This window comes from Pinus tabuliformis, chromosome 5_2 (genome assembly GCF_031772625.1).
Source record: "Pinus tabuliformis cultivar Carrire ecotype Pingquan chromosome 5_2, CPIR1, whole genome shotgun sequence".
NCBI classification, from domain to species: Eukaryota; Viridiplantae; Streptophyta; class Pinopsida; order Pinales; family Pinaceae; genus Pinus; species Pinus tabuliformis.
This window is the reverse complement of record NC_142306.1, coordinates 342,835,498-342,907,586: the sequence shown is the minus strand read 5'-3', so window position 1 is coordinate 342,907,586 and position 72,089 is coordinate 342,835,498. Positions and strand designations below refer to the sequence as shown.

The 72,089-nt window shown below is 39.5% G+C and overlaps 2 pseudogenes; both read right to left on the bottom strand.

Moving 5' to 3' along the window:
• Positions 1-22,475: 22,475 nt before the first annotated feature.
• LOC149158898 (eukaryotic translation initiation factor 3 subunit A pseudogene) lies at positions 22,476-23,844 on the bottom strand (annotated as a pseudogene).
• Positions 23,845-47,692: 23,848 nt separating this feature from the next.
• LOC149158897 (transcription termination factor MTERF4, chloroplastic pseudogene) lies at positions 47,693-50,496 on the bottom strand (annotated as a pseudogene).
• Positions 50,497-72,089: the final 21,593 nt, after the last annotated feature.

The following is a 72,089-nucleotide window of genomic DNA, read 5'->3' as shown; positions in this document are numbered from 1 at the left end:
CCAATTGTAGATCAACCCACATTCGATCCCAATCTGGCAACTTTTATCTGCCCAAAATACTTTGGACGAAGACTTGCCATTCTTCAGAAACGGTGTTTAGAGCAAACCGCACCAATTTTGTAGGTTGAGGCGCTAACCCTACTGCAGACAGATGGTCTCGAATATCCTGAAACCTAGTGAGGAAGGGGTCTATGTGCTCCCCTTTCTACATCCTTATGCATCACAGCTTCTCCTCAAGATACATCTTCCGCTACTCATAAGATCCCTCAGATAGCGTAGCAAGAGCCTCCCACATCTGTTGGGTAATATCTTTTCTAGCTATGTGAGACACTACGTGATCTCGAACCCCATCAAAAATCAACCTCTTTTCTTTCATCACCTCCTTCTTGTAGGCCTTTATCGGATCTGCATTTGCAGGTACAACTACCACACTATCAATGTAAGTTTTGAGATCGTATTCAACTAGAAGACAAGAAATTCTTGCCTTCCAGATCACATTGTTGGAGGCTCCCTCCAATCGATCCTAATCTCTCAGCCCTGCTAATGTCATCTCTGCAAAAATGTCAAATTCCTCCTCTTCTCCTCTGCGCAGCTGTTGACTGGCTTTATGCACTCCCTGTTGGAGTGGGAAAATCTATTCACAACTACTACTGCTCTGCTAGTAAAAATCGAACTTCTTGGCTAGAAGTCTCCTGAGAAAAGAATTCCCTCAGTGTGTGCTCTTCCTTCGTCCTAACGCTATTTTTCACTAGAAAACTACTACAAAATAACTATGTCCCAGCTGAAGATCTGGAAAATCTAATTTCTCTATCGACTCTCTCATAGAAATAAATTTTCCTCAAAAACTGACCCTTCTGGCCCAAGGACTGCACTGCATCTTGAGGCTTTCGAACTACTGCCTCTTCAAAGATTCGAAATTCCTCCTTCCTTTTGCTACTGAGCTCTCCTACTTATGATCTATGCTCTGATACCATGTGAAAATTTAGAAAACCCCGAATCCTACTATAGTAACTGATTAAGTTTCTTCTATTTGTTAAATAAACTGAACAAATTATTTACTGTGTTCTACGGTAAATATTGAAACTAATACACTGCAGCCTTCACAAAATAAATATTGCGGAAGAAAAATAACGCTGGAAGAATAGATGCACACATACACAAATACACAGTTTTTTTTGGATATTCCCCGGAAAAACCCAACTCGGGAAAATCGGTGCAGCGCCCGAGGGTTTGATTATTATGCAGTAGTAAATTTGAGTATAAAACTATAGATGCTCAAATCTAGCAATCCATACAGAGAAATGACTAACAGAAAGTCTAGTGAGAAAAATCTCACTCCCACTGGAAATCCAACATTGATCTTGGCTCAAGATGAGCCACTCTTTGTTGCCTCTATGCAGTCCCTGTGTCACACAACTCAGACCATTGTCTCTCTCACTTTTTGATCAGTTTTTGTCTGGGAAATGGAATCTCTTGGCCTCCGGGCTCCCACTCCGGCTTCTGGCACTGAATCACTACTTCTCCCCAGCGAAATATGAATTCCCCTCTAAAGCACTACGTTGCCTCTCTATGGCACCCACTGCGTCTCTGCTATGCACTCACCGGACTAGAAAATCTCCCTCCGGCCTTACTATCCCTGCCCCTCTCTCACTGCTTCGATCTCACTGAATCACCTCTGACAACTGAATGTTGCTACTCTGGAGATCAATTTCCCAGCAAAATCGAACTGCTCAAGTGTGTTCTCCAACCCCCATCGAATTTCTTCTTATAATCTCTCATTGATACATCAACGGCCAAGATTAAAACATAATTCATGGCTAAGATTAACTAGAAATTGATCCATGTCTTCTTCTAGAAGATTCTTACCATGACTTAATTAATACCCTTTAATTAATCAGTTTTCCTAAGTTTAGACTTAGGCACCAAAAAAAAGATTAATTATTTTAATTAAATCATCTCTAGGTGGAATTTCCATAAACAATTTCTTGGTTTTGGAGAATACATGTATTCTCGCCTCTCCACCAAATTTTGTGGGTAGAACACATTTGATGCTATAAAAACTAACAAGAAAAGCATGTTCTTCATGGCCTTTGCAAAAGAAGAAAATTTGATTTTTGTCAAGAGTCTTTTGTGTCCCCATATCACCAAGTTGGCCCTCCAAGCATCAAGTCAGCTCAGCCTACAAGGAGACACCCATTCGCATTAGTGGAAGGCTATATATAAGCCATTCGACTCCCTTCAAATGGAATCTCAATATTTCATCTATTTTCTGTCCTATGAGAAAAACAAAAGGAAAACAAGGAGGCCAAAAAACAGAAGCAACTAAGTCATCTTATTTACCTAGCTCTTGTGGACTAAAGAGGTTGAGTTCAGGCCTAACTTTGAGACATCTTTTATATGGTTTTATAGCACAAATTCCTGAGGCTAATGCAAAGATACTAAGGCGTGAATTTCTGAATTAAATGTGAAGTTATGAGGCATAATAATTTGTGGTGATACCCGAATTCTGTGGCTGAGATAGAGGCTGAAATTCGGCCTTCTTGGAGACTTGAAGTAGCTTTATTGCAAACCTATTTGTGGACAGATTTAAGGCATCTTTTCTTGGAAACTTTGGAGGGTTGGCTTGGCATTTGGTGGATGGTCATCTTGCTACTATGTTGATCAGTTTATCTATGACTTTGATGTCTTGTTGAAGTGTTTCTCTAAGGAAAGGATTGTTGGGTTTTTACCCCTAGTGAGTTTTACCAAGGTAAACTTTGTCTCTTGTTCTTGTGCATTGTGATCTTTAATTTCCTTTTATTGTTATTGGTTTAAATACTGAAGTGTAATTGCTTGATGATTGAATGCTAAAAGAACCCTAATATATTCACAAGTAATTATCATAAGTTTAGAAATAGTGCTAGACTCTTTTGCACTCTATATTTCAAACTGGGATCAGAGCTTTGGTGAAGCAAGGAAGTTGAAGATCACATCTTGTTGACATTGATCAAGAGATAAGCCTTAGTAGGTTGAGAATCCTTAGAAGCATGATATGAGGATCTCAGGGCTTAGTTCAAGAGATCAAGGCTCCTTAGATTAGGGCACAGGTTCAGCATAAACAAGTTATGATCTTTGCTCCAAAATTCATGGCCTCAAAATCCAGAATGTTGATGAAAATGGGCCAGCTTACAATTACTTTTGGTTTGTGATACGATTAATTCTCAAGAAGGCATGACATTAATCAATGCACTGTACTAACGGGATCTCTGTGATTAAGACCGAAATACACTTCAAAGAACCTTACTCTGTTTTAGTAAGAAGAAAGGACTGAGAGCCTCAGTTAACTACAGTTGGCTAAAAGTTTGTTACAGTCTAAAAGAAGAAACACATTCCAGAGGATGAATAAATCACCTCAAAGGATCTCTCAATCAAATGAAAGGTTGAGACTTCGAATCGTTTTCAATTTGTACCCTTTTGTGATTTGATCAAAATCTCATAATGAACTGAGATGGTGTCCATCTAGCAAAGTCATCCTTTGTAAAGTGTTGGAAGGCATTGAGCAAATGCCTCAGTTTGGATTGATATATCAGCCTAAAGCATCCTTATGAACCTCATGACCAATACTTGTTTAAAAGGAAGAACTAATGCTACTCATTGTTGAATTAGTCGTGGGAATTCAAAACAACAAGAAGAACCGTGAAGCTAATAGATATGTATCATCATATTTTTGTACTTAGATCTTTGTGATTTCTTGTCACCATAAAGAAAGGACCAAGTCTAGTTTGTAGCAAGACTTGTATCTAAGCTTTGATGAAAGGTTGGATCTCTATACCTTGAAGATTGAAATATTTATCAATACAGTATTGTATCAAATAAAACTTTAAGGGACAAGAATGATTATTGAGTAATGATCTTCAATCATGTCCAAAAATATTGGTAATATGTTATCTTGATATATCAAGAAGTAATGACACCTCTACTATGCAAGTTGTGGCTCAAATCAAGAAAGTGTATGACCTTTGCTCAGATTATAGAATATGTGCTTCCTTTGAAAATATTACCTTGAGCAAGATATTGTCATAAAAGATACATTGCAATTGATTATTGAAAGGATATTTTAAGTATACCTTTTGTTGACCACACCTATGTCAACACCCCTAAGAAGCAAAGTACATGTCAACAAATGAGAAATTTTCAAGATCATCTTCATCATGCAGCTTCCAGATTATCATTGTAATCCAAATTTTGCAGCCCCGTGGGCCTTTATTGTAAAAATGATTCTAGTATGACTATGAAGCCATGTAAAAACATCTAGGTAGCCTAAGATTTCTTGCTAAATAATTTCACTCTAGGAAGTTTTTTACCCTCCACCAATTACTCGCATTTTTGAACCTAAATAATTGGCAGAGTTTTTCTCCCACACATACCCCAAAGCTAGAGTGGGGCTTGATGGTAGGGCCTTAGGCAAGTCCTAGGGTTATCGAGTTTATGTAATTATCATACTAGATCATCTGTCAAGTGTCGCAGAAATTGGTTGTATCTAGAGGTCTTGTTTTAATTGTAAAATTTCCACTTTTGTATGGGATGTTCATGTAATATTTGATGTAACAAAGTGTTGTCTAGAAATATTTAGGTGGATGATTAATCATAATTAGACATCATCACCTAAATAAATTTTAGACCCACTTTGAGGGTGAAAATATCTGTTTAATCCCCTCTAGAGTCATTTAATTTTTTTTTTTGCAAAAAATGGCAAAAAAGTGGCCAGAAAATGGTCAAAAAATTAAAATAAGAGAATAAAAATTCTCTCCAAGTGGAAAAACGAAATTTTGCAGAAAGTGGACATTCCCAAGGAATATTAAATTTGAAGGACTCATTTCCAAGGCAAAAAATTCCTTGGACCAAAAAAAATTAATTTCTCAAGGAAAATCGATTTTCTGGGCTAGAGTGACTAAATTAAATGAGGGAATTTCACGGAAAATATATTTGAGGCCCTCTGCCAAAGGAAAAAATTGCTTTTTTAAGAAAAATCAAACCTTTGGACCTTGATGGTTAAGTCAAATAGCATTTTTCAAGGAAAAAAGGTTGGAAAAAATATTTTTTTGACTGGGATCAAAGCCTTCATCAACAAATTCAAATTTATTCTTCCAGGTCAAGGGATAGGATTAAATTTTCACATCGATCAAGCTTCAACTAGTCGTTATCTTCTGGGATCAAGTCAAATTCGTGAACATCTTTGGACCTAGTCATTTTCCACTTGGAGAGGAGATCTATATCTCTCTATTTTCTATATAAGGAAGCCTAAGGCTCCTCATTATCTCATCTTTGGATGGTGTAACTGGCTGTTGAAGCTCTGTAATATTTTTCTGATAAATAAAATCAAAGTCTATGGGGAAAAGCTATATGTGTATTTCTTCAACTTGTTATGGTAAATTTATTTTAATGATATGTATTTAAATTTATACTAGGTTTTAATTTGTTATTTCATTATCTCATCTTTGGATGGGGTAACTAGCTCTGGAAGCTCTGTAATATTTTTCTAATCAATAAAATCAAAGTCTTTGGGTAAAAGCTATATGTTTATTTCTTCAACTTGTTATGGTAAATTTATTTTAATGATCTATATTTAAATTTCTACTAGGTTTTAATTTGTTATTTCATTATCTCATCTTTGGATGGTGTAACTGGCTCTAGAAGCTCTGTAATATTTTTCTAATCAATAAAATCAAAGTCTTTGGGGAAAAGCTATATGTGTATTTCTTCAACTTGTTATGGTCCTTTCCTAGGGCTGCAAGGCCTAGGAGGCCCAAATATGATCCTAAACGTCATAATTTTCTTAGCAACGGACAAATTAGGGTCAAGCCCTAGCTCTGTCCAACGTTTTTGCAGAGAACGCAACAATTTTTTAGGGTTTTTTTTATCAAAGGTTTATCATTTACAATTATTTGCAAACAATTTTTATGGTTGCAAACTGAATTTGGCATCAGATCTAACTCAGTTTGCATTGCAGGTTAGTAGAAAAGTTGTTGAGGGCCAAGAAGTTTGATCTCTAGGGCAATTGAGGCATCCACTAGGGTTTTAAGCCTCGGAAGTGTTGTCGCTCAGATTGTACAGGCACTGCGACAACGACTTAGGTCGGGGTTTGTCACTGATCTCTAACCTATCCATTTTAGTTGTCTCCAAACAACAGGCTATGCGGGGTAGACCATATGGAAATGTGAAGGAAAAGTTGGCAACCAATGAGTCCGTGAGACACAATTGGATGGCCTAGCTATTTGGTTAATTTTAGCAAGACTTAAAAATTAGATGAGATTTGAATGTGAGACCTGTGCCTTATGGAGTCAACTTCTTGCTTATTATTAATTAGATGCCAAGTAACCGGATGAACAATCGTTGCTTGGATGCTTGACTATCCTAGATGGAGTGTGAATCCTACAAGCTATGTGAAACGCAAAATCTTGGTTCATTTTAAGTTAGATGCCTATTCTAAATGTAACCCTCCTCTTAACTATTTTGGAACTAGTCTCTAGAATAGGTTGTGGGATAGAATCCAACGGGAAGCAAGCAAAGGCTTGACTCCCCCTTTGTTCTAATCACCCTATGCCTCTGGCACTACAGAGACTGTGGCTTTGACAACTACAAGGTCACTGTGTTAACCACTAAAGAGTTGTTAAGTTCCTCAAGCTAGATTGGAAAGGGTGGCCCTAAATGTCTATCAACCAAGCTTATGCTTGGAGGTAAATTATTAGGTGCAAGACTAGCTTAGAATGATATGCAAGGTTATGAGTGATCTTGATGTGAGATTTCCTCAAGTACTTAGTTATGATTTACTTCAAGTCAAGATATCAAGTACTTAACAATTCTTAGAAAGGTAATCTCATCCACAAAAAAAGTGCCAACAAGAAATCTCCATGATACAATTATTCAAGTGCTTAAGACAAAATTATCATCCACAAAGATATTAACCAATAAATGATAACAATGATAACAATTAAGGAAACTAGAGCACTTATCCACTTAGAACAATTAGCCAATGAGACAAAATGCCAATGATGAGATAGACAACAAGATTATCAATGCTTGATGCCAATATGCCAAGGATTCACAATAACCATAAACCAATAATGGCAAAGCAATTACCCAATGGTTTCTTTTATAGGATTATCAATGTTCTTTGGACACTTAGAAACCCAACACAATAATGTCAATGATTTAAACACTTAAGAGAGCAAGTTACTTCAATGCCAATTAAATAGAAACAATTAGATCAAGATGCCCCAAGAAACTTAAACCATTCAACACAATGCAATTTGAGATTAGAGTGCTTTAGTGAGTGAATTAGATGTGATCTTATGAAAACTTTAGTCAACTCACAACAACAAATGTGTTAGTGCACTTGAACAACAAAAACCAATGGCAATTTTGCTTAGAGACTCAATGTTATCAATGTTAATTACCTTCTTCACAATGGCACACAAAACCATGAAACAAGTAACAAATGTAAAGCAATGAAAGCACTTATGTAACTTGTATTCCAATGTTAAGATAAATCTATGACAGCAGTGAGTAAAACCACTTTAGATGCCAAATTCAAGGTGCATATGCTTGCCCAATGTGAGAAGTAAGATCCAACTATCAAATCAACTTTGCCAACTTAATAATTCAGATGTATTAACCTTCTTATGATGCACTTTTCCACTGTTAGGATCAGATTTCAATGAACTTATGACAGTCAATAGTAGATCATAGAAAAACACCAATTGTGCATTACCCAATTCACAAAATGACTAGTAAATTGATGCAATGAATTCCTTAGTGTGTTTAGGCAAATTATGAGTGATTTTTAGAGCATTTTCATAAGTATTTTGTCACTGTTAGGAGATGATAGGACTGTTGTAGGTAAACAGTGAATTGAGTAAGGGTTTGAGAGGCAAACCAATGGCCCTAGGCCTAGAAGAAACTTGCCCAAACTTGCCAAAATTTTGTCAATGACTGGAACACCTGCAAGCACCCAAATTTATGCCAAATACTCCTGCAAAACCCACCAATATTTAGTCCAGAAATCAAATGATAACCCACAGAGGCAAATGAGGGAAGGAAAAGGCAAGAGGCAAGGAAAAGAGGGCTCAAAGGGCTACATTAAGGCAAGGAAAGCCCAGATTAGGGTTTTGGCTAAGGGAATGAGCCAAAGAGGCTCACGGAAATCCCTGAAAGGGCTACCGCTTGGCTAAGGAAGGGGCCAAGAGGCCCTAAAAGGCTACAGCCTAGGGTTGCAGAAGCCTTCTAAAGGGAGGAACGGTCCACAAAGGGTTGCCGCAAGGAGGAGGAAGGCCCTTTAGGCCTGCCACAACCCCAAGGAAGGTTACGACTTAGGGAAAGGAGGGAAATGGACGAGGCAAAGGCTGCACAGAGGAGAGAAAGGGAGGACGGAGGGCAAGACAAGTTGGATGGAGGAGAAGGAGGGCCCTTAAGGGCCAAAGGAGCCCAGGGAAAATACTGAACAGGTAGGTCAAGAGGGTTAGGAGGGAGGCCGAGACCATTAGGCCTCATGGCCAGGCCTAATATGCCCAAAAATTGCCACAGCAAGCCCTGAAGGGTCGTTGTCCAACAAGAAGAGGAGGTTGAGGCCTTCTAGGGTCCACAGCAGGGGCATATAAACCAAACATTGGCAGCAACTAGGGAAGGAAGGCTAGACGGCTAGGGTTATGGAGGACACTGGGCCTGGAAGCCCTTAAACTTTTGAAAACCCTTGCCAAAATTCGAATTTGCTTCAGATTTTCACTATTTGCCCAAATCACCGAAAAAATCCTTGTTGTTAGCCCTGCAAAATTTCTAGAGGCTAGATATTACCCTCAAGGACCTAGATCTAGCTCTAATTCAACGATTCCTTTGATAATATATGGCCCAAGCCATATGATGGGCCCAAAAATTGTTTATTTTATTAAGGCCATTTGATTTTTTATAGACACTTAAAACATGTATTTGACCCCCTTACTTGCACATCAAAGTTAATTTGTAGTATTAATGGGTCCTTAGGAATTTGGTTTATCCTTGCTTATTATGTGCCTAAAATTATTTATTTTTGTAGAATATTGGGCAGATTATGAAAATTTGGAGGATGAGATAATCTAGGGACTTGCTCCCTGCTATAGGGGGAACAAGATTGGATAATAAATGAACAATAGATTATAAAATTGTTGCACAAATTCTAGAGCTCCAATGATTGAGGAAATCTAGAAATGTGTTCCCTGTCATTTAATGAAAATTCCTAGTGTTGGGAAGTAGATCACTTTTTGAGGGATTTTGGAGGGAAAGTTGCCTCCTTTCAAGGAGAATGCTTCCTCATCACTTCGTATAAGTACCAATTAGAATTTTCCTCCAGGGGTATGTATTTCTTAGCCTTCTTGTGAAAAAAACTTGTTATTTAGCAGCTCCACTTTCATTTCTAGCAGGGATGTACTTGGATTGATTCAAATAATGAAATTTGGTGTCATTTTTAACATCTAAAACTTGGTTTCCTCGATAGGACTTTGATTTTTCTTGGGCTTGGCCATCCCAGGAGCCTCAGAGCCCTCTTGTACAATTTATTTATTTCCTTTGAATGTCTTTTTCACTTGCATCTCTTATTTTTGCATTTACTATTCATGCTTCTTTTGTTGTAGGTCATATTGGTTAAATGATTGAAGTGAGTTGTTTTGCAGGTTATTTATAGAGTCACAAGTATGATGCATCCTTAGAACAACTTTGAAAAGTCATATTTATCATTAAGCTACTTGGATTGGTTTAATAGTTCACAAATTTGGAAATACTAGAAGTCCCTTGTAGCAAAATGGTAGTAATTCTCTGTTTTTTTTTAAACGTGTTAATGAACTTCATTTGAGTTGATTCCACTTGTATTGGGTCATAAAATTCAATTTAATGAAAAATTTTACCCCATATCATTTGCACTTGATCAAGTTAGGCATTTGGTAAGTTAACTAGCTCACTAGTTTTTGAATTTCTGGTTTTTAGAGTAGCAATTTTCTGCTATTTTTAACACGTGTTAACAAGGGTATTTTGGAGTGATTCCACTTGGAACGAAATCCGAGGACTTCTTACTTAATAGAAAAAATTTTCCCATCTCATTTGCATTTGATTTACTTGGGCATTCGGCAAGTTATCTCACTCTTGTAGCAAAACAAAACTCCTGTAGCACATGTAAATTTGACTAGATCTGCTCCAAAAGCTTATTTTTTCTCTTTTAGGCTTGAATAATGACCCCTAGGCTCCAAAACCATGATTAAGACCAAAAACCTCTTAAGCCTGGCCTCTTCCCCATTGCAATTCACCTTTGCAATTATAGTTAGTGGATAGATTCATGACTTGAAGAGCGTAATGATGATTTTCATGATTACTTTATGAAGCACCTTATGAACTTTGTTAACAAAATCAACCTCGAATGTAGTGATTGAAGAATGATTTCATTTCATTTCATACATCTTAAGCTATGATTTCCATTTCCAACATTGTTATTTCTATTGCATAGACTAGGATTCCTTTTGATGTACCATTTACACTCTACAAATAGGTTAATGTTTTACATTCATGCAAAGTAGAATGTTTTTCCTTTTTGCAAAAGTAACTATGATTTCGTCTCTACAAAAGTAATTAGGTTTCCTTTATGCAAATAGAGTAACATTTCCATTTCTGCAAATAGTTTAGGCTTAGATTTCATGGTGCTTGGATTTCAAGGTATTCACTTCATTACAGCAGATCAATGAAAGAATGACACATTGCATGTTGCACATACAGTGCTGACACCTCTTAATTTTGTACAAACCCCCAGTTGATATTTTAAGTTGGTAGCCTTGGGAATTGTTGCATTCTTGTTGCAATACTTGGTTCCATCACTTTTTGGCATCATTGTCAGGGAGGTGTCAAAGTATACATTGTTTTCTTCCCTAGTTTGTTGAAATTTGGTACCGGGGGACAGGTGGTTCCCTTAGGCTTTGATCTTTGGCCTAGGGAAAAGTGTCCAAAAGAATTTAATTTTTCTCCTAAAGTGACTTTATAATTTTATAAAGTTAAATCTAATTTAAAAGTGACTTTAAGTGATAAAGTTACTAATTCTAATTTTAAAGTGACCTTTATAAAGTCAATGAAAAATTAGAAAGGAAAAGTGACTTTGGAAATAAATGACTAAGTGGGTCTTTATTAAAGTGGGGTGAATTAAAATATAAAAAGTGAGATTTAAATGAGAATTTAATCTCAGCCATTGATCTAAATCTATTTCAGCCATTGGATTTAGAGATCACCCAAAAGTCACTTGGGTCACCCAAAAGTCATTTGGAGTTATATTAAGGGAGGAAAAGGAGGAAAAGATCACATTCGATTCAATTCTTTCATGAGCAGATTGGGAGAAGGAGAGCAAGAGAGATTTCTGAGCAGGGAGGAGAAGGAGACAGCAGCTTCGCACACATTCCAAGGCAGCAGTTGAGAAGATTTGTACAGCTGATTCAGCACACAGTGAAAGGTAGATTTTGGCACGATTTTCGAGGAGCAGTTTGCTGGTTTTTCTACACGCAAAACGAGGGCTATACAGCAGCATTTAATGCTGAAAGTGGGCACGAAAATTGAGGAGACCGTACAGCATTTATTGCTGTCCTGTTTGCTGTAATTTCCAGTTTGCTGTGAAGCATGGGAAAGAGATAAGTTGTAAATTTGCTTGCTAATTTTTTTGCTGAAAATTTCTCACTATAAAAGGCAATTTTCAGAAATAAAGAAGAGCTCTCAAACTAGTTTTCCCCAAGAGTTGTAGGGGGTTTTTCCAGGGTCACATTGACCAAAAATCTCAGTGTTTAAATGTGTTTTAATGGTTGTTTATTACTGCTGATTTTTATTTCTGCAATTTCCAGCATTCTGTAAAATTTCCAGAATTTGTGTTTTCAGCAAATTTATTTTTTCAGCTTGTTAAATGTATGGTTATGGGAAAGGGCATTTAACTATATGGGAGAAATAAGGAGAAACTGAAAACTGGGGTGGGAAAACAAAAATTTCTACATAGTTGATTCATTTCTTTTACTTTTTGCAAAAACACACAAAAATTGCATTAGGCATCTTTCATTTCAAAAAACAGAAAATTGCATTGCATTAGTGTTTTCATCAAAAAATCATAAAAACAAAAAAATTCTCCAATACCACACCCCCCACTTGATCACATGGTGTAGTAAGAGCCACATCACCATCCACTTTTGCAAGTAGTAGAAGAGGAGGTGACTGAGAAGGTAGGAGAAATGGATGGAGATGATGATAAGAAGGAAGATCCTCTTGAATTTCCCATTCAAGATACTGATAGCAATGTTCATATGAAGAATATCCCTCCATATTTCCTTCCCAACTTCCATGGTATGAGGCCAGAGGATTCGGAAACCTTTCTCTTTGAATTTGAAATCCTTTGTAGATCTTATGGTTACTTACTAAACACTGAAAAATTGAGATTGTTTCGACAATTTTGAAGGGTAAAGCTCTTAAATGGTTCATGAGTTTAAAGACTAATTCAATAAAATCATGGAATGATATGCAAAATATATTTCTAAAAAAATATAAAGATCATGATCTTAAAGAAGATATCTTTAGAATGACTCAGAAAAAAGATGAGAGCCTTAAGGATCTAATAGATAGATTTATGTATTATGTTAAGAGGGAAAAATTGCATCATTTAGGATTTGACGCACGAAAAACCCTCGTACTTGGAACAATTAGGGATGAGTGGATTGATCTCCTTGATCTCATGAATAGAGGTGTGTATACCAATTATCATTTGAAGAAATTTGTGAAACATGCAAGCGCATATGAAGAGAAATGGCAAGAGTAAGTAAATCAGCATCAAGATCGGTAAGTCAAGTTGAACTTGGATATTTTCTTGATAACTTTAGAACAGAAATTCTTAGAAATCTAAGTGAACAAGAAGAAATGAGACTTGAAACGTTGGCATTCAAAAATGTCTACTGTGGAATTTTCAGCATCTCAGATTCAAGTAGAAATGTTAAGAATGCAAAATGAGCAAAAAGATGTTGATATTTGTGTTATCCATGCAGAATCACATGCTATTAAATATTGCCCATCATTACCAAGCTTGAAGGAAATTTACCAAGAGAACAATGGAGCAAGTCAAACACCAAAGCAGCTATGTTATGTAGCTCCAAGAAGACCATGGCATCCTAGTCAACCTGATATGGTACAAGAACCTAATTCACAATTTCAAGGTTATGCACATCCATCTCAAATTAATTCGAACCAATGTTGCACGACTTTATAAGACTCGTTTTCCTATTGATTCGTCAACTCGTATAAGACTCAGGAACGACTCATATAAGACTCGTCAAAATACAAAAAGAAAACTTAAAATATGGTAAATTTAAAGCACAAAAAAAAATAATGACAATTCCAATCCTTATAAGTTATAAAAACCACAATATATGCAAAAAATCATAACATCATCTCATATCTATAAAAGTACAACATAACATATTCAATTTTTGTAAGAAAAACATTTAGATACTGAATAAGAAAAGGAATCATGATTCCATAATTAAAACAAAAAATGGAAGCAAATTCAAAATTCAAATACATATGTCATAAATGATAAATGATTGTCTCATAACAATATTGAGTCTCATCACTCATGGACGACTATGCCTACAATAAGCTCTCGTGGAGCTAGTGCCAACATCGGAAGGCTGAAGCAACTGTGAGGCAGGTGTATTTGGAGTCTCCATTTGAGATGGCAAACTACAAAGATCCTTAGTGTCTTCATCAAACCAACTCAAATCATGGGACTCCTCCTCCACAACCCAATCAGACTCTAAATCAATAGTATCCAATAAAATTGGATTTGTATCCTTTGGTTGCACATGTTTTGTGAGCATTTGTAAGTTGTAGTAGATGAAAACCAACTTCTCCAACCTCTCATGCTCGAACTTGTTTCTCTTTTTGTTGTGGATGTGCTCAAACTCTGACCAATTGTGCTCACAAGAAGAAGCACTGCAAGATTGACTCAGAAATCTGATGGCAAATTCTTGTAATTGTGGTGCCTCAGTGCCACAATCTATCCACCAATGAGTTGTAAAAAAATAACAACAAAGATTATTAGTTTGCAATGCCAAACATATAAAAGAGAACTAGCAAAATTACAAGCTAAGTTCTAACGATTTTCACTTACAAGGCATTTTCTTGCCCTTGAGACGTTGGTTTGCGTTGAATCCAAACATGCCAGATGCTTCCTTGTACATATCTCGTTGTATGTTGATTTTGTCTTGAATATCTTGATTCGGAAACATCTTCTCAACGCATATCATGACACCTCTCATCACCTCAGGATCTCTTTGAATGTTAGACCCCTCATTATAGAATAAGCTCAGATTGAGATGTGCTCCTACTGCATGCAATGGTGAATGTAGTTGCTTGTCCCACCTAGAATCAATAATTTGCTATAAGGGAGTTATTTAGATTCATTTCCCTTATAGAAATTCTTGATGGCCTATTTGGCCCTTTCCATGCCCTCATAAATATATCCCATTGCAGGTTTCTCTATGTCCATCAATCTCAAGAATTTCACAAGGAGCTTAGTGAATTGACAATCTCAGTGACTTTTCCCCACAAACTATCACCAACAACAAATGCTTTCACAGACAGTGCTTCTGGTTTTGTGATATCTTTCCAAAATACCCATTGTTGGCTACAAAAAATTCTTCTCAAAGCTTGGTATTCATACAAAAGGCTTTGGAGGGAAAGAAAGTTTGTAGCAAACCGTGTGACAGTTGGGCGACTAAGCTCACCTTGTGTGAATTCCCTCATAAGGTTCAACACCCCAGCATGATTATAAATATACTTGGTAATTTGCTTGCATTCTTGCACAACATCTTCACCCTCCCCACTTACCAATGTCCTCTAATATCAAGTCTATGCAATGGGCAACGCATGGAGTCTAAAAAATGGTAGGATATTTGGCACAAAGCAACCTTCCAGCTTCCACATAATTTGTCGCATTGTCCATGATTACTTGGACAACATTTGCAACCCCAACTTCCTCCACCACGTCAACCAACAATGTAAAAATCAAATGTGAATATTTTACATGTGTAGATGCATCAATGATTTTAGGAACATGGTTCCTTTAGGGCAAGCTACAACAAAATTTATTATTGTTCTACCCCTCTGATATGTCCACCCATCACACATAATTGTACAACCTATAAATTTCCATGAGCTTTTAATGCTCTCCAATTGTTCCTAGACACACTCAAGCTCCTCATCTAGCTCTTTCCCCCTAAGTGCATTATAAGATGGGACTTTGTATCTAGGGCCAGCACTTGCAATCGCATCCACCATGGGCTGATAAAAATAAGACTTTGCATAGTTGAATGAAAGACTGCTATGGTACCAAAGCCTCCTCATTGCCATATCTGCCTCCTTCCTCTTCTTTTCATTAAAACTCTCCAAGGTTGGTTGATATCTTGGAGTTGTACGAGGACTGAAGAAAGAAGAGGTTATACTCTAGTTTGCCACAACACTTGAATAGGAGTTACCAATACCTGAACTTTGAATCTTTGTTTCACTCTGAGATGAAGATATACATATCCCAACAATATCATCCCTCCTTTTTGCCCTCTTAGAACTTTTTTCTTTAATGGCTTCCAAAGTCACTCCCATTTCAGTAGTGACTTCATCAGGGCAATTTTGACAACATCCCACACCATTCCCAGGAATTCTAGCTAGGTGGTATTTTAGCCTGTTTATCCCTGCATGCATTTTGGCATTGCAATAATTTCACTTGACATAGTGGTCATTACCAGCAACGAGTCGTTGACCATGTGCCCATGACGGATCACGAGACTTTCTAGTACCCTTTGGTGGCATGATGACAAAATCTGGAAGAGAAAAAATAAATTTTTAAAATTTAATTGATATTCTGGAATCTGCAATTCTAAATTCAATAATTTAAATGTAGATTTTTTTTGTTTCATATTTTTTTAATTGTTTTCTCAGTTCTGTTTCAATTTTTTTGGTTTCTAAAATTTTTTGGTTTACAAATTTTTTTGGGCCATGTGGCTGAGTTTCTCAGCCACACAGGGCCCGTGTGTGGCTGAGAAACTCGGCCACAGGGCCTGCAGGCTGAGGAGTATGGTTGAGAAACTCAACCATAAGGCCTATGGGCTGAGGAGACAGTCTCCTCAATCCATAGGCCCTGTGTTTGAGTTTCTTAGCCTGCAGGCCCTGTGGTTGAGTTTCTTACCCCGCAAGCCCTGTGGTTGAGTTTCTCAACCACACATGGGACACATGAAAAACTCAGCCACATGGCCTACTAGTTGAGGAGACAGCAGAGGTGTTGTCTCCTCAGCCTGCAGGCCCTGTGGCTGAGTTTCTCAGCCACACACAGGCCCTGTGTAGCTGAGAAACTCAGTGATGGGGCCTAAAAACAATTGTAAATTAAAAAAAAAAAAACCAAAAACCAAAAAAACATTACATGGAAAACATTCAAACAAGAAATCCAAAGTTTGTCCATGAAGCCCACCTATTTGTGATGAAACTGGCTATGATCTGATGAAGCCTCCTTTAGCCTCCTCCAGGAGCTCCTTCACTGTGCAATGGAGTCATTCAACACTCATAGAAATGATTCAAACACTCAAATGACAAGTGAATGACAAATGGAAAGGAGAGAGGTGCTTATAAAGCATTTTCTTGCCTCCAATTTCCCTTTCACTCCACCTCATTTCTAAAAAAAAAAAAAAAAAAATTGCAAATTGAGGGTCAACAGATCTTATAAGGATTTGATAGAGGTCTAATGTCAAACCCGTAGGTCCTATATGGGTAGTCGAGTTCAATACAAGTTTAGGCAAGTACGAGTCTAAGCTATGGATTTTATGCGAGTGACCTGTCTCGCTATAGAAACCGCCAAGACCCGTGGGTACTCGCGGGTCTTATGTGGGTGGTGCTACACTAATTGGAACACACACTTTCCTTGGCAACCTTGGCCATCTCAACCCCAAAACCAATCTTGGCAATAAGGTTGGCAAAGACCTTATGGGAGAAATCCATAATATCCTCAATATTTTCCTCAATGTCCTCCATACCCAACTCCATGTTATCCCTACCATCCACCTCCGCCACAACCACAACTCCAACCACATCCATCTCAAATATCCACTCCCACTCAACTACTTGTACCACCATTTATGAATCCAAACAACAAAGTAATTCAAACCACTTATAATGTTGAGGTACAATACTTCCAAACAACTCCTCTTGATGTGAATGATATTCACCTTAGATCAGGAAGTATATTGCAACAAAGAGATTCTCTTGATGCCATTGAAGAACAACATCCAGAAGAAGAAAATCCAGAGAAGACCAAGGAATCATGGGCTGCACTTGATAGAGGGTAGACATCATAATCAAAGAATGAGAAAGTTCTATCATGTTTACCATCAGATCCTCCATGTGTTCAAGAGAGTAATCAACAAAAAGAAGATCTGAATTTCATAGAAAAAGAAGACATGAAGAACGATCCAAATGAGCAAATGACCCAAGGGCATCAAAGTTATATTGAGTTTTGGTTCCAGAAAATCAACAAGATGGAGCATCACTTTCTTCTTCAATAGTGCTTGATATCATCAAAGTCAAAGCAGTTGGTTTCTAATATTCAGGTACATGTCAAAGCATATGTTTCGAGCCTACACGTGAGTTTATCTGTTATCTTGATGTGCAAGTATTCCTATACTTGAAATAGATTTTGTTTTTTTCAAGTAGAGTAGAATAGAAAAAAGAAATAAAAAATGAAAAAACAAGAGGAAAAAAATAAAATCTCAGGTGAAAACCTCCTTTGAGGTGCCTGAGATTGGCTCATTGATTGAAAACCTCCATGAGGCAGTCAATGGGTTGGAAAAGAAAAAAAGATCATAGTTGAAAACCTCCTTTGAGGCGCCTATGCAGACATACTAGTTGAAAAGCTCATTGAGGCAGCTAGTAGGCCTAAAAGAAAAAAATTAAAAAATTAAAAGAAAAAATTTCTTTGCTCTATGTATCTCTCTCTGATGAATGCAGGGGCTCTCCAACCTTTCCAAGCAACAAGAACAAGTTAGAAGAAAGTTGATCAAAAACCTAGTCAAAGAAAGTCAAACTTGGGATTTCTCCTCCTTTGCTCAGATGCTCCAACAGGACCAAGGCCATGTCAATCCATCACCCTCATCCATTTCCAACATCCACCCATCATTCCCAAGCCTTTCCCATTCATTTTCCTCACTGTCCTGAAGTGCTATAGGAAGGTTTTGTTTTGCTACAGGACTGTCAAAATACACAGGGCAAAAAATTGTTTTTACTATATCTCAAAAACTATGCATCTTTCTGTTGAGTTGTTTCATGGGAAGATGCATATGGATGATGGTAACATGTTCAACGAATTTCAACAAATTCCAATGCACACTTTTTGAGAAATTGGCCTCCATCACCTACAACCATTTTTTATTTTTTTCTAGATTCGTTCATATGTTGGCCAAGAATTTTTATGGGGAGATGCATAAGGATGATGGCAACATGCTCACAAATTTTAAGTCAATCCAATCTACCGTTTGAAAGATATGGATAAAAAAATTCTGCTACAGGAGTGTTCCAGAATTGCTACAGGATTGTAATCAGCATAGAGAGAGGGGTCGGGTTCCTATGTTTTTTTTTGGGGAAATAAAAAATAAATCTACCACACCTCCATCATCCATCCTCCACACCATTTAGCCATTTTTCCATCCAAAAATTCATCTATGTCCATGAAAAAAAATCATTTTCAACCCTTCTCCCACAATTTTCACCACAACCAAATCTTCTAATCCTTGTCCATGAATTATCATAGTTTTTGGATGCATTTTGTGAAGGTTATTGTGATCATAGGGAGGTCTATGTGACTGCTACAGGAAAGAATTCAGTCCTATAGCAGTCTGTACAAGCCCTCCAAAACCACAATCAAAAGCACTTGGAAGCACAAAAATGAAGAATTGACCATCATGAAGCACTCAGACCATCATGAAGCATTGAGGGATCATCTCCTCGATCTTGGGCAACCACAAATTTTTTGCAGGGCTACTACAATGTCATTGATAATCTCCAACAATAGCAACTTGATCCACCATGAACAAGACCTACAGTGGCAGCGCTGAGTCAAGCACACCTCACTAAAATATGTACAAAAAAATTCCAAAGCAGAGTCGAAGCATGGAGCAACTAGTACGGGAAATGGCACCTCAAACAATCAGCAGATCAACCACCATTTTTTGGAGCAACATGCAGACATCAAGGCAACCAGAGCTCTAGAATTGGAAATCAGTCACCATGGGCATCTAAAGATTACAACCCTAATCCTTCAACAGCTACAAGTCCTCCTAATTAGTTGCTACAAAATTCTTGACAACCCAGCAAAGCAGTAGTGGCTAATTCCAAGAGCACTTGCATGAAAGAAAAATACCTACATCATCGAGTTTCAACCAACAAAGAACATAAAAATTTCATATTTTTCTCAAAAAATTTCAAGAAGCAAGGGAGGAAAACCAATAACCTCACAAAAGACACTAAAAATAGCCCCTCATGTCCAGATCTACCTTCCAGCCATCAAAGGATCAACACATCAGCAAGCAATCTTTGACAGTAGGCATCAATGATGAATAAGACCACCATGCAACACCTGCAACACAGTCTTTGGCTCCAACAACCCCTGTAGAACAAGTCTTCAATCCAAAACATCAACACCATCAAGCAACTCCATAAGTAGGCAAGGTATGTAATCAAATCCTTTGGGGTTCATGAGTGCTATGTAATTGCTCTTTTGTGTGTGTAAGTATTGGGGGTCAATAAAGGCAACCATCCACAAGCTAAATTCTTCGCCAAACTCAATCTTTACCTAGCCTCGTTTTCATCTAAATTTGTTTGCATCACCACCAACCTTGTTTTCATCACCATTAGTCTCGTTTTTATCACCCTCAACCTCCTTCAACTATCCCCATCAAAATTGAAGAGTCAGCTAGCCAACAAGAAAAGAATTGGGGCTAGGGGAAGGGAAAATTGAGGAGGTCACCTCCCCCAAAGCCAAGGGTAAACAACCTGTGACATCCATGACAAGGCCAACTACTAGATCAGCCACAGCTAAGAAACTAAAAGCAGAAACAAATTTGCTACAGGAGAAAGACAGGGCTGCTACAGAAAGGAACATATTTAGAAAGAGTGCTCCAGGATTAAGAAAAAGTCCTACAAGAGGAGGTAGCAGCATCAAAAGAGGTAGAAATAGGCCCCTAGGAACTCCAAGAGCCTGAACCATAGCCTAACCTAGAGTCCTATTATAAATTTGTGAAAGTAGGAAGGATTATTCCCAAGAAATTTGTAGTACCCCTCTTATTCGAATCGGAAAAGGAGAGGGGCAAAACTCACAAATGGATGCAAATTACAAAATCAAAGAAGGTAGAGGATGTGGGACAACAGCACCAAGTCTACCCATCAAACTAGTATCAGGATCAGGGTGGTCGCCCAAAGCAAGACCATCCATGGTTGAGTTTTATTTAGAAGAAACCGCCTCTACAATTGCCTTAGGCATCAAGAAGATACTAAAGGACACCATGACAAAGCCAGGAAAGAGGAAGAAGGTTAGGTTGCTCAAGGGTGAGCAACAATTTCAGTAGGGGGGATATGATGGGCCCCAGAATTGTCTATTTCATTAAGCCCATTTAATTATTTATAGACACTTAAAACATGTATTTGACCCCCTTACTTGCACATCATAGAGTTAATTTGTAGTATAATGGGTCCTTAGGAATTTGGTCTATCCTTGCTTATTATGTGTAATATTATTTATTTTTGTAGAATATTGTGAGTGTTTATTTCTGGTAGCATCGGATGTGATCTAAGCCTCAAAATTTGTAGGTGGGCTAGGACACATGTATTCGAGAATACCCAAAAACCATTTTGGGAAATTCCACCCAGAAACAATTTTATTGAAATAATTAATTATTTTTAATGGATGCCTAAGTCTAAACTTAGGAAATTAAAATAATTAAAGGGTATTAATTAAACTGGGTGTGAAACTTCTAGAAGAAGACGAGCATCAAGTCAAAATGATGTGATCCATTGACTAGAATCTAATCTGGGTCGTTGATTGATCAACGAGAGGATTATAAGGACTTTGATGGGCATTTGGAAAACACACCAGGAAATACTCAGTGGCTCAAGTAGATTGATTTTCTCACTAGTTGAAGTTCGGCAAGATGAAATTAAATCAAAGGGTGAATTGCAGGTGAGAGGGAGAGGGTATCAGCAAATATTAGAGAGTTCAGGAAATGACAGGAAGAGGCAAGCAAAATAGGGATGCAGATCACCCACACATAGGCAGTGACGCAAGACAGTGCAATCACTGTGCAGAGGGTGACCTAGTGTAGCTAGTGTGAAGGAAGTGGGTCCTCTCAAGTGTCAAAAATTCACTGTGGAGTGGAGAAATTTGTTTTCAAAATTTCTCTCAATGATTCTTCTTCTATTCTACTATCCGTAGATTGTACATGAGAATTTGTTGAAGAATAATAGAAGAAACCCTCATCTATTGCACCGGTTTTCCCACATTGGGTTTTCCGGGGACAATTGTCCAAAAACAACTATGTTAATGTGTTATTGTTGTGCTAGTATTTTCCTTACATTTAGTTTCCGCAATGATTAATTTGTGAAGATTGCAATGAATGTATTTCGATATTTGTCGTAGATAACTGCAAATAATTCGTTTCAGTAAATTAACAAATAGAAGAAATATTATCAATTGTTGCAGTAAGATTTGGAATTTCCAGATTTTCATAGTGAGAATATTGGGCAGATTATGAAGATTTGGAGGATGAAATAATCTAGGGACTTGCTTCCTGCTATAGAGGGACCAAGATTGGATAATAAATGAGCAAGATATTATGAAATTATTGCACAAATTCTAGAGCTCCAGTGATTGAGGAAATCTAGGAATGTGTTCCCTGTCATTTAATGCAAATTCCTAGTGTTGGGAACTAGATCACTTTTTGAGGGATTTTGGAGGGGAAAGTTGCCTCCTTTCAAGGAGAATGCTTCCTCGTCACTTTGTTTAAGAATGGCCAGGCTTTTGGGATTTAGTTTGGATCCTAAAACGGACAACAAAGAAACATTGTCACGCTCAGCCCTTATTTCTGAATTTGTTTCCAAAGGTGTCATGACATATGTTCCGCAAACTGTCAAAGATTTGTATCATCTACCGGAAATTGATTTTCACCCTTTCGATCTCGCTGACAAAGTTCAGCCTTTGCTAGGTATCACAATTATATCAAACCATGAAAATCACAGCCCTTTTGAGGATGATACCATTTTCTGATTTTGCTGCCACCACCCTGTTCTGCCTCTACCATCCACTGTCGTCCTGTGTTGCAGTCGTCCACAGCCCATCCTATGCCGCCGTCCATCGACTAATCTATCCACATGTGCTAGGCTCGAGTCACGTCGGGCACCAAAGATGGTTGGCCGGGTTTGATAGTCGGGGTGGCCAGCCATCTTTGGTGCCCGACGTGACTGGAGCCGAGCACAGGTGGATAGACTAGTTGGTGGATGACGGCACAGGATGGGCGGTGGACGACTGCAGCACAAGATGACGGTGGACGGCAGAAGCAGAACAAGGTGGCGGCAGCAAAATCAGAAAATGATATCATCCTCGAAAGGGCTGTGATTTTCATGGTTTGATACACTTGTGATACCTAGCAAAGGTTGAACTTTGTCAGCGAGATCCAAAGGGTGGAAATCAATTTCCAATAGATGATACAAATCTTTGACAGTTTGCGGAACATATGTCATGACACCTTTGGAAACCAATTCAGAAATAAGGGCCAAGCGTGAAAACGTTCCTTTGTTGTCTGTTTTAGGATCCAAACTAAATCCCAAAAGCTTGGCCATTCTTAAACTCCTCTCCTCCTCATTTTTCAGTTCAGAATGGTGAGCTCCATGCTGCTTGTGATCATAGGGCATAACAGAAATGGCCGCCAACAAGACAGATGATGCCATCAACTGCAAATCCTTGTGGGTCAAGTTTTTATTGTATCTTTTTTGAAGGATAAACAGCTTGTACCATGCATAACCATGATACAAATGACTTTCTGATATCCAAAATATCTTTGTTAGCTTTGAATAGTAAATTGCCATCATTTGGGGCTTGGGAGTCTTCTTAACCATGCACATAACACCATGAATATCTTCTATCGACCGAAAAGCTTCCTGCCAGAGCTCAAGCTCGGTTGCAACCTTCAGTTGCTCAAACCTTGTATCAAGGTAAAGCTGCAAAGTCTCAGGTAGATTGAGATCAGGCATGTCTTTTTGATCCCTGTACTTAGTCAAATTGACTACGTGATTACGAATTATTTCACAAAGTCGGCAGAACTCTGTTGTTTGCTTATATTGCAAAAAGAAACGAAAGGCTTGCTATGCAGTCATCATGTGTAATGCTTCCACCTTCGAATTGTTGCGAAGTACTTCGAGCACAATCCTATACGTTTCCCAAAGAAATTTAAGCCAGGGTGTAACAAGCTCCTGCTCTTTCTCTCCACTGACACTCACACAACTGAGCATCAAGTCCTCTGGCCTCTTCTCTGCCTCTAAGTCCTCCACATGATCCAAGGCAATCTGGCTAGAACTAGCCTGTACTGCTCCACCAGCCTTCTCAGTAGACAGATGCAGGAAATACTTTATAACCTCCTCCAATGAACTCACATTAACTTGTTGGCATGCATTACGATACTGAATAAGCCCATCCTTTGCAAACCTGCCACGCCTCAGTTCCACGCAAAGTTCCACATATTTGAACATTATTGTTTCAAGAGGTTTTTTCCATATAGCAATATCACCTGCTTCGACAATATTCTTAAGGCATAGCCACTTAGCAAGATCCTCAATTGCGTCTTGCTCTTGCTTTAAGCTTTCAACAGTCCTTTGCCAACCCTCATGATGTTTTTTTTCCTTTAATGGGTGGACCTGATAAAATCCAGTAGCCACCGGGTCTCAAGATTTTGTCCACTTCAATCAAGTATAGGCCATCATATTGTGTCCATGGAATCAGACATCGGGAGCAGTGAGCCATGTCAAAAGCCTTGGCAGGATAAGGAAGTCTACATATGCCCATTATTCCAATTATAGCTAGCACTCCACGCTCCAAAGCAAACTGCACTTGTGCTTCATGTATATCTATTGGTGCAAAAGACATAGTCAACATATTGTAACTGGCTAGGTAAGCACCCCAGCTTGCAACCTGGATACAGTCAATTGCACCCAGCAATAGAACTTGAGTAACACATTTCCCTCTTATACATGTCAATATAGGGTTCTCTTCACTCTCCATGGGCACTGGCTCTACAATATCAGGTACCGAGCGCGAATCGGTATCCTCCCTGGTTGGCTCACTTTGGGTAGAGCTTGAATTTAAACCCATCTCCCTCTCAACTTTAGCTTGCATTCCCTTGATGGCATTCACCTCTTCATCTAATTCAGTTATCCATTTTTTCATTTCTTCTATCATTGTTGCAGCATTGTTTTGATGTCGCTGGAAGTCATTATCTTGTTCCTCATAGAGCTCATGGTCCATTGACTCACCTTCAACAGTATACAGACGAGGTATAGAATTTTTTGATGGAAGCATTACTGCTTGGTATGAGATGTTGTTGATGTCTGACAGACAACCATGCAACAAATCCCTACTTTGAAGCTGGATTAAGAAAACCTGGTCCTGATCAAAGCTTAACAAGGAATCTAGCACATAAAATGCCATTGCTTTCCCTACCTCGCTTCCTTGGGTTGCATCCTTTGTGATCACTTCAAAAAGGGTTGTGGCTTCTCGCTTCAATATTGAGAAATTCATTTGGGCCAGTTTTGCATGGTCTTTGTCTATCTTCTGAAGTTCTACATCATCTTCTCCATCCTGTCCTTCAAGCAATAAATTTCTCTTTATAGCCAACGCTACATCTGAATCATCATTCTCATCCACATCAAGATCAACTTCATCTTCAACATTATAATCATCTACTGCTTCATCAAATATATCATCATCTATTACATCTTCATTTTCATTATTTTGATCAAAATCTTCTCCATTATTATCAATTTCCTTTATACCTGTTTTAATTTCAGGATATGATTTTTCTACATATTGAAATACTTCTTGAATTTTATTAAAATTCTCCATGGATTCAAGACGTGAATGTAATGGCATATTGTGTGCCATGGCTCCGATACCACTGAAGCATAAAAAATATGGTTGACACACGAAGACTGATAGTTGTAGAGCTGAAACACAAAGACTGGTAGCTTGTAGACTTGAATGTAAAATGCACACAGGTATTTAATAATAATAATTTAATATTATATATATAATTGTATAAGATGATATAAGATGTTACAATGAGGCCCTACTTTTATGTCTCAGCAGGTGACTTTTCGTGAATGGGCATGTCTTTTAGACATGCCTTTTCACTTAATTAAATGATTATTTAACCTAAATAATATTTAATTATTTAATATTTATATTTATTTTATTTATCTAATTGTTATGAATTATATTCATAACAAAGTACCAATTCAAATTTGCCTCTAGGGGCATGTATTTCTGAGTTTTCATGTGGAGAAAACTTGTTATTTAATAGTTGAAGAGCATAATGATGATTTTCATGATTACTTTATGAAGCACCTTATGAACTTTGTTGACAAAATCTATCTTGAATGCAATCATTGAAGAACGATTTCATTTTGTTTCACACATCTTAAGCTATGGTTTTCATTTCCAACATTGTTATTTCTATTTCATAAACTAGGCTTCCTTTTGATGTACCATTTACACTCTACAAATAGGTTAATGTTTACATTTCTGCAAATAGGATTAACATTTACCCTTTCCTTTATGTGAAAGTAACTAGGATTTCCTCTCTGCAAAAGTAATTAGGTTTCCTTTCTACAAATAGAGTAACATTTCCATTTCTGCAATTAGTTTAGGCTTGGATTTCATGGTATTCACTTCATTGCAGCAAATCAATGAAAGAAAGACACAATGCATGCTACACATACAGTGCTGACACCTCTTAAGTTCGTACGAACCCCGGGTTGATAATTTAAGTTGGTAGCCTTGGGAGTTGCAGCATTCTTGTTGCAATACAGGGGCTCATCACCATAGACTGTTGAACTTTCCATGATTGTCGGGCTTCTCATTCCTGTGATCCCATAATAATAGAAAATCGTTGACCTGTAAAGACATGTTCTGAGATGAATTATCAAAATTTTCCTTCGTTATGGCCTGTCCCTGACATAGATTTTCAAAAATATTTTTGTGAGCTTCATCAAGTCCCATAATCTGATCAATTTACTAGTGAGCATTTATTGTTCAGTCCAAGTCCTAATACATCTAAGTTCTAAATATGACCATTGAAGCATTATACTCCAACAGAGGCCACATCTAATACTCATGTGCTCCATGGTTTTGTGAATGATGATGATGCACTTCACATAATGATTCATGCTAATAACGTCAGTGCCAAAGAAAAGCACAATGCGCTCAAAACAAATACTCGTGATTTATTGAATATTACGCAATATGTATCTGATAAATTACATGTTATCTTCAAATATGAACTTAAGGTGTTTATTTTAATGTTACCATAATACAAATTTGCCTACAACTAACTTGTTGCGCATGTCATTATGCAGGTTGCAGTTGGGATTATTATTGATCTTGGACCATGGGATCATTAAAAATGTTTACAAATGCAAAAATTTGTAGATCAATTTTTTAACAAATGAAGCCAGAAATATCTGATGGAATATGACCCTCAATCCTTGGATGAATCTCTAAGGTGAAGGATTAGTTGGATTCCCTATTGCAAGGCTAAACGAAGGTGCCAATGTTTACAAGTCAAGTACGTGGATGTGCCCACTGAAGCTTATGTACCTTAATGCTTTCCTAGCACTTCCACCCTTATAGACCACCAAGGGTCGCAGTAGCTTCCCTGAAGGTCTGCTTCTTATCATTACATCAAATAATGCATAAGATACTTAATATTTCCCTTCTCTTCTTTGTTTGGTCGTGACTTAGTTCAATAACAACATCACCTAGGGCTTCATTTCTTGAGCTCTATGTTAGTTGGCAGTTTACTGGCCTAGGTATCATGCCTAAGTTTTGTGTTCACTTACAGCAATATTTATGATACATTGAACCTACATCCTCAACTTCTATCAAACAAAGAAAATCTTGTTCTTTCACACCCATAGCAACCATATTTTTTGTACTCTTATCAACAATTAACCACCTATTATTACCAAAATTTATGTCCAAGGTGCACTATGCTTCATTATACTAATCAAAAGTAGATTTTTCTCTGAACAAGGAACATAACGGACATCTTCAATCACTACCTTCTACCTCCTAGTTGAACTAAGATATTTCCCTTTCCTCTAACTTTATTCTTCTCCCCCATTTAACACAACAAAATCAGATTAAGACTTATTCTTTACAAAATCAACATAGCAATCAAAATTGTTAATAAAACCTCTAGGTGCTCCTAAATTAGCATACCAATCAACTTTGAATTCTTGTTTTTGGGGGTGAACACATAAACTCTTCCTCCTTGTGTTCAACTACACTAACAAGTTTCTTTCTAGATTGATCAACAAAAGAATGCTCTCGGTTGTTCTTTTCATTCTACAACCACTTCCTGCAAACTCTTGTTATATGCCCTAACTTGCCACAATAAAAGCATTCAATGGCTTTTCTACTTTCATTGAACTCAAAAGAGTTACCTCTCTTCACTCTATTTACTACTTTATCTCTTAAACTGTGCAACAACTACTACCTCAAAAAGCTCAATCCATAGTTATTCCCAAACTATGTTTTCCTTTTATATTGTTGCATGAGCTTACTGCTCTATTGCTCAAGTATAACAGTGATAATCAAACAAGGATTGGAGAAGATATCAGTAGTTTTCCATTTCCTGATCTCTATCTTTCATGGGATCAATTCCTCCTTGATTGACTTACTATAATATATGGAGCTCACCATGTCTGGGAATACGGAAAAATGCTCCTTTGTTGACACTATTACTAGTATTAGATACTGGATTATCCATAGCATTATCTACCCTCTCTATTCATTGCAAGTTGGTTATTTGTCAGCATGGGTTTGGCTTATGATGTGTTGGGGAGCCCCCAGTCAAATGAGTATTTCACAAAAATTTGAGAAGAGGTTCCATTAGTAACTAGCCATTTTGATATGTTAGAACCATCAATTTTCCATCCGGGCCAGCGAACTCCATCTCCAGTTTCTTCCAATCAGTGGTAACTCGCACAAGGGAGTACAGCCACTAGACACCCATCACCACGTTGGTGTCTGGCACATCGACCACAAAGAAATGGTTAGTCATAGAGTAGTTCCCCATGGCTACTGTCAAAGTGTGCACATACCGAGTACACTGCATGGTACAGTCACCCAACCCCAAGACTAAAAAGCCCTCAAACTCGATCTTGGTGAGGCACCTCCTCTAAACCAACTGGGCATCTATGAAGTTGTAGGTAGCCCCACTATCGACTAACACTAATACATGTTGCCCCTGTATCATGCCTCTGATCCTCAATGTCAGAAATTTGGGGACCCCGCATAAAGAAGCACGGACTCCCTCAGATGGGGCAAAGGATTCCCCACTGTGGAGGTGGTGGTGGTGGTCCCCTCTCTGCTGACTCTCACTGTCTCCCATACCACACTCTTGCTCCACCTCGTCCTCCTGGTCACTATCTGAGAAGACCACAATGTAATGTGCTTTGCCAATAATGCACCGAGGGCTTGGTGCCCAGGGCTCCCGACAAGTGAAGCACAGCTTCCTCCTCCCGAGGTCCTTTCGTGTCTCATCATCTAGTTGCCCCTGTCTCTGGGTGGTTCTCTGAGGTGGGGGTCTAGTGTCATTCCCCTTCTAAGGGTGGGGGTGCGTGCAGGAAAGGGTGCTCATGTCTTAGGGATGGCCCCTTGTAAATCTCTAGTACACATCTTCCTGCAGCATGGAGGGTCTATGTGACTTCACCAGTCCACGCAAGGGCTCGAGTAAGCCCTCTATGAAGGTGTATACCCTCTGAGCATCTGATAGGTCCAGCGCCATCACCAAAACTCTCAGGAACTCTGATATGTACTGTTATGGGTTGCCTATTTGTCGAAGTTGGGTTAGCTCCCTGAAGTGAGCCTCCGAATCCCTTTGGTCAAAGCGCTCCACCACCCTCCTGGTGAAATCCTCATATGAAGTCACATTGGTATGCCCCAAGGTGGCCAAGCCATGAAACCACCAGTCGTGGGCTTCCCCCTCCATGTGCAGCATGGCCAACTTGATGGCTTCCAACTCTGTCATCCGGTTAAGCTGGAAATACGTGTCCATCTTCTCAACCCAGGCCCGAGCAGTGCACTTGGCAGTGCCATCGTATGTGGGGAAGTACATCCTCCCTATCATCCTCTACAACTCGGTTCTATGTGCCTTGTCCTCCATAACCCTTGCTCTTCTCATTCTGCTTGAGCTTGCAAAAATCTCTGAAAGAGAGTGCTTCCTTGACGTCTGCACCCATTGATTGCCATGCTCAGAAGTGTTCTCTGATCTGTGAAGGGTCTTCAGCCCCTACTGGTTCAACCTGTGCCAAAGGCACAAAAGAGGGCAGTGTGGCTCGAGTTGGCCCACTCGCTGATGGAGGTTGTGTTGCAAGTGAAGGCCGATCGAATTGTTGAGAGGCCCCCAAAGTCTCCCAAAATAGGAATCCCCTAGGAGTGGTTCTCTCCCAGTTCTGCATTTTAATCTCTTCTAGCATTTCCTTCTGACCCTTTTCTAGATCATTCAGTGCCTTCAAGAGGCTATCAAAGGCCATATCCTTCCCTACTCTTGGGCTCTCCCATGTCTTCCTCTGCTACTACTGCCTTTCCCCTATCCTTAGTGTCTGGAGTGATCTCCATCTCTCTTTCTCTACTTCGGTACCTCTGCCTCATGTACATGATATTCTGTTGGTCCCCTTCTCTCATAGGAGAAATTCCCCATGGCTGAGCCAAGACCTAGGCTGTAATACCACTGTAGTGTTCCTAACTAGGAAATTAAGTGATAAACAAAGCAAACAGACAATCCAGCAATCAAAAATAAGAAACAGTCATCATACACCCATGAGAACGCTGGAAATAAAGAACTTCTGATCCATTTTATTAAATCATCCTGGGCAAATACAACAGTGAATGTAATGGTGCACCTGGGCTTGCCTCCAAGGACAAACGTGACAAAACCCAGGTGAGCAAATGATAATCTGTGGGTTGCCCAACTATTGCTCGAGAATTGATCTGCGCTGCCTAGAAACTGCGCTATCTGCTGGAAAGCAAATGCTAGAAACATTGCCTCCCGTACTCAGAATATTATAAAACTTCAGCTCCTGGATCCTCAGCAAAAACCCACCAAAACCCAGGAAGGGTTTGGCCTAGTTCAGACTTCTGAAATTTGACCCCCAAGGAACTCGTCCTATGCTCAAGCTGGCAAACTCGGCCTGTCTGAATGAAGTTGGGAAAGCTCTCCAAAACTGCCCCAAATCACCAAGATGTGATCCCTTATGAATTTCCTTCCTTCCCTGATGTGATTCTGGTGTTGTGGCTCTCTCCCTCAATGCCCACGTGATGCCTAGTCTGGCCCTCTGTGCAGTCCTCCAAGGCTGAGTTTCGAACTACCCAATTGTTGCACCCACCTGCTCCAAAACTCCTCCCCAAGGTTGACCTCCTAATATCCTTCAACTCTCCAAGTTCTCTGACAAGTGTTGGCCCAATGAAGCTCTGATCACAACTGTGTGTTCCCTTCTCTGCTGGCCCAAAAATACGCACTACTAGTTTGTGGCTGAATGTGTTGGCTATGAATCTTCCCTGGTGCTCCTCAAGGTGCTCTGAAAATGCCTTCCTAGGGTGGCACTCATAATCCCATGAAGGTAAGGTTGAATCTCCCACTTGAGAGATTCGTGGCTAAGCAACAAGATGACTCGGCTAAACAACTCAAGTAAACAGTCAAGTGATTTCGATATGCAAGAATGAATGAATCCCCAAGTGAGGAGCTCTTCCTCCTTATGACTTCGTGGGCCTCTCTTTTCCTCATGTGAGGCCCTCCAACAGCAACACAATTTCCCTCCAAGGCAATTCAAATTGCCTCATGCATTTTCACACGTGGGTGGCCCCCACCTTCCACTAGCAAATTAATCCAACCTTCATTTCTCCTAAGTCCCTAAGTCAAAATTGCTTGGGTCCTTTACTTAACAAAATTTGTACAAAATTGTGGAGAGACAAAAACCTGTTACAAATTCATTTGGGAAGGGACATGACATGGAGTGGCATAATAGGTCAAGGGTTATGGTCTTGGTATTCGTCAATTGGAATCTCTATAAGAAGAATTTTGTGCGGGTTTTCCTCTCCAAGAGGGAGAGGTTTTGGCCCTAGCAGAAATGTTAAATTATGGTATGTTCTATGCTTAGAGCAGTTTACTTCTTTTACTTTTATTAGCCACTGATTAGCAATCATAACATAAAGTAAAATGCAGATAAAACATTAAATGATCGACAGAAAACAAGCCAAGACAAGAGACACAAGATGTGGCGGCTAGCCAGGGACAAACCCCAATGCGGGGAAACCCTTTGATCAAATCTTTTTTTATCTTCAATAGTTCAGCAGAGAGAAATAGTACAATTCAGAATTATGTAATTTTATAACAGCAGCAAAGAACCCTAAACCAGTGAAGTCAAACTTGGTCAAAATAGCCCTGGATTGACTTCTAGTCAACTTGAAGAACTCGGTCTTCAACAATTGTCTTTAGCAGCCCAAAACAGTGCACAAACCTTAATCAAACAGCAGTCAACACTCAGTCAAAGTTTGGTCAAACCTACAGCAGCTCCTTGACAGCCAACGCTAGTCAAAGGGTTGGTCAAAGATGTTGAACAAAACTGCGGCTAGCCTAGGAGAGGTTACCCAACCCAATCCGCAGTCAAGAAGGCCTCCACGCTAGTCAACGCTATCCAATCTGCCACCTACAGCTAGGTCAACCCAAGTCAACACTGCCCTAACTAGAAATCTGCGTCTTCCTTCTTCAGCCATACGTGTGAGAGAGAGAGGCTCATCTAATGCATAGGAGAGAGAGAAGATGAGTGATGAGATGAGTTGCAAATGACTCAACCTCTCTTCTATTTATATGAAACGTTGGGCATGTGTGCCACACACTTCGTTGTTGGCCGACCTTGACAAATTATCAAGTAATTAGAAATAAATTCATATCTCCATAAATACTCATCGGAATCGAATGATCTTTAGATCAATCCTACACCTTTCGACGAGAGGAATCTAGGAAAAATATCAGCTGCCATAAATAAGGTGACCCACATGGAGTTTGGCCCTAGTTGCCAATTTTAACACTCCCTCTCAACTAGGGAGAACTCCATCTGCAATTCGTCTGACCATCTCTACTATCCCAGCCATCAAATGCACTTCCCTGCACAACTTGGCCCTGCTCTGCTCTGCTCGAACTATGAAGAAGAAGAAATGATCGAGGATGTATCATACCATCCTCCATTGACCCGAAGTTAGTCTTAGAGTGTGTCATACCACTCTCACTGATCCCAGATCAATGGAGGTCATCCTAGCATAGGGAGTACAATAGATACAACAATGCGTCCATTGATAGTACTACTATGGTCCCTAACCCCATTTCCCTGCTCATTGACCAAATGAGAGGTACTTCCCATGAGTCCTAGACTGCATGGGTAGGATGCCTTGACAGGAGAACTAATCATCCTGTCCACAGGAGAACGAATCATCCTGTCCAATAGACGCCACGAAGAACTAATCATCCTGGCCCACAGGAGAATTGATCATCCTGTTCCACAGTCGCCACAGAGAACTAATCATCTTGGCCCACAAGAGAACTAATCATCCTGTTCCACAGTTGCCACGGAGAAATAATCATCCTGGCCCACAAGAGAACTAATCATCCTGGCCCACAATCGCCACGGGATGTCACAGGGGAAGGTTGAACCTTTCGCTCTGTACATAGTGCACCACCAAGGGATGGTGAGTCGCCCTGTGGTCACATGTCACTCCAAGAAGTACCCCACGCCCCCTGGAGCTCCCAGAGCTCAATACATCATACTCGACCCTCATAAGAGGGTCTCTGAACGACACCAAATCGTTCTCGGAAAGTCAAGAATTTGACCTTTCCCAGGGGCTTCGTCAAAATGTCGGCGACCTGTTCATCTGTACCGATATGTTGGAGCCTTATTTCTCCCCGCTGCACCATATCTCGAATATAGTGGTACCTGATATCGATATGCTTGGAGCGATCATGAAATACGAGATTCTCTGATAAACAAATCCTGCTCTGGTTGTCACACAGGATCACAGTGGTATCCAATGTAAATCCAAACAGCTCACTAAAGAGCTTTCGCAACCAGACTGCCTCACAAGAGGCCATACTAGCAGCAATGTACTCTGCCTCAGCGGTGCTCAAAGCCACCGACTTCTGTTTCTTGCTCATCCAGGACAGGAGTTCCCCAAGAACATCAATGCTCCGACAAGTTGACGATACTCGATAGCATTTCAAAAAAAAAGGTCTGGCAGCACTACCGCTTAACTTCTTGAAATCAAGCTCCATCAGGGTAGTTATGGGCTTGCAGTCCACCATACCGAATCTCTCCAACATCTTCACCACATATTTTCCTTGAGATAGGAAAATCTCCCCTGGCTTCTGCCAGACTTCTAGTCCTAAGAAATAATGCATCAGTCCTAGGTCCTTCATCTCAAATTCAGAAGCCAACTCTCTCTTACATTTGTGAATGAGAGGGTCTGCACCTGTTAGAAAAAGGTCGTCAACATATAGCACTAGTATGAGAGGATTTTCATTTTCAACCTTAAAATAAAGGTTAGGGTCTGCTTCATTCCTAGTGAATCCCAGCTTCATCAAGTAGCTATCGATCCTTTCATACCATGCTCGAGGTGCTTGCTTGAGCCCATAGACGGCCTTCTTCAACCTGCATACATGAGATTCTCGATCATGAATATCAAATCCTTCGGGTTGCTCCACATAGACTTCCTCTTTGATCGAACCATGCAAGAACGCACTCTTGACATCCATCTTATGTAGCTTCCATTCTTGTGAAGCAGCAAGGGCTATGATCGAGTGGATGGTGGTATATCGGGCAACAAGTGCATATATCTCGTCATAGTCTATACCTTCCTTCTGAGAGAAGCCACGAGCGACAAAACAAGCCTTATACTTTTCTATACTTCCATCAACTGCATGCTTTATCTTGTAAAGCCATTTCAAAGTGACAATTGCTTTGTCCTGGGGTTTGGGGACCACATCCCAGACATCGTTTTTCATGATGGACCCATATTCCTCGGTCATAGAATCCTTCCATACTTGATGCTTGACAGCTTTTGTGAATGACAAAGGCTCATTTTGGATGATCGTGCTCATGATGGTTAGGTATCCCTGATACCTGGTCGGCTTCTTACTTTCTCGAAAGGTTCCCCTGGGTGTAATGTGTCCTTAAGCATCATCAAGTGTCCCCCTAAGCCATGAAGTCCTCTTCCTAGAAGAGGAAGGCTCTTGCGGAGGGGGACCAATAGGATCCAAAGATTCTTCCGCATCGGGCATCGTCTCATCTTCCTTTTCCTTCGATTCCCTGGTGTCAGCTTCTTTAGATCCCCTTAGAGTAGGAAGATTGTCAACTTTGCTAAGAGCCATATCTTTGTCAAAGGTGACATCATGGCTAATCTCGACTTCCCTTTGACCAACCACATAGATTCTATAGCCCTTAGTATTTTCTCTATAGCCCACGAAGATTCCTTTCTTTTCAGATGCACCCAATTTATTCCTTTTCTCCTTCGGCACATGAAAATATACAGGACTTCCAAAAATTCTAAAATGAGATACATTAGGTTTCTTACCAATGAACATTTCTTCGAGAGTCTTGGAACCCAATGCTTGATGAGGGCATCGGTTTTGTACATATACGGTGGTATTTGCAGCTTCGGCCCATAGAAACTTTAGAAGTCTTTGATCATGGAGCATAACATGGACAGCTTCCACAATTGTACGATTCTTCCTTTCCGCCACACCATTCTGCTAAGGAGTATATGGTGTAGTAGTCTCCCTCTTAATGCCAGCGTCATTGCAAAAGTCATGAAACTCATTGGATTCATATTCAATCCCATTATCAATCCTTAAGATCTTGATCTTCTTTTTGGTTTGATTCTCAATCAAGGCTTTGAAGTGACAAAACCAGGAAAACACTTCATCCTTCTTTTTCAAGAAGTAGATCCAAGTCTTGCGAGAATAATCATCTGTAAAAGTGAGGTAATATAAATATCCTCCCAAGGAGTTCACAGGCATCATACCAGATATGTCTGAGTGAACCAACTGTAATATATCGGAGGTCTTGCTTTGGCTTGAGGGGAATGGTCCCCTTTGAGCTTTCCTTCAGCACATCTCGGACATACACCTTCTCTCTACTCGGAACTCAAGCATCCCTGTCAGCGTTTGTCTTGCATCGAGTAGAGCTTTATAATGAAGGTGAGCAAACCTCTGATGCCATAATTCGGACTGAAGAGATGTGTCACGAGACATGACACCTAGCGGACTTCCTCCGACCTAATATAATGAATCAACTCGGAACCCAAGAGTGAAAGCATCTTTAAAGTTCTTTTTCCATACACGTACCTTGCCATCAAAGAAGGTCACCTTGTAGCCTTTGTCTTCCATTGCCGAAATGGACATTAGGTTCTTTTTGAGATCAGGTACATATAATACATCTTGTAAATGAATTGTATTTCCCTGATTCAATTGAAAGGTGAATTCCCTACGCCTTTCACGGGATATTTTGAGTTGTCCCCAAGAACAATTTGCAGGTTGGTCTCCTTCTCTATCAAAGTAGAGAGAGCTTCTTTGTAACCAGTGAAGTGCCTTGAGGCAACACTATCAATAAACCAATATCCCAGCGAGTCCGGGGGAGCAGTGGTAGAGAGAGCCGCTGGTAGATAATATTCATCTTGCTTATTGTTAACAACATTAGATTCATACCTGGAGTTTCTTGCCTTCTTGAAGGGTTGTCCTCTTCCTTGATTTCCGGCATTTCTTTTACCTCTGCCATTTGACCTAGCATTCCTTTGATTGCCTTGAGAGTGATTTTGATCATCGTCTCGGTGTGAGTCCCTTTTATCAGGGCACTCCCTCGCATAGTGGCCCATTTTATTGCAATTGTAACATCGTCCTTTTCTTCCACCCTTCGGTCCAGCCTTTCCTTTGAATTTAGCCCTGGAATTGTTTCTTCTTTTAGCATGAGAAGAAAAGGCAGAGGGATGGCCTTTAAGTGCGGGCATTTCTTGCTCTTCCATCCTTGTTTCTTCTTGAATGCATCTAGCCATCAATTCCTCAAATCCAGGAATTACGTTATTGTTGAGAAGAGTAGTCTTGAATATATACCATTCAGGTGACAGTCCTCCAAGAGTTGTAAGTGTGATTTCCCTGTTAGAAACTACTACCCCAATAGATAGGAAATCATTCTTGATCTTGGTGATCCTTAAGAAATATGCTTGCATATTCTCATCTTTGCCCTTCTTAATTTCCTTCAGCTTATTTCTAAGGAACAAAACTTGATTTGCATCATTAACTTTAAATAAACTCACCAGTCTATCGTAGATTTCCTTGGAGGTGTTCAGATCGGAAACATAGGCCACCAGGCGCTTGTCGATAGAGTCCCGGATGATCTTCTTTGCTTTGACTTTTCCCTTTGTCCACTTGTTTCTAGCAGCAGCGGATGCATTTGATGGAGGCTCAACAATTCTGCCTCTCACATGGTCCAACACTCCCTGCTCTTCTAATATTAGATCGAGAGACATCTTCCATCAGTGATAGTCAGACTTCTCGCGGAGTTTGTCTTCAGCAAGGAAGTGTGTTGAGGACCCCATGATTTCTTTAAGATAGCCTAGCCAACATTCTCTTCGATGATTGCTCTTGCTTGGGCTTTGTCTTCACCTCATCTCTGATGCCATGTTAAATTATGGTATGTTCTATGCTTAAAGCAGTTTACTTCTTTTACTTGTATTAGCCACTGATTAGCAATCACAACATAAAATAAAATATAAATAGAACATTAAATGATCGACAGAAAACAAGCCAAGACAAGAGACACAAGATGCGGCGGCTAGCCAGGGACAAAACCCAATGCGAGGAAACCCTTTGATCAAATCTTCTTTTATCTTCAATAGTTCAACAAAGAGAAATAGTACAATTCAGAATTATGTAATTTTATAACAGTAGCTGAGAACCCTAAATCAACAAAGTCAAACTTGGTCAAAACAACCCCGAATTGACTTCTAGTCAACTTGAAGAACTAGGTCTTCAACAGTTGTCTTCAGCAGCCCAAAACAGTCCACAAACCTCAGTCAAACAGCAGTCAACACTTGGTCAAAGTCTGGTCAAACCTACAGCAGCTCCTTGACAGTCAACGTTGGTCAAAGGGGTGGTCAAACTTGGTCAAAGATGTTGAATAGAACTGCGGCTAGCCTAGGAGAGGCTACCCAACCCAATCCGCAATCAAGAAGGCCTCCACGCTAGTCAAAGTTATCCAATCTACCCACCTGCAGCTAGGTCAACCCAAGTCAACGCTGCCCTAAACAGAAATCTGCATCTTCCTTCTTCAGCCACACGTGTGAGAGAGAGAGGCTCATCTGATGCGTAGGAGAGAAAAAAGATGAGTGATGAGATGAGTTGCAAATGACTCAACCTCTCTTCTATTTATATGAAACGCTGGACATGTGTGCCACACACTTAGTTGCTGACCGACTTTGACAATTTATCAAGTAATTAGAAATAAATTCATATCTCCATAAATACTCGTCGGAATCGGATGATCTTTAAATCAATCCTACATCTCTCAACAAGAGGAATCTAGGAAAAATATCAGCTGTCATAAATAAGGTGACCCACATGGAGTTTGGCCCTAGTTGCCAATTTTAACAAGAAAGCCAACATCTTGTGTTTTTGTCTCTTTGTTTTGGTAGCTATTTGATGAACTAAGAACACACACTCTAATAATAACAAGTGAAGATTGTACTAAGAAGAAAAAGTTAAAATACCTCACAAATAGTTATTATGCCAAGAAGAATCTCATTAACTCTAAGTGCCCTAGATTCCTCTTCAAATCCGACCTCATTAGATTTCATATGGAGAAAGTAGAATTTTAAATCTCATTCAAAATCCAGCAAACTTACCAATTTTTCAAGATTTCAGGATTGGGGGGATTGCAATGTTTCTATTGGATTTTGTCATGTATTAGGGTATGGAACTCGTATTTAATCAAGAGCACCAATCCCTCTATGTACATTGATGTTAGTGGCATTGGTTGTTGAACTCCTCTATCATGGCCCTACTAAAAATGTACCCATCACTCGAACAAAATCTTGACTTTACATGCTATGTTTTTTCTATCTTATGTTGATGCTTAGATGGTGATATTAATGACAAAAATACCTATATAAATCTAGAGGTAATGACAAAGATACCTCTAGATATTAATGCTTAGAGAGTGATATTAATGACAAAGATCTTGATTTTCCAACAAGACTAAAAAATTAGACATTTCTCGTGGCGGCAAGAGGCCCAAGCATTAGCAATATATAATAGATTTACTTGTCTTTTCTAGTTTCTAATAGTTTTTATAACTGTCAACTCTTTCATATTTATTATGATATTTTTTGTAAACAATATATGACAATTTAAAATATAACTCATTGGTAATGAATTATGAATATGATGCTTCGTAAAAGTTGAAAGTTGTTTCATTTCATTTCATTTTATAACATTTCATTTCACGTTAGATATTCTTTGTTGTAATGGTTACACTTAGCTTACAAGTACAACTTTGGTGATCAATAATGATAAATGTTATATATTGAATTTTGAAAGCTTGAAACTTTAAGATTGATGAATCATGAGACTTAATATGTTGTATGTTACTAACTTGTGGACATGGTTGAGGAAGATTATAACTTCTAGATGATTGATGTTATATGGTTCAATCTATGTTTTTATGCTTTTTATATCTAGTTCATCATTCTACATGTTTTTGTTGACATATGTGCATCAAAATATAAAAAATATATATATTATATAAAAAATCGCTACCCGATTGGCTCCTAAACCGAGAGCTTTTGAAAATGTCACTCCCGCTCCCGCTCCCAACTAACCTTGATTGGGACAACTCATCACTTTTTGATGGATTGCATGGGCACTCACACAAGTGGTGTTTCCCTTTTTTGTCAACACCTCACATAGATACGATTTGGCAGCTCTTCCATTGTCTCTATGACCCAATTACTTTTCCCTGTGTGGCAGCTCACTATCCATACTAGTTTGCGATCCCACTTCTTTTTTGTCTTCCCACAAAGCAGATCTTATTGTGGCTATAGATCTTCGGCAAGGATATCTCCTTTATGGCTACAATTCGCCACATTCACACAAACCCTTGTAGTTGCTCGTTTCACCTATTAATTAATTAATAGTATACATCAACCCACACAACCTCCCATCAACTTAGTTCTTATATGAAATTTTGTATGTGCAGTCCCTCTATGCCTTCTCTAATGATAACAATCCCTTGGCTCCTTCACCGGCTTTCTTGGCTTATCCTTAATGTGGCTCTAGAACCATGTGAGTTTTACACACGTAAGCATGGGAAAGAATACACACATAACAAGAAGAAAGAGTGGATTATTGCATTTGAAGACGCAATATATCATTACAAATACAAAGTAGCAAAGAAGACAAGTACATTCCCAAATACATAACTATAGTAATTGATACATTAAATGCCCCATAATTCCATCAATTTACTAGTGAGCATTTATTGTTCAGTCCAAGTCCTAATACATCTAAGTTATGAATATGGCCATTATCTTCAACACACTAAAGCACTATACTCCAACATAGGCCATATCTAATACTCATGGGCTCCCCAGGGAACTTCTAGCCCAAAAGTTCGATTTTTCCTAGCAGAGCAACAACATTTGTGAGCAAATTTGCCCACTCCAGCAGGAGTGCGTAGAGCCAGTCAGCAGCTGTGCAGAGGTGAAGAGGAGGAATTCGAATTTCTTCAAATATGGGATTAGTAGGGTTGAGAGATTAGGATCAATTGGAGGAAGCCTCCAACTATGTGATCTGGAAGGCAAGAATTTCATGTCTTCTAGATGAATACGATCTCAAAACTTACATCGATAGTGTGGTAGTTGTACCCGTAGATGCAGGTCCGCTAAAGGCCTACAAGGAGGACATGGCGAAAGCAAAGAGGCTAATTCTCGATTAGGGTTCAAGATCATGTGGTGTCTCACATAGCTGGCAAAGATATTGCCCGACAAATGTGGGAGGCACTTGCTACACTATACGAGGGATCTTCCGAGCAGTGGACGAGGTATCCTGAGGAGAAGTTGAAATGTACAAGGATGCAGAAAGGGGAGCGCATAGACCCCTTCCTCACTAGGCTTCAGATATCCGAGACCAGTTGACTATAGTAGGGTCGGTGCCTCAGCATACAAAATTGGTGTGGTTTTCTCTCAATAGCATTTCTGAAGAATGGCAGGTCTTCGTCCAGAGTATTCTAGGCAAAGAAAAGTTGTCAAACTGGGATCATATGTGGGGTAATCTGCAACAGGAGGAGATGAGGCGAGATTTGGTGAAGACCACCATCACTAGCAGTAGCAACAATAGTGGAACAAAGCAAGTAAAGGAAGAGGAGAATGTGGCCCTCACATCAAAGGGGTAGCAGGCGCAGCGCAGGAGGAAGAAGGACATTTCCAAAGTCAAATGCTTCAGATGTGGTGAGCTTGGCCACTACAGCACTCAATGTCCTCTCAGAAAGAAGGACAGAGGAAAAGTAGGATCAACAAGCTACATCTGCGGAGATCAATAGGTTGTCCTCCAGATTGGAGGAAGAGTTCACCATGATCACCTATGTACCTCTATGAGTGAGGTGGGGTGATTTGGTTTTGTAACCCCAAAGAGCTACAAGATGGGCAGGATTCTTGAGGAGATACACCTCATGAATCAATACCTTGCTATGGGAGCCCATAGTATGCAGTAGCAGGATGGATCAGTGGCAGTTGGTGTAGTTAAGTGCTAGAGTGACAAATGCAGTAGCTAGTAGCGGTCAGATACTGAGTAGCGCAGAGTAGAGTTGGCAACAGCGCAGTTGGCACAGTGCAGAGTCAGCAGCAGCGCAGAGGCTTCAGTGACAGCGCGAGTCTAGCAGCAGTGAAGACTCGGGTGACAGATGCATCATATTGACCACAATTGGTTCAATATTTTGGAAATTTTTCAGTTGCAGTTGTTACAGTTGTAGCAGCAACAGATGGAGAGGGAGTTGCAGTGCAGATGCAGTGTTAGTAGCAATTCAGCAAGGCTAGCAACAGCACAGATGCAGCGTATATCAAAGTTGCGTAGTAGTTGGTCGGCAGCAGCAGCCAGACATCAGTAGTGTGACAAGAGGTGGTGCAGAGACAGGGTTTTCCTTCAGTGGGTTGTAACACTAGAACACATTCCTCACTAAGAGGGAGTGTTATTTTTTGTAGCATCAGTTGTGTTCGAGCCATGAAATTTGGTGTGGAGGCTAGAATACATGTATTCTTGAAAACCCAAAAATCGTTTCTAGAAATTCCACTTAGAGACAACTTAATTAAAATAATTAATCTTTTTTAATGGTGCCTAAATCTAAACTTACGAAAACTGATTAATTAAAGGGCATTAATTAAGCCATGGTGAGAATCTTCTAGAAGAGGACATGGATGGAGTTCTAGTTAATCTTAGCCATCGATTATGTTTTAATCTTGGTCGTTGATGTCTCAATGAGAGATTATAAGGAGAAATTCGATGGGGGTTGGAGAACACACTTGAGACACCAGAAACTCGATTTTGCTGGGAAATCGATTTCCAGAGTAGCGACTGTGTGTTGCTAGAGGTGATTCAGTAAAATCGAAGTAGTGAGAGAGGGACAGGGATAGTAAGGTCGGAGGAAGATTTTCCAGTCTGGTGAGTGCATAGCAGAGAGGCAGTGAGTTCCATAGAGAGGCAGCGCAAAGCAGAGAGGCAATGCAGTATTTCAGAGGGGAAGTTCGATTTTGCTAAGGAGAAGCAGTGATTCATTGCCAGAAGCCAGAGTGGGAGCCCGGAGGCCAGAAGAATCGATCTTACAGACAGCAGCTGATCAGTTAGCGAGAGAGACGCTGGTCCGAGTTGTGTGATATAGGACTGCATACACTGACGGTGTGCAAAGATAGTGAAGAGCAACTCATCTTGAGCCAAGGTTGGTGTCGGATCGCCGATGAGACTGATATTTTTCTCACTAGACTTCTGTTGGTCCTTTCTCTATATGGATTGCTAGATTTGAGCATCCATAGATTTGTACTCAAATTTACTACTGCATAATAATAAAACCCTCAGCTGCTGCACCGGTTTTACCAAGTTGGGTTTTTCCAAGGACATTGATCCAAAAATAACTGTGTACTTGTGTGTGTGTGCATCTATTCTTCCAGCATTATTTTTCTTCTGCGGTATTGTATTTGTGAAGGCTGCAGTGTTTAGTTTCAATATTTACCATAGGATGCAGTAAATAATTTGTTTAGTTTATTTAACAAATAGAAGAAACTTAATCAATTGCTGCAGTAGGATTCCAGATTTCGGTATTTTCACAGGCTATGCTTTTCATTCTAGAACCACTTCTTGCAAACTCTTCTTATATGCCCTAACTTTCCACAATAAAAGCATTCAATGGCTTTTCTACTTTCATTGAACTCAAAAGAGTTGCCTCTCTTCACTCTATTTACTACCTTATCTCTTAAACTTTGCAACAACTACTACCTCAAAAAGCTCGATCCATAGTTATTCACAAACTATGTTTTAAATTTGTATTGTTGCATGAGCTTACTACTCTATTGCTCAAGTATAACATTGACAATCGAACAAGGATTGGAGAAGATATCAGTAGTTTTCCATTTCCTAATCTCTATCTTTCATGGGATCAATTCCCCCTTCACTGACTTTACTATAATATATGGAGCTCACCATGTCTAGGAATATGGGAAAATGCTCCTTTGCTGACATTATTACTAATATTAGATACCGGGTTATCCATAGCATTACCATGCCTTCTATATTTATTGCAGGTCAGTTATTTGTCAGCATGGGTTTGGGTTATGATGTGTTCGAGAGCCCCCAACCAAATGACTATTTCACAGAAAGGCGAGAAGAGGTTCCATTAGTAACTGGCCATTTCGATCTGTTAGAGCAACTTGTTCAAGGTTTCCATAAAACTTGCATTGGAGGAAGGAAAACTTTTCAAAGTTATAACCATGGAATTTTATTATTCCATTGCCCTATCAAATGATTTCAATAATCAATTGATCTCTAATAACCTTGATTTTTAACAAATGATCGCACAAAATGTTAGATTCCTCCATTTTAATTAAGAATAACATGTTTTTAAGAAAAAAACACTCAACCTTTGTCCAAGGCTTCATACATTTTCCATACGTTCCCTACATGACAAATGCGTCATTACCATATTGAACTTAGGAAGCATTTTATGGTTATCGATAGTTTGATCAACATCACAACCTCTCGATTCTTTGCATCACATTTTTCTCGGGCATCTACATCAATTTCAATTTTTTTTCCAATAAAGGCTTGTCCAAACATCTGTAATCAAATATGGAAAGAATCTTTTGTTTCCATGATCTAAATTTCTTACCATTAGATTTTTCATTTCTCTCTAACATTAGATGAAATAAACTAGCCAATGTTAGATTCACACACACAAGCATGGACAAGAAATACCCATAATATCACCTTTCTCACTTACTTGGTAGCTTCATCCTTTCCTGTTTATCATTGTGGTGACTTATTAGTTAGAACAACAGTTGACTATAATCATTGTTGCTACCCACGATGGAAATTGGGACAATTCATCACTTTTTGATAGATCTGCTCTGACTACGACTCTATCACAATCATCTCTTTCTATTTGATGGATCACATGGACACTCACACAAGTGGTGTTTCCCCTTTTTGCCAACACCTCACATCGATACTGTTTGGCGGATCTTCCAGAGTCTCTATGACCCCACTTCTTTTTCCTTCATGTTGCAGCTCACTCTTCATACTAGTTTGCGAGCCCACTTCTTTTCTGTCTTCCCACAAAGCAAATCTTATTGTGGCTATAGATCTCTGGCAAGGATATCTCCTTTATGGCTACAATTCACCACATTCACACAAACCCTTGTAGCTGTTCGTTTTACATATTAATTAATTAAAAGTATACGTCAACCCACACAATCTCCCATCGACTTAGTTCTTATATGCAATTTTGTCTGTGCAGTCCCTCTATGCCTTCTCTAATGATAGCAATCCCTTGGCACCTTCACAGGCTTTCTTGACTTATCCTTAATTTGGCTCTAGTACCATGTAAGTTTTACACACATAACAAAGAAGAAAGAGTGGATTCTTGCATTTGATGATGCAATATATGATTACAAATACAAAGTAGCAGCGAAGAAGAGTACATTCCCAAATACATAACTACAGTAATCGATACAATAAATGTCCCATAATTACATCAATTTACTAGTGAGCATTTATTGTTCAGTCCAAGTCCTAATACATCTAAGTTCTAAATATGGCCATTATCTCCGACATATTGAAGCATTATACTCCAACAGAGGCCACATCTAATACTATGTGGTCCATGGTTGTGTGAACGATGATGATGCAGTTCATATGATGATTCATGCTAATAATATCGGTGCCAAAGAAAAGCACAATGCGCTCAAATAGAATACCAGTGATTTGTTGCATATTGACCAATATGTATCTGATAAATTACAGGTTATCTACAAATATGAACTTAAAGTGTTTATTTTAAATGTTACCATAATACAAAGTTGCCTACAACTAACTTATTAACTTGTTGCACATGTCTTATGCAGGTTGCAGTTGGGATTATTATTGACCTTAGACCACGGGATCATTAAAAATGTTTACAAATGCAAAAATTTGTAGATCAATTTTTGAACAAATGAAGCCAGAAATACCTGATGGAATATGACCCTCAATCCTTGGACGGGTCTCTAAGGTGAAGGAGTAGTTGGATTCCCTATTGCAATGCTAAACGAAGGTGCCAATGTTTACACGTCAAGTACTTGGATGTGCCCACTGAAGCTTATGTACCTTAATGTTTTCCTAGCACTTCCACCCTTATAGACCACCAAGGGTCACAGTAGCTTCCACGTCTGCATGAGGCAAACAAAGACTCTTGCCATTTGATTTAAATGAATTACCAAATATTCGATCTAAATTATTGGAAATTGTCTGGCAACTTCTTGGTTTTAACTATGGCACAAGCACAATGAAAAGTGTTTAGGTGTAGGTATGTTGCAAATTGTAGTCCCCTTTATAACTCGTCCTCTTCTTCTTCATGGCCTATGTATTCCTTGAAGAAAAGTTTAAGTAATTCTACCAACTTTTGGTACTAAATTTATCTCAAGATCAGCCCTCACCCCCATAGCACAATGACAAACAATGTCTGAGCCTCCATCTCAGAGCTTAAAAGGGCTTAAGCCCCCAAAGCCTCCTGCAGATGGGTTGAATCATGTTTAGCCTGTCAATACCAATTCCACAATATCTGTATGGGGCCCTGCCCGAATTATCATGACCAGCTCCCTCCTATGGCTGGCATGGTCGCTTTTGTTAAATTTTCAAGGTTTTCTAATATGATAATTATTTCTAATCATTTATTAATTTAATCTTTCTTATGTTCACATTCATCATTAAGTAGCTACACAAAATATTTCAACAATAGAAACCATAATGACAGTAAGATCATAAAAAGACAGGCAAATACAAGAGACACAAATATTTAACCTGGGAAAACCCAGCAACCTTTTCCTTGAAAAAAAATATTCAACTCAACAAGAGATACCTCTAAATTCTTAAAGTCAAACATAAAATCAAACTACCTGTAATTCTTAAAGTCAAACATAAAATCAAACTGACCAACAACACAGCCCTGGTCAAACCTAGTCAAACTCCCTTTCTGTCAAGTCAAACTGTTGTCCAAAAAACTCGGCCTGGTCTGATCTGCTAGGGCTGAATTTCGGCCTTCTTCTACACCCAGAAAATCTGGGTCCTGCTGCCCAGTGATATGCCCAGAAACTTGGCCCGTCTTACACACGTGCGAGGTCACAGAAAGAGAGAGAAGACGCTGGATTGCTTGATCCACTTCCTCCTTGTCTCTGTCTTCTTCGTCTAGATGAGCAGAAGATATCTTGTCTCGTGTGAGATCTGAATTGTGCCTTGTGGAGGAAGACGAGTGATGTATATATAGTGTTCTGGGAGGACGAATGGGTACCTCTACAAGCTGGGACGACTTGACTTGATGCTGGGCCAACTTGATCATCATGAAGCCAAAACTTCAAAATTTCTCTTTTGAAACCTACATAAAGAACATAGGTTGAATTTTGTTTAGCCTGTCAATACCAATTCACCAATGTCTGAATGGGGGCCTGTCCCAATGATCATGACCAGCTCCCTCCTATGGCTGGCATGGTCATTTTTTAGCCTTTCAATGCTTGGGCTTCTGCCCTTTGATATCATGTTTTATGACCAATTTTCTCTTGAATCTAGATTGTGGGTGCTCTGGCCTAAGCCAGCGCACACTTTGATTGTTGCCGCTTTATGCTTGTGGAGACTGCTTGGGCGGCCTGTTTTTTTGTATTAAAGCCCTCTAAATTAATAGTTAAATGAAGCTTTAATTCAAAATTTGAATTTATCTAGAGATCATCATAACCAAATTCCCTACAATACCTGGAGAGAGTAAAATTAGAGGAAGAAAATCACCTTCCTTCTGTGCATCTGACCTCCTAATCTTATAGAATAGAAGCAACTCACCACTGGGAAGTTCAAAGAGAACATGATTCTACATTAGAACATCAGGCTGTTCATCTCCTAGCCCTGGTACATGCCAGGTACCATTCTGCATAGGATATTACCATGGTGTTAAGGAACTAGTGATTTATCTCGCAATCATGTGAGAAACTAGTTGACAAGAAGGGGATACGGGATTTAGTTACAAAATTAATTAACACGTTATAGAACATTTTGGGAGCAGATGCAGTGCATAATGATGACAAATTTCAGCAGAATCATTCTTCACAAAAATATTAGTATTTCCCAATAAAATGTAGAGGAAAGAAACACCCTATTTATCATTATTTTTTTAAACTATCAAAAATGTAAAGTGAAAAGATGACAAATTAGAAGAATCGTATTATTGTTGTATACTGGTTGCTTCAACAATAGGTTTTGTATGACACTGTTTGATTAAAGAGATCTCTGCCTAATGTACCAAAGCCAGTTGCCACAGGTTCTTTCATAGTGCATAGCATTCTCATATGCATGTGTGAAGTAATTCAGAAACAAAACAACACCCCATCTCTATGGAGTCCCATAGTTTGTCTATACATATGAAACAGGTTGCGGCGCCATATGCACACTTTTCTCAGCAATGAGAAATGAGGTCTTCTTGTCACCTATTATCATGGATTCCATTTTTCTTTTATCTTTCCGTGGGAGAAATACAACATATATTTACTTGAAAAAGAGTTACACAATAGCACAATGAGAATTACAGCACTCTAAAGTCATGACTACAAGGAAACTCCAGCCCTTAAAAAACCAGAAATGCTAGCATATGAGGCAGTGTCTCTAGACATTGATGCCAAAAACTGACGTTATATCATGTCTATTTGCCTCGAGTTTGAGCCTTGAGGTAACTGTAACTGAGAAATGTGACTTGAGGTAACTGTAACTGAGAAATGTCACATGATTCAATGACTGATAAATTCCCTTTAAGATGCTAGGCCCACCCATTTACAACGTTACTGACCTTGTACCTCTGCAACCATATCTTAACAGCTGGAAATCAGCATTTGGACAGATCGGCTTACTCTAAAAAAAAAAAATAGACTGAACTTTTAAAAGGCAGCTTTTCTTAATTGGTTCGGCCTTGCTTTTAATTTTCAATCCCTCCTTTTATGGAACACAAGAATACAAACCCACCGGACACACCTCTCACAGAATTATAGTCTAAAACCTAGCAAGATTCTCAAAACTACTGAGATTACAGAGGAAAGGAAAAAAACAATAATTTTCTACAGAAGGCCGAGAACATTTTGAAGCAAAGTTCAGACATATTCGTGATTTGAAGGACAACAGAAAACTCTTTTACAGAACGTATGAATTACTCTTTTACAGAACGTATGAATTACAGCAGAATGCAGATCATTCATTACTAAACAGAAACTGTGCGTCTATAGAAAATTTCATCCTCACTCTCCTCTTCTTCCTCTTCTGAATCAACAGCATCTCTTGGTGATTCCAATTCTCCACCCATAGAGAATGATGGACCCACGTCCTCATTCTCAATATAGTTACCTTCCAGTCTTTCTTCAAACCTTTGGTCACTGCAATTAAGCATCCACGCTAGGCTACATCTAATACCCTTTCTTGACATTCTTTGAAACCGAGATTTGATTCTGAATTCCAGGCTGTATGTAAAGTAAGATGGAAATTCTACAAGTTCCTCTAATGGCTTCTTAATCTCAGTCTTAAAATAATAAAAACTACGTTTCATGAGTTCCACATTTACAACAAGCAGCTGGGGACAAGAAACTACCATCTTTGCTATGTCCTCATCTGAGAAACCACGTCCTCTGAAAAATTCCACTCGTTTTTTAATTGGAACATGAGGAAGGCTTACAACCTGTGGCATATTCTCTAAAATTCTACCAAAGTCTTCTGGACCTATTTTAATGTTAAAATTGAAAAAGTACTGCTGCGAAGTCAATTTTGGCTTCAAACTAAGCCCCAGGATCTGTGGATACTGTGCTATAACAGAAGCAAGAGCTTCGCGCCGTACACCAAAACTAAGCAGACTTTCCACATTGCGCTTCATTGACTCGACCAGCTCATATCCAAGAATATACGGTCTCTTCTCGATCATTCTAGCTAGAACTTGTTTGGGAAGTCCTAGATTCTCAAGGTAAGCAACAATAGGTTTAATCACTTTACCAACCCGCATACCCAAAATCTGAGGATACTGTGTCACCATCGGTCCAATGTCTCTTGGGTTCACTCCAATACTGACCAAATAAGCGACAGATGTACTCATTGTCCCTTCGAGTTTAAATTCCAGAAGCTCGGGATACTTCTGTAATACCACTGGAATGTCGATTCTCTCAATGTCAAGACCTCGTAGAAATTTAATAACCGGCACAAGGTCTACAATAACACTGGCATGCAACACTTGGGGATGTTTTCTAAGAAAACTGGGAAGCTCCTGCTTTTGAAAACCCAATTTATTCAAATAATCAAGGACAGGAACCATGTTTTTCCTCACACTGCAACCCAGCATGAGTGGATCCTGATTTATGTCATCGATGGTGAGACCTAATCTCTGCAGGAAGTCCACCCTTTCTTTCATAACATCCACTGTCGAAGGAAGTTCTAAATGTTCCAGCTCGTCAGGGACTATCCCGATACTTCTCAAGTAATCACAAATGATCACTCGAGAAACAAGCTTCTCCTTTCGCCCCTGCACAACACCCCAAGTCACAGTTGGCATCTGGTACTCAGGAATGTTGTTCGGCTCGCCGGAAGCTGCCCTACTGGGTACTCTGAAAGCGACATTCCCTCCATCAAGTATTCGAGTTTCAATGTCAAAAACATACTTTTCCTTGAAAGAAAACAATTTCTTTCAAATGGATGTCGTCCTATATTGCAGTTTATTTCACATGAGTTTCCATTCCTTGATTCGATGGAAACTTGGGGAGCGGATGTTGCTCCCACACTCGTTTGATCCCACACATATCTTTTGCCTGGCGTGGCCCCGGAGGTCGAAATGCTATTTTCTCTATTAGGGTTTAAGTGTGCAATCCCTGCATGTAGAATTGAAAGAAAGCAAGAAATGGAATGATTTGTTGAAAATTCCCACATTGCATCATTCTGAACACTGGAATTATATGAAGATGTCTGCAGCAAAAGTCCCAACGCCACTTCATTCATGCCATGGAGGACCGGACCACGGAACTGATACTGGCGAAATGCTAACATTGCTGTTCTGAACCTCAAATAGACCTATTCCTCGTTACCTGTAATTCAGAACCTTATAACAACAAAATACATAACTCGTCCAGCCATTGAGACGGTACAACATACCCGGCCGAAATGATTATTGCAGTGGTCCTCAAGGCAAAGAGTCTGAGCCCTAACTCTATTGAAACATTGCGCTGGAGAGATGACCACTCTAAGACGATATGTGGAATCTGTATGAATATTACGAACATGTACCTTATATGAATATTAGGGAGAAATGAAATGAAATGATATTTTTAGGTTTATTATATTAAAAATAGTCTATATTAAAAAGAGTCTATGAGGCTATTAGTTCTCTATTTTTCACTCTTTGCAATTGAATCTTTTTCCGATTCAAATTGATGATCCGCTGACCTAACCTTCCAACAATCCCCTCGCTAAAAAGACAATGCCAAGAAACTGATGCTAACATGTTCTCATAACTTTCTCTGATGTCTTCAAATGCATCACATTCCAAAATGAAATGGTTTTCCGATTCCACAACCCCAGACGTGCAAAATGTACACACCCTTTCTTCCCAAGCTTCTTTAGGCCTTTTCCACCGTCCTGTTTCACACTGAAGTTTATGTGAATTGATCCGTAATTGAGAAATGAGAACCTTTGCCCTCCACGAAATGCTAGCTCCAATGAACTCTTTTTGTTGTAAATCACATGTAGGGTTGAATTCCTTAATGTAATATTTCTTCTTTCTACCCAACTCTTTTCCCCATACCTTTTTACGAAACTTCTCCATAACAAAATCCTTTAGTTGCTTGCTATTTGTGGGATAGGCATTGAGGTAGATATTCCATTTTTGTATCCATGTGTAGTTTTGTTTCATCCATGTTTTCTTTCTTTCATTGATGCCTTCATTGAAGATAACATTAGGCCATCTACCTACTCTCATTTGTTCAATTCTTTTCAGGTATCTTATAAGCCACACCATAACAATTGTTTCAATGGAAGTTGCTCCTATTTCACTCAACATTATCTCATAAGGTACCGAACTTTTTATTTTGAACTTGCTCATGATCAAGCGTTTTTGGATTTTCTCAATTTGTTTACATTTTGAGACGAGAGTGCTACTAGCTTGTACTTGCCATTTGATTTCTCCAGAATGTCATGGACCTGCTGACAAATATGTTGGATGTGCTCAATGAAGTTGTTTGCCTTATCTGTTTCGAACTGGACATGAGCCGAATCTGCGTGAGTAGCTGCAAATGGCATGGCCACATCAATGGGACATAGTGGCTGGAATCCCAAGACCACCTGAAAAGGGTTATGGCCAGTCGAGCTGTGGAGAGACCAATTGTAGCTATGCTGAACATAGGGGAGGCTCTCATCCCATGTGCGTGGATGCTTTGAGTTGTACATGCACAGAATGTGTACGATCATCCTGTTGACAACCTCTGTCTGGCCATCAATTTGAGGATGGAAGGCTGTGGACTTAGTGAGTTTGGTGTTCAGTATCAACCAGAGATTGGACCAAAATGTATTGAGGAACCTGCTATCCTGATCTGAGATGATAGACCGTGGGATCCCAAAGTGTACCCACACTCATTCAAAGAAGAGTTTAACATTGGCTTCTGCTGTGATATTCTTCTTGCAGGCTGCCATAATGGCCATCTTGGAGAACCTGTCGATGACCACAAAAACATAGTCGTTTCTATGCTTGGTAGAAGGAAGGCCCAACATGTAATCCATGGAGATAGATTCCCAAGGTCGACTAGGGGTAGGCAGTGGGGTATAAAGGCCTTGCTTCTTCATGGTCGGTTTGGCAATGGCACAAGCAGTGCATGATCTGATGTACTTCCCGACATCCTGTCGAAGATTCGGCCAATAGAAATACTTCTGCATTATTGCCACCATTTTCTCGACCCCGAAATGCCCAGCAGCCCGACTATAGTGTGCTTCCCAAATCATCTTAGCACACTCGCTTGAAGGAACACAGAGGTGACCCAAGTGGCATAACAGGGCATCTTGGAGGTGAAAATCTGAAACATGTTGACCCTCCAAGAGTGTCTGGTATGTGTGGCTGAATTCTGGGTCACTTTTGTAGAGAAGTGGCCAATCAGAAATCTCATGCCCACAAGAGTTGAGCACGGTGGTTAACACGATGATCGATGGTCGATTGAGGCAATCTACAACATTATTGGTGTTGCCCTTCTTATACTTGATATTCAAATGGAAGTGTTGCAGATATGTGGACCACTTCTGATGGCGATCATTCTGCAATTTCCCTTGGGTCTATATGAACTGCAGGGGTCGGTGGTTTCTGTGGATGATCGTTTCCTCCCCCAAAATGTAATGCTTCCATTATCGGCAAGCCTGCACAATGGAATACATCTCTTTGTCATAAGTGGGATACTTTTGGACTGTGTCTGAAAGTGTCTCACTATGATATGCCAATGGATGCCCGTGTTGAGTAAGCACTGCCCCGATAGCATAGTCAGAGGCGTCTGTCTCAACCTCAAATGGTTGTTGCAAGTCTAGTAATGCGAGCATTGGTGCCGAGAAGAGGCACTCTTTCAACTCTATGAATGCCTTCTATTGAGATTTAGACCAAAAGAATTTTTCTTTCGCTCCTCCCTTGGTGACTTGACTCAAGGGCCAAGTGATATGGGAAAATCCCAACACAAACCTACGGTAGAAGTTGGCAAGACTTAGAAAGTTGTGGAGCTCTGTCAGAGTGGTTGGAGATGGTCAATCCCAAATGACTTAGATCTTGGCTGGATCCACATGCACCCCTCGTTCATCAATAATGTATCCCAAACATTGAACCTAGGTCATTCCAAAAGTGTATTTCTCCAAATTGGCACATAACTTGTGTTGCAAGTTTGGAGAATCTATCGGATGTGGTGGAGGTGCTCTTCCCAACTCTCGCTGAAGATCAGGATGTCATCCAAGTATACCACTACAAATGAGTTGGTGAATGGCCGCAAGATGTTATTCATTAGCCTCATGGAGGTTGCAAGGACATTCGTCAATCCGAAAGGCATAACCAACCATTCGAAAAGGCCCTCCCTGGCTTTGAAGGTAGTCTTCCACACATCAGAGGGTTCGATTGGTACCTGGTGATATCCTGACTTCAGATCGATCTTGCTGAAATATTTTGCCCCCTTCAGTTGGTCCAAGAGGTTATCAATCCAGGGGATCAGGTACCTATTACGGAGAGTGATCTTGTTCAGCACTCGATAGTCAATACAGAGTCTCCAAGTCCCATCCTTCTTCTGTACCAACACGATCGAGCTCCCACAAGGCGATGAACTCAGACGGATGTGACCTTTCTACAGTAGCTCCTGAACCTGCCTCTTGATTTCATCGTTCTCCAGAATGGAGCACTGATAGATTGGTCCATTGGGTAGCGACACACCTGGGGTTAGATCGATGGAGTGCTTGACCTGACAGTGCAGAGGAACCCGGGCGCGGGAGGTGAAGATGTCCTTGTACTCCTCCACGACCTTGTCCATTTGTAGTTGTCGTGCGAAGGGGCCCTGTCTAGAGGTCGTGGCCATCGTCTTCTTCTTTCCTTGAGGGCGTATCATTAGAAAAACAAATTTCTCGGTTTTGGAAATGAGCTTACTGCATTGTTTTGCAGTAACCAAAGAAAGGGCGATAGGCGGTGCTACCTCCGGTACCCTGTACAACTTATTTCTCAAAGTAACAATAACAACACGGGACCTTGATTCATACACATCATGTCACTTCCACAAGTATGGTTGTCTTAATAATACATCACAAACATCAAGGGGAGCAACGTCACACAATACATCATCCATTGATCCGAAATGGATACTAAATCAAGAAAAAAGGTATTACAGACTCATGTGTAGGAAAATGCCAATATAACTTAGTGCAACAGATCGAAAAGATTGCAAATAATATAGATAATTAACAGTCAGAAAACATAACAGACACATCAACACAGTCAAAATAATAAAGGAGTTCACCAGACCCCCTGGCTACGTCTCCTGGTCCAGCTTTCAGTGTTGACCTCTATATGAAGTCTTCAGGAACAAATTATTACAAGAGTGAGCTCAAAAATAAAGTCTCAACCAACAGTGACATCAAAGAGGGATTTGCTCAAAAACCTCGAGTCTAAAAGAGTGCACAAACTCTCCCTCTGTCCTGTTCCTCTATCCAATCTGCCTCAATCTGACTGACTGACTGTCTTTCTGTGACTTTCTTCAACTGACTTCTCTGACCATCTCTCCCTCCTCAACTGTCATGGGATGGCTCTTTTTAAACCTATCGGCATTGTCTGTTCAGCTCCATTCTCGGGCTTTCTAGCTCCCAGCCACTGTCCGTTCAAATCCCTGTTGAGCGTTAAACAATCATTGCAAAACGCTCTAAGGTATGGTGGCCACCTGTTTTCAAACAGAAAGGACCAATGCGGGTGAAAATCCCAAAGAATCGCTTCTTTGTTTACACAGAGAAATACACAGGAAATACTCTAAAAACAATGGAAAATCCGACCAAGCCAGACTTCAAAAGATATAAAGTCCGCCCTATAATCCTCTCGGGTCTGTCTTTTATCGTTGTCGCAAGTCGCATATTGCTTAGTCCCTTTGCATTGCGATTCTCCGATCTCCGATCCCTGATTGCTCCAATCGGCCTCATCGGCTATCGACGCATCGGCAGTATCGCTGCTTCAACAGTCCTTTGCTCTGTTGCACTCCCGATCCCCGATCTCCGATCACCCTGATCGTTTCGATCGCCTATTTCAATCGCAACCGTCCATTCCTTTCTAGATCCAACGGCTGTCAATGAAGCACTCATCGCATAGTCTTAAGTCTATGGGTTTTGTCCTTGTCCCTTGGTTCTTTGCGATGCGATAATGCAGCCATCGCATATCGCTTAAACCTGCAACCTATGTTAAGTCCTCCTTTTAGAGAATTGCAATGTGATATGTTTCCGTTCATGTCCATCATTGATCTATGCGCTTGATCAACGGCTCACGTTGTTTCACTGATCGTAGTCGCATTTCCCTTAGGGCTGCCTCCGATATACTCCGCTGGCCTCTCCTGATGCGATATCCCAATTTAATCTGGGCCATCGATTTGTCTGATCCGACAGCTCCTATGCAATGTTACTTCAACTTCCGCTTAACTTTGTTTTCCGCCATTCTTAGTGTTTTTCTCTGCGATAATGTTTTTCGATAGTTAATACATATGAAGACTTAGACTTAGAGGTTTTATACAAGATCCATTTTGGATCACGCATTCCCACTAAAAAGCTTTTGGACCACCAAAAGTTGGCTTTAGGCATCGATCAAGTGAGGATACAGTTCCTTCACTTGTCCAATTTCTAGCCATCGTGCCTTGTTTGAATTTGAACCTTTGATTCCTACTCTCGGGTACTCAACATCCCCTTGACACGTAGTTCTTACCTTCTTGTCCAGAGCTGTGTCCTCCTGTAACTCATTGAGATACTCAGGCAACAAATCTCCAATAGAAGGCAACTAACTTTGCTTTTCAGGATCTTCAATCAATGAAGGTTCATACAATTTCAAGTTTTCTGCATTAACGACTGAATAGATCTGCATATAAGCTGGCAAATCAAGGCGAAAAGCATTTTCACCAATTTTATCAAGTATCTTGAAAGGTCCATACCTTATTGGTTTTAGCTTCTTACCTTCACCCTACATTTTGTCTTTGCTGATGTATAGCCAGACTTGATCACCAACTTGAAAACTATGCTTAGCTCGATGCTTGTCATGTCTTACCTTGTACTTGGCTTGACTTCTTTCGAGATGTTCCTGTACTGCCTGGTGAATTTCCTGGATTTGTTCAATGAACTTGGTTGCTTTGTCCACATCACTGTGTCCATCAACTACTATGTCTTTACCAAAGACAAAATCCAAAGGAGACTTTGGTATAAAACCAAAACAGGTCTCAAAAGAAGATCTCTGAGTAGAAGAGTGCTTGGCACAGTTGTAAGCATGCTGCACATAACACAAATGTTCATCCCAAAGCTTGGGATGCTTGCTGCAATAGCCTCTGAGCAATTGGATCACTGTCCTATTGACCACTTCTGTCTGACCATCTGTTTGTGGATGAAATGTTGTGCTCTTCTTCACCCTGGTGTCCATCAACTCCCATAGGTTTGACCAAAACTTCCCAACAAATCGAAAATCTCGATCAGATACAATAGAAGTGGGTAGCCCAAAATGAACCCATACATTCTGAAAGAACAACTTTGTTGTTTGTTCAGCTGTAATTTGCTTGTTACATGGTATTAAGATACACATTTTATTGAACCTATCCACAACAACATACAAATAATCATGACCTTTCCTAGATTTTGGCAATCCCCCAACAAAATCCATGGAAACACTTTCCCAAGGACGAGAAGGAATTGGAAGTGGAGTGTACAAGCCTAATTTCCTATTATTGGGCTTGCTTGTAGCACACATAATACACCCTTTGATATATCTAGAAATTGTCTCATGCATTTTTGGCCAATAACAGAACCTTTGCAATTGTGAAACTGTTTTACTTACACCAAAATGACTTGATATGAGAGAAGTATGTGCTTCTCGGATTATGTTAACTCTTTCAGTTTGTGGAATGCATAACTTTCCCAAATGATATAAGAGTTGGTCTTTTACATAATAATCCAATTCTTCTACTTGCTTGCCATGAATTAAAGTTGCATATACATCTTTAAAATCTACATCTTGAGCATATTGTTCAATGTAACTTTTGTGCATTACTGAGTTATGCTTAAGTATAGTAGATGCATTTATGATTGGTCTTGATAACATGTATGCAACCTCATTGTGTATGCCCTTCTTATAATTGATAAGAAGATGAAATTGTTGTAGAAAACCCATCCACCTATAATGTCTTGATTGCTGCAATTTAGTTTGTCAGTGCAAATATTGAAGTGGTTGATGATTTGTATGTATGATTGTTTCTTTACCCATTAGGTAAGGTTTCCACTTTTTCACACTTTGTACTAATGCGTACAGTTCTTTATCATATGTGGGATAATTAACTATTGCAGAAGTAAATGTCTCAGAATGATAGCATATGGGTTTTCCGTGTTGCATCAACACTGCTCCCATGGAATAGTCACTAGCATCTGTCTCAATCTCAAATGGATGTTGAAGATCTGGCAGTGTTAGTACTGGTGTTGTACTGATTTTCTCTTTTAAGGTGTTGAAGGCTTTCTGTTGTTTGCCTCCCCACTTAAACACCTGTTTCAATCCTGTTAAAGCATGTAATGGAGCTGCAATCAAAGAAAAGTTAGCAATAAACTTTCTCCAGTATTGTGTTGCCCCTAGGAAACTCCTAACTTCTGTATAAGATTTGGGTTTAGGCCAGTTTACAATGACTTCAACCGTAGAGGGATCTATCTTCAATTCACCACCCCCTACAATATAACCCAAATAATTTAAAGATGTTCTGCCAAATTCACATTTTGACAGTTTTACATAGAGATTTTCTCTTTTTAAAACATCTAAAGTCTGTTTTACATGCTTTACATGGCCTTCACATGTCTTGCTAAAAACAAAATGTCATCTAAATAAACAATTACAAATTCATCAATAAATGGTCTATGTACATCATTCATGACTCTCATAAATGTAGCAGGAGCATTAGTTAAGCCAAAAGGCATAACCAACCATTGATAAAGTCCTTGTTTTGTCTTGAAAGCAGTCTTCCATGCATCTTGTTCCACAACCCTGACCTGATGATAACCACTTCGCAAGTCTAACTTAGAAAATTACACTGCTTCTCTCAATTGATCTAATAAATCATCAATACGACGAAGAGGATAATGATTCTTGATCATTACTTTATTTAGTGCCCTATGATCAATGCACATTCTCCACGAACCATCTTTCTTTCTCACCAGCACGATTGAAGATCCACATGGTGATGTGCTTGGTTGTATAAACCCTTTATCGAGCAACTCTTGCACCTGTTTTTTTTATCTCTACATTCCAACCTGTACATTCCAATGTTAGGCAATGGAGCATCTTGCTGCAAATAAATATCATGTATTGTTTCTCGCTTGGGTGGCAGACCTTTAGGTTCTTGAAATAGAACAACATATTCTGAAACAACTTTAACTAAATCAGCTTTCTGTTTAGAATCACAACCTTCAAATGCATTGGATTTTTCAGGATCCTTTGTCTTTACAACCATTAGTAAAAATTGATTACTTGAATTCACAATTCTTTTCATCTGTCTTGAGTTTATGAGAGAATAGTTACCTTTGAGTTTATGAGCTCTTACAATATATTCTATTCCATCTTTAGTGAGTTGATACTTATTCTCAGCTCTATAGAAAATAACTTTCCTATCATACAAGTATGGACTTCCCAAAACAATACCACATATATCCAATGGAACTATATCTAACTCAACCTCATCTACAAATGTTGATCCAATAACAAACCTAAGTTTACATTGTCTCGTTACTTGTAGCTTTGTTTTATCACACACCCAACCTAACAGATATGGCTTCTCATGAGGTTTTGTTTGTAATCCCAACTTCTTTACAATTGTTTCAGAAATCAAATTTACTTGTGATCCACTATCAAATAAAGTATCAATCTTATTATGCTTGGAAATTACTCTAATACAAAAAAGCTCATTTCTTTCCCTCTCATTATTTTCATTATCAACAGATTGTGCAGAATTACTTATGGATGCTTCAGAATCTTTACCTTTAATACCTGTGGCTGTAACTGTTGTTTCATCGCCTGAATATGATCCCAAGTCTTTCTGAATAGCAGCAACATTCTCTCTCCTTCCCACCAAACTTCTTAGGTTTCCGTTCTAAATGCAAAAACCAGCAGTGTGCCTCATTGTGTCCTTCTTTCTTGTAATGAGTGCATGAAGGTTTATCTTTCTTTACAGTGTTTGCTTTCCTCTCCTTCCATTTCAGTTTCTTCTTTTCCTTGCTCTTGCTTACATAATATTTAGATGATCCCCCAACCTCTAGGTTTACATTCTTACCTCTAGCTTCTAGATTTGTGGCTTGAACTGATACATCATCTAAGCTAGTGGGATTAAACATGAGAATAGTATGCTTGAAATAGCTATGAAAACCACCTATATACTTCAATAAAGTTTCAGGTGAATTTAATGATATACCTAGAGTTAAAGCTCTCTTTTTGAATTCTTGAGTATAACTTTATACACTTTGACCCTTCAACTAGCGAAGAGTTTGCCAACTCATCATTGCCTGCTGTATATAAGCTAAAAGATAGAATTGTTTTTTGATAGCAAAAACAAATTCATTCCAAGTAGAAATGATTTTACCATGTTTTTGCATATCAGCTTGTGTCTTGCCTTCCCACCATACTAGTGCAGTTCCTCCAAGTCGAAGGCTAGCCAGCTGAATCTTCTTCCTTTCTGATTCAACGTTTTTTACCCTACAAAATATACATCAATTTGTCTTATCCAATTATCTAGCTTTTCTGCATTGAGTTCTCCATCATAAATTGGTAAATCAATCTTCACATCTAATTTGATTAAGGAAGTTTTCTTCTTCTTCTTAGAAGAGCTAGTGTTATGCGAAGAAGATGATGAGGATTGTTGACACCTAATCATCAGGATTGGGTGAATAACTGAAATTGATGTAAATAAATAATAGAGAATACGAATAGTCACCGGGAGATGAAATGAACAATCTCTCCCTCATGTATATAATAAACACCAACTTAAATGAAACAAACAAATTGTTTTGAGGAGTTACTGCCTGGTTTGACATGGTATCACAGCCAGCGCCTAAAATGACGTTTTGTGTAATTCCTAGTGTGAGTTTATGCCTATATTCTACCTATTTTGTAGAATTCACACCTACCCATCTGGCCGAATTCAGTTTCCCATATATACGCTGCCCCTTACTCTAATGCGCAGCCAGCTCTCATATAATCTGTGGTAGGTTTCAGAGCCTGCTCCACCTGTTATTCACCATTATTCTCGCTGCTCCTTATACTGTGTTGAAACACTATCAATGAATTTCATAAACATATGAACGCTGCTTCCTCCATACGCTGCTCTCTCCAGTGGCTCACCAGTGTCACCAGGTGTCACGATGCTTCTCTCTCCTTTGAGAATAGTTTGTCTGGTTCTCTTGATGGAGAATTGATTTTGGAAATTCCTCACCAGAGGTAGCGTTGTTCACAAATGGTGTAGATTGCATGGTGAGAAGTGGACTCTTGCTGGTTCTAGTAGAATTCATGGGAGATCGACAAAGGCTCTCACTTTGCGTAGTTATTGCTATGCGACATCGTGAGCCTGTGCAGAATGTACATGACAATCTTCAAGAGACAAGATGTGCTTTCAAACCACTGCCAACATTCCATTAACTGAACCAAGACCTTCGTTCCATTATGTTATGCATTTGCGTGTCTAAAAAAAAGGGCTATTATGTAGTAGCGCATTCACACAAATCTGCTTGCCTGTATGACATGGTTTCTATCTAGTTTTGCTGAAGATGTATCGACTATCACCGAAGCTGTCTTTCATCGAAATTTCAAAACATAAGGGGTCAGTGCTGGTGGCGTCTAAGAAAAGATTCTGTACGTGGTTTCCCAAGGCTGATCCATTTTTCTAAATTCCTCATAGGCTAGAGGAACAGTCTAATCAAGGTGACTGATTTGTTGGTTCTTTCACTGGTCAAAATTGTTTAATGCTTCTCGGCCTTTAATTGAAGAGTGCGATGTGTGGGAACATCGTGAGAGTGCATTGAATGTTATATGAAGTGAGGATATCATGGAATAAATGGTGTGCTTGATTGGTATGTTCACCTGTTGTTGTGTGTTGAAAAAAAATAAAAAATGTTTTGAAAGTCCATAGTTACACTATTCATGCATTGGTGTAATGTCGTGTAATGGCTATGTGTGAGACCATGTGCACAATAGTACTATGTTTCAATATAGTTTGAATACTCTAAGTTTTTCATTATAGTACTATATTTCAATATAGTACTGTCATACCAATGCCCCTTTGAATTGTAATTTTTTAAAATTACCACCAGAAGTACAATTTTACTGTATATTGCCAGAAGTATTTTTCTATCAACAGAAGTATTTTTTACAGTACATAGATTTTTGCCAGAAGAAGTACAATTTTACTGTATATTGCCAGAAGTATTTTTCTATCAGCAGAAGTATTTTTTACAGTACACAGATTTTTGCTAGAAGAAGTATTTTTTTTTACAGTATGCATTCGATCATATCTATTGTGGGAATAGTTCTTACTGGCAAGGAGAACTATCTTGAGTGGTCTCGGATGATAAAACACACCCTCATTTTCAATGAGTTGTGGAAATGAGTGTGTATTGGGAACGGAGACAAAGAGCCAAAACAACCTACCTCAGACAAAGAGTTCGCCATTTGGGAAAATAAAAACAACAAAGGCTATGCATTAATTGCAGCAACTGTAAGTGAAGAGGTGAGTCGCCATATTTCTCCATTTTCAACTACTTTCGAAGCCTTACAAAAGCTGAAATAACTCTATGACTGACATTCTGCACTTGAAGTTGTTCAACTTATGATTAAAATCTTCACTCTTGAATTGCAAAATAATGATCCTCTTGCTCTTGCATCCAAAGTAAAATCTATAATGCATGATATCAAAGCCACTAAGGTTGAATTGGATATTCCTCTTATCGCTTTTCTCAAGGCAATTTATTCTACTTACTCCAATTATCTTGAGTCATTGCAAGCAAATGGAAATCTCAAAGATATTACCTTTGACTCTCTTGTGAAAATATTTGCTGAAAGAGAGAGCTTTTGGAAAGAAGACAACCCCTAAATCCTTTGAAGAGGTTGTGTGCCTTGCTCATAAAGAAAAGAATCTTACTCAAGATTCTTCTAGAGGAAGAGGTGGTCGAAGAGGGAGAGGAAGATATTTCAGAGGTAGGGGGGCAGACACTCTCAAGGAGAAAAGGCAGATTTGCATTGCATATGCTGCAAAAGAAATGGATCACATGATGCCTCTACATGCAGTTTACCTTAGGACAAAATTGAGTAGCAAAGAAACCAACAGAAAGGTAAAACTAATGACACAGACAAAGGTAAAGCACGTGAATCTACTCATTATGTTGTGGCACAATGTAATATCGGAGTAAATGAAGATCTATTTAATGCTTCACTTGCTTCTTGGAAAAATGATTGGTTGCTTGATACGGGAGCAACTTGCCACATGACTCATAGAAAATATTTTTTTGAAGAATTTACTGAAAATGTTGATGGAGCAGTATACTTTGCAAACCAATCAAAAATCAAGCCATTAGGGCTTGGTACAATTAGGCTTAAATTGCCTGGACTTCCAGACTTCCTTCTGCATCATGTTCTATATCTCCCACAGCTGAAGAGAAACTTGTTGTCCTTGGTCCACATCTGCCAGCAAGGTCACTCCATTCATATGTTTGATGGCAAGCTTGAGGTGAGAAAAGCATCTAACCACTCACTTGTCATGAGGGGAATAGAAGAAGAAAGGCTTCTCAAGCTGCAAGGTACTTCTGCTCGTGCACAACATTTATCATACAATTCTCATTATGAAGAAGGTACACTTCCATCAAGTTTATTATGGCATGCTAGATTTGGACATTTGAACTATGAGCCTCCGCTTGTTGAAAAAAAATGGTGTTGCTAGTTTGCCTACAATTCCTAGGAAATTTAAGCAATGTGATGCTTGCAATCTAGGAAAGCATAGCAAACAATCTTTTCATGATTCACATTCAAGATCACATAGAAAACTTGAACTCATTCATTCAGATTTATGTGGTCCAATGCCTGTTCCTTCTGCAAATGGAAATAAATATATGATGACATTTATTGATGACTACACCAGAATGTGTTGGGTTTATTTATTGAAGAACAAATATGATGCTTTTCAAACATTCAAGAATTTTCATAAATATATTGAAAATGATGCACAATCTCATATTAGGTCTATTCGCACTGATAATGGAAAAGAATGCACATCAAATGAATTTGAAAACTATCTTCGCCAACATGGGATCAAACATCAAACAACTGTGCCTTATAATCCCCAACAGAATGGTGTAGCTGAAAGAATGAATAGGACAATCTTAAATATGGTAGGCTCCATGCTCTTCTTCAAAAATGTAAAAATAATGTTTTGGGCTGATGTTGTTCTATGTGCTGCATATATAAAGAATAAACGTCCATCTAATGCTATCAGAAACAAGACTCCCTATGAAATGTGGTATGGGCACATTGCTTCGATAAAGCATCTCAGGGTCTTTGGTTCCACCTGTTATGCCTTGATACCAAAGGTACATAAAAATAAACTTGGTGCAAGAAGTTGTAAGTGTATCTTCCTGGGGCATTCAAACACCTCCAAAGCATACCGTCTCTATGATGAAGTCAATAAAAAGTTTGTTGTATCTAGAGATGTAATCTTTCTCGAATCATCCAAAACTGACAATGTTGTTAAGCGGCAACTTGATTGCTTGGATGGATTCGCAAATGCAAAATCATTTCAAGAATTTGATAATCAGATTCCACATATTAAAGGGGGGATTCCTATGCTAGAACAACATGTGGAATCTTCTTCTGAAGCGCTCTCTCCCCCGCATGAAACTCGAACAACGGATGATGCTTTAAGTGATGTGATTGATAGAATTGGGAGATTCAATCTTGATTCAGTCCCAACTCAATCAACAGAGCAACCTGGACCATTTGAGAAAGGTCCTCCAAAGTGGCTGACAAAGACATTTGAAAGTGTTCATCCTGATGAGGTTGGAAAGACAGGAACTAGAAATTCAAACCGGCAAAATGGAGGTGATGTAGATGACTCTAATTGACCTGTTGATATGGATGTTTCTTATGATTGTGAATTGAATTTCTCTACAGATTTTGAACCAACTTCCTTCAAAGAAGTTGCTTCTCATGATGAATGGAAAGAAACAATGCAAAAGGAGTATGATTCCCTCATAAAGAATGGCACTTGGAAGCTGGATGATCCTCCATTAGGAACCAAACCAATTGGCTGCAAGTGGGTCTACAAGAACAAGTATAAAGCTGATGGCTCACTTGACAAGCACAAAGCCAGGCTTGTGGCAAAAGGTCTTGCACAGAAGGAAGGGGTCGATTATGAGGAGACTTTTTCCCCCACAACAAAATGGGCTACAATTTGGACACTCTTTGCCCTAGCAGCTCAGAACGGTTGGAAAGTCCATCAAATGGATGTAAAAACTGCTTTCTTGAATGGAGATCTAAAAGAGAATATTTTTATGTCCCAGCCTGAAGGATTTGTTGTGAAAGGACATGAACATAAAGTATGCAAACTTGTGAAATCCTTGTATGGCCTCAAACAAGCACCGCGGGCCTGATATGAAAAACTAACTGAGCATCTTCTAAAACTCAATTTCAAACATTATGATCTTGATGATGCAACTTTATTTTTCAAGAAAGTTGGCAAAATAGTTGTATATCTTGTGGTATATGTAGATGATCTTTTGATGACAGGGAACAACGAAAGCTACATTGCATCCATAAAGAAGGAATTGGGGAAAGGTTTTGAAATGACTGATTTGGGCTATGTTCATTACTATCTTGGTATTGAAGTAACTCAACGTCCAAAGTCCATATTTCTTTTTCAAAAGAAGTACATTGGAGATATGTTGAATAGGTTTGGCATGACAGAATGCAATCCTCTTACTAATCCAATGGAACAAAACTTAAAGCTCACATCCATTGAAGGAAAAGAATTTGAGGATGCAACAAAGTATAGACAACTTGTAGGAAGTCTCAACTACCTAACTACTACCAGACCAGACATTTCGTTTGCTATTGGAATCCTCTCCAGGTTTATGCAAAAGCCTTGTGAGGGACATTGGTTTGCTGCAAAAAGAGTTCTAAGGTACTTGAAGGGAACTCAAGACTTTGGAATAAAGTATACACAGGTGGACAACTTCAGATTGATTGGATACTCTGATTCAGACTTCGATGGAGAGAAAGAAACTGGGGTATCTACTTCAGGATATGCTATGAGTCTTGGATCAGGAGCTGTCTCCTAGAGATCATGCAAACAATCAGTTCTAGCAGATTTCAAAACAGAAGCAAAATACATGGCAGCAGTTGAGGCAACAAAAGAAATTGTGTGGCTCAGGCAAATTTCTTGAAGATTTGCAGGTAAAACAAGTACAATCAACTCCACTTATGATTGACAATACCTCTGCAATAAAGTTTTCCAAGAACCCAAAGTTCCATGATCGAATGAAGCACATCAATACTAAATATCATCTAATTCAACATCATGTTGAGGCCAAAACAATCCATCTCAGTCATTGTTCAACGAACGAGCAAATTGTAGACATCTTCACCAAAGCACTTGGAAGAGAAAAGCTTGAAAGATTCAAAATGATGCTTGGACTCACTAACATCCCTTCAAATTAAGGGGGGGAATGTTGACACCTAATCATCAGGATTGGGTGAATAAATGAAATTGATGTAAATAAATAATAAATAATATGAATAGTCACTGGGAGATGAATGAACAGTCTCTCCCTCATATAATAAACACCAACCGAAATGAAACAAACGGATTTTTTTGAGGAGTTACTGCCTGGTCTGACAAGGATGATGAAGGTGATGATGGAGGAGATGGTGAGGAGGCATTTCCCCTTTCCCTTTGCCTTCTAGAGGGGCAACTAGAAAAGGTTCCTCTGCTCCTTTGTCTGGTTTGGGTGTTGTAGTGCTTTCACCTCGACCTTTCTTAAACTCCAGATACATCTCTTCCACCATAGCTTGGATTGTCATAAAACTTTCTATAAACTAAGATTCTGATCCCAATGGGGCTTCTTCTGCCATTCTCCTCTGAGAATAGACTCTTCCAATCTTTGGATTAGGATCAACAAGTTCTCCTTCTCCTAGTCTAAGCTTTAATCTAGTTAGCATTCAAAACCTAGCACAAGCTTGTCTAACCTTAAAAAAACCAAATGCTTTGATACCACTTGATCCGAAATGGATACTAAATCAAGAAGAAAAGGTATTACAGACTCATGTGCAGGAAAATGCCTATATTACTTATTGCAACGGATCGAAAAGATTGCAAATAATATATACAAATAACAGTGAGAAAACATAACAGACACATCAACACAGTCAAAATAATAAAGGAGTTCACTAGACCCCTTGGCTACGTCTCCTGGTCCAACTTTCAGTGTCAACCTCTATATTAAGTCTTCAGGAACATATTATTACAAGAGTGAGCTCAAAAACAGAGTTTCAACCAACAGTGACATCAAAGAGGGATCTGCTCGAAAACCTCAAGTCTAAAAGAGTGCACAGACTCTCCCTCTGTCCTGTTCCTCTATCCAATCTGCCTCAATATGACTGACAGGCTGTCTTTTTGTGACTGTCTTCAACTAACTTCTCTGACCATCTCTCCCTCCTCAACTGTCATGGGATGGCTCTTTTTAAACCTATCGGCGTTGTCTGTTCAACTCCATTCTCGGGCTTTCTGGCTCCCGACCGCTGTCTGTTCAAATCCCTGTTGAGTGTTAAACAATCATTGCAAAATGCTCTAAGGTATGGTGGCCACCTGTTTTCAAACGGAAAGGAATAACACGGGTGAAAATCCCAAAGAATCGCTTCTATGTTTACACAGAGAAATATACAGGAAATACTCTAAAAACAATGGAAAATCCGACCAAGCTGGACTTCAAAAGATATAAAGTCCACCCTATAATCCTCTCGGGTCCGTCTTTTATCGTTGTTGCAAGTCGCATATCACTTAGTCCCTTTGCATTGCGATTCTCTAATCTCTAATCCCCGATTACTCTGATCGACCTCATCGGCTATCGGCGCATCGGTGGTATCGCTGCTTCAACGGTCCTTTGCTCTGTTGCACTCCCAATCCCCAATCTTCGATCACCCTGATTGTTCCGATTGCCGATTTCAATCGCAACCATCCATTCCTTTCCAGATCCAACAACTGTCAATGAAGCGCTCATCGCACAGTCTCAAGTCTATGGGTTCCTTCCTTGTCCCTTGGTTCTTTGCAATGCGATAATGCAACCATCGCATATCTCTTAACCCTGCAACCTGTGTTATGTCCTCCTCTTAGAGAATTGCAATGCGATATGCTTTTGTTCATGTCCACTATTGATCTATGCGCTTGATCAATGGCTCACGTTGTATTGCTAATTCTAGTCGCATTTCCCTTAGGGCTGCCCCTGATATACTCCGCTGGCCTCTCCCGATGCGATATCCAGATTTAATCTGGGCCATCGATCTATCCGACCCGACGACTCCTGTGCAATGTTACTTCAACCTCCGCTTAGCTCTGTTTTCCGCCATTCTTAGTGTTTTTCTCTGCGATAATGTTTTTGAATTGTTAATAGATATGAAGACTTAGAATTAGAGATTTTATACAAGATCCATTTTGGATCATCTGTGAAGGGCTTGATGTTATATGGAAGGCAACACTGCTGGCTCACGTGAAGATCTCGTCCTTGGTGAAGCCACCCAATGGTGTATGGTTGTGGATGTGTTATGGTCGACAAGCCCACCCACTTCACGACCTCTACCGAAATGAGGTTCTTTTGGCTCCTGCTGTTGACAGTGAACTATAGCGGGGAGCCCTTTACCCACATCTGGGAGTGGAAGAGATGCTCCTCCTCCTCTGGATCTTCAGGTTCCTCCTTTTGGATCTTCATGGTGGAAATGGTGGCGTCGGGGTCCACATCGATAATCTGATTCCGTTTGTAATTCCCCTTGTCGGGTTCTGACTCAGAGTTGGAACATGCATTTGATTCTCAAACCTTTAGCTTGGCCACCAGTGACTGCTTGGCCTGACACTCACTTATGTTGTGAGTGTAGCTCTTATGGAACTCACACCACTTTCCCATGTCTTTTTTCGGCTTCGTGGCATTGTTCTTTGCTTGCAGCTTTAGCAGGTTTTCTTGGGCCACCCCGCCTTGGCTTTGTCCTTTGTTCTGCGGTTTGGGGGCACCTTTCCCTTACTTCAGATTCACAGATCCAAAGTCTCACTTCTTCTGTTTAAACTTTTGCTCGATCTTGACGACATATCGGTATGCCATGCCGAGCGAGGAGATGTTCAGGAATTTTATTTCTTCCTAGATGTACTTGTGCAGGCAGCTATGGTATTTGAGTACCAAATGCTGCTTTGAATCCTTGATACCCAACTTTGTGCGAAGGGTATGGAAAATATTGGTAAACTCCGACACGTCTTGGTCCCTTCCTTGTCGAAGCGTAGTCCACTTTATGTATTGATCCTCATAGCTTCCGACAGGGTAGTATTGATCCTTGATGGCAGCTCAGAATGAATCCCAAGTGGGTGCGGCTAAAAAGAATGAATTCGTACTTTCATCCTTCTGCTCACAGTAGGTTTCCCACCAGTGCTTGATGTGGGGGGCGGCTTTGAGAAGAGCGAAAGTAATATTTTCCCTGCTGGAAAAATAATGAACATAAAAATACCCTTCTAGCAGATTTAACCATTTATCTACGACGTATGCATCTACCTGACCCTCAAATATGGGAATGTCAAAGTTAACTTGTACCTTAAAGGGTGTGGTGCTTCCAGAGTAGTTGCTGGAAGTAGATGTGTCGCCCCTGGGTAGCTGCTGAAGGATCTTGGCAAAGTTTTCCATCATCGCGTTCCTTTATCGCTTGAGGGCCTCTTCGAGCAAGATTTTGATAGGATCTCTTGCCCCCTCGTCTTTCTTTTCATCTACCATGGGAGGCCATCAGGATTTGCGAGGCTGGTCTTGCAAAGGCTCGACCAGTTCAAGCCCTAACTCCTTATATCCGGACCTCTTTGGGGACATGCAAAGAAAAATAGAGAAAGAGTAGACTGCTCTGATACCACTGATCCGAATTTAAATAGAAACGCAACAACTTACAGATGTAACCATACATATAGAGATGTCGCAGAAATAATACTTCATTTCATTACTGTAAAATACTGAAATGTGCTTACAAACAGAAATGGAAATAAACTAGCTAGGGCGATGGTAGCTTATCTCTAAGAAGAGATGTGGCAGCTACATGCCTCTGAACTGTGTTACAATGATGTTCGAAGGCCTATTTATTGTTGAGAAACAACGAAAAACCCTAAACATCCAAAAACCTAACCCTAGAAGATGAAACACCAAACTGTGGGCCCCATTTGGGTAAATTGGTACATCAACTTCCCAGGGTCGTAACTTTGGCAAACAATCTTCGTTTGACGCGCACAATATCTCGTTAGAAAGATCTATATCCAAGAACTACAACTTTGGAAAGAGCAACATCGGTCCATGGACCCATGTTGCTCCTAGTTTTCCAAAAAAAAACATTGTTTAGGGCCTCAAAATGGCTCCGGAAGTTCACAACCCAAAAAACTGCTAAAAATAGTAAATTGTGCTACAATTAAGGAAACTGAAAAGCTGAAAGAAACAATGATGAGGGTCCAAGTGGACTTGGCGAGTGGCCACCAATATCCACCTCGATCACATATAGCATCACTGAACAAATCTAGGAGTCCAAAAAGCACTTTAATCGTCTTCCAATCCATAACTCTGCCTCTCTACATCTGTTTTGAAGAGCATATAATGCTTTCAACCCTCCTCAAATTCTCTTATTTCTGCAGTCCTCCCCCAATTGAGTTTGTTGTTGAAATCAATCCCAAGGTACTTGTACTCCTTTACTTCTTCAAGAATGTTGTCTTCAAAGAAGAAAGTATGCTGGCTCTACTTTCTTTTATTTGAAAAAAATCATTATTTTGGTCTTGCTAGTATTGACTTGCATCCCCACTACTCTACAAAAATGCTCAAGGGCATATAAGTGCATTTGCAATCCATGGGCCGATTTAGAAAACAATACAATATCATTAGCATATAAAAGAAGCTTTATCACAAACTCCCCCAACCGAACACCATCTCCACCTTGCAGATTTAGCCACTCTTCCAATTTATCAATATACAGACCAAAAAGAGTGGGGGATAGAGGGCAACCTTGCTTGACTCCAATGTCTCTTCTAAAGCTTTCTGAAATACCTATTGAGGTTCTAATTTTGACTTTCACTTCTTCATAAAGTCTATGGACAACGGCTCTATAATGCACAAGAATTTCAATTTCTTCCATTCTACGCCACAACTTATCCCTAGGGATTGTGTCAAATGATTTTTTGAAGTCAACAAAGCAACAAAATACTTCTTCTTTATCCTCCCAAACCTTTTCAACAATGTGTCTCAACATGATGCCATGATCCACTGTAGAATGTTTCGGCCTAAAACCCGCTTGTCCTCTTGCCCTCTTTTCTTTTACTTCTTCCCACTTGCTAATTATGTCTTCTACCATGCTACCGAAAAGCTTTGCAAACAAAGGATTGATCATAATTGTTCTATAGTTGGATGGATTATTAATGTCTCCACTTTTAAAAAGGGGTATTGTTAGGCTAGTTGTCTACTCTCTTGGGAATCCTTGTTGAATGATGTTGTTGAATATTTTCATGATGTGCGGTGCAAGAGCGTTCATTCCCCATTTTAGATACTCTGCTTGAAGTTCAACCAAGTCCTTTTCCTTTCCTGTTTTCAGCTTCTTAATTCCATTCTCCACCTCCTGTAATGTGAAGAGCTTTGAATTTGTGTTGATCCTAGGGGGGGACTCCTGTCAGGCGGAAAGAGTCGATTGTGCGGACACAACCAACCTCCCTAGGAGCCTAAGACTCTCTAGTGACAAACAAGACAAACAAGAGCAATCCTTCTCTAAACATGCATTTACTATATGGGAAATCAAGTGTTTAGATCCTACCTGTAGTCCAACGCTGTTGTAGCAGTCCAGCTCCGCTGGTCCGGATGAGCTCCTCCTTCACTTTGAAACCTGCATCCACTAACAATCAAACGATTAAATAGCACTTGATAATCTCATAGAATAAAACATATTTAACACATAGACCAAGGAGTACATGAAACAACTCATAAATAACAAGTTATTGAGAAGAATGGACTCATTTGCATTAATAGGTAACAAAAGGAACAAATACAACCTGAGCCTTGGTGTTGTGCAAGTCCCTCCCAGGGTCCATCAAGAGTTCTCCTTTACTTTGACAAAGCTCACCCACTTCCAAATAGAACAAGCAAAGATGGCAATCTCTCCTCACAAGCTTCTAAATGGGAGTCCTAATTCCAGCAGCATTTACCCTTAGAAAAGTATAGCTTCCAACCTCCCCTCCTTCTGGCCCAATGCCTGTATTTATAGTGCTCAAGAGGAAGTTAATCAGGTCCATCATCAATGGGATAATCCCCTCTTTGGATGGGATAGCTCTCTTATTGATGGGATAAGTTCCTCTTTGGTAGGGGTACATGAACCATCTGGAGGCGCTCAATACACGTCGAACAACCTTCTAGAATGCTCTAGAAATGACCACAAGTAACTTTTTAAAGATGAAACTTGCGCATTTTGACCTTTACAGGGGGACGCACCTGCCCCTTTACATACAGAGCGTCCAAAGACGCAGCTTTTATGAACATTGGGTGCGTACCCGCAGTTAAGGTTGAGAGAACCTGCGTACCCAGAGATAAATACATTTATAAAGACTTTCTCTCTTTTTGGAGTTTGACATGGAGAGCAGAGGCATAAGACTTGCCTAAGAGGATAGCATGACTGTTGATAGAGCCATACTAACTGTAAATAGTCATGGTGACATTTTTTAGTGTAACAGATTGCCCCCTAAAGTGCGAAGCCTGTAATAGATTAGGGTTTTGTATTATCTAGGAAGGGTGAAGCGCTTTATCATTTCAAGGATTATCTCGTGGAGAGCCTGGTCAGAACCTGCAATTTTCAACACAAAATACATGTATAAGATT